This window comes from Excalfactoria chinensis, chromosome 6, assembly GCF_039878825.1.
Source record: "Excalfactoria chinensis isolate bCotChi1 chromosome 6, bCotChi1.hap2, whole genome shotgun sequence".
NCBI lineage: Eukaryota > Metazoa > Chordata > Aves > Galliformes > Phasianidae > Excalfactoria > Excalfactoria chinensis.
Window position 1 is genome coordinate 22,841,603 of NC_092830.1, and position 61,112 is coordinate 22,902,714.

Consider the following 61,112-nt stretch of genomic DNA (forward strand, 5'->3'; position numbering starts at 1 on the left):
TTCCAATTTCCAGGGCTGAATCAGGTGAGCTGCTTTCCCTGAGTGCTTCAGAGGCTTTCCCATCTCCAGAGCCTGTGACAGCAGAGAGCATCCCTTGTTCCATGGGACTACATCTGCTCCATGAATTTAAAATCAATCACATACGATGTTAGAAGTTGATCCTTCCAAGTCAACATTCTGCTTTTGTCTTCAGAGATCTTAAATAAAAATTCTAACTGTTGTTCCAAACAGCACACAGACATCAAACGTATGGTTGGCTGATTGGCTGTCACAAACAAGCTGACATTTGTGACACCTCTCTCCCCTTTCAGGATATTACCTCTTCATGTAGCATTAGGCTTCAATAAATAGCATCAAATCTATTTGTCACAGCTTAGCTTACTAATGGCCTATCCTTTGAGTGTTTTAGGCTCTCATCCATCATTTTTCATGCACTTATTGACATTTATCTTGATTTTTCTTTGAAGCTTTTCTTTCATTTTGTTAAGCTTTTATTATTATTGTTATTCCTTTTCCCTCCAAAATTATATATTCTTTTCTCCAGCAGAGGAGGGAAATAGATTTTCCACAGAACACCTTCAGAATTTAAGACTCATACAGAGCACAAAACAAAACCTACAGCAGTAGGTACTGGTATCGATTATTTGCTTCCATGTTGATAAGATAAGGTAAGATAGACATGTTTGGAGGAAATAAAGGAAATAAAATATCACTTGCACATGTTGATTTGGTGAGACCAGCCTGTTCCTATGAAAGTGCCTGTGTCGAAGGAACTCATGCTACTTCCTGGATGTTTCACCCCTCTGCTGAGGGTGTGCTGCTCACAGAGTCCATCGGAACAGCAGGTCTTACCACCTCACAGCCCACTGCCTGAAGTGGATCCAGAACTGCAGAATGCAGAACTGCACCAGCAGAGGAGAAAGCACTGACAGCACTGTTCAGTAACTCTTTCCCCACACAGATGTATCTGGAGAACAAGGTCTGTGCTCATCTTAACATAAAATCTTAGAGGTGTTGCTACATTTTCCTTCTTAAACAATTTAATTCTGGATGCATTTCATACCCATGAGAAATGTAATAGAAGTGTTTTGTTTTGCTTTGTTTTGTTTCGTTTTTTCTTGCTATTTTCCCTTCTTTTTTATCATCTCCCTTGTTGTCCTTCCCCGCCTGAGCCAGTCTGTCTTGATAAACTGTCATTTTCATTTGCCTGTTGTGTATTTTTTTTTTCTTTTCTTTTCATCTTCTTTTCCTGGAAACCAATATAAGCCTGGTGAAGACCTGCTGTTGGGAATAATAAATAAAGTATAGGTACACATTTCTTCTACCTTGGGGAAATACGTTGTCAAGATATTTAGAATATTTTATCACAGGCTGGGTAAAATTCCATGGACAAATATTATTGCAACCTTGATTTTTATTCCCAGCATGTAGTTTAGCAAATAACACTCTTGTCCAACTTCTAGCAAAGATGTTGCAGCTGCAGTTTCTTTTCTGTCTTTTCTTGCCTTTGTGAAAATAAATCATCCCCACTCTGTGGCAGTGAAATAGAGAGGTTACCATTCACATCTTTGGTGTTTCTTATCATCCTCAAAATAAATAGTCGCACCTGTGCAAGCTAAATAAATGGGAAGTGATGTCTTCCCTTTTTTGGAACCAGCAAATATGAGCAGCAAGCTGTCAGATGAAAAGAGAAAAAAAAACAAAAACCAATTACAATGAAATTTATTCTAGAAATTCTTGATCACTCTGAAAAACAGTTCTCAGCCTGTTTCAGCCTGCAGCTTTATGAAGGAAACTGTGAAGGTTATGATTAAAGTAACCCTTGAGATTCAGGCTACTGAGTTGCTGAGATAGGTGGTGCCAAATATCTTTAGCTCTCCTAAAATGCTAAATGCAGAACTGAAGCCAAAGAGACATACATACATATATATCTGACAGCTGCTACCCTGGGTCGCCCACTGGAGGTACCTTAGAAGAATATCACTTCATAAGACCTGAAAAAGTCTTCCCTAAAATTTATATGTGGTGTGAAAAACGTTCCTTGGGGGGAGAAAAATTGGCTGCACTAGGAGGACTTCAGGACACAGGAGAAACAAAGCACACTCAAAGTTTGAGACTGACAGTGAGGACCACAGCTATGTTTTAAGTAGATCACTGGGTCTGGCCTAAACAAAAATGTTAACATCCAAGTGGTTGATGGAGGAAATAAGGTTACTCACTGGTCTGCATAAGTAACTGATGATATGTGATGCTGGGAGGGCCATCACAGAAATAGGGTTCTGAAGGATGATCTGTTTAAGTACTCTTCATTTTAAGTGCCTCGAGGAAAGGTTTGTTTTGCTTGTCTGTTGCCAGAGACAAAAGCTGCTTAATCTTGTTTAATGTCTCTGAACATTAGTCCAAAGGAGCTGTTCAGAAATAATTGATACATGCTTATGGATTTCTTCTTGCATTTATTCAGACAAATTAAATCAAGTTCCATCATACACTGTCAAAAAACAAAAACAAAAACAAAACAAACAAACAAACAAACAAAAAACCAACCAAACAGAAAAAACCAAGCAAACAAAAAACCAAAAACTTGAAATAATGCTTTGAGCTCTCCCATGTCCACACACTTCACAGAAAAGCCTTAAGAAGACCATTTGGGCTGCATGTTCAGTTATGAGGTCCCTTCCAACCCGGGTCATTCTGTGATTTTGTGATTCTGTGATTTGTGGTCTCCTGGAATTGTTCAGCACTTTTACATTTTTGGGAATATCTCTCTGGAATCTGGGACTAATCAACCTAGGGTTTTATTTCACGTGTTTTAGTTAACGCAGGAAAATGATGGCATTAACTAGGAACGGCGTACCCTCCCCACCCCTCCCCGGCGATCCGGCCGGTAAGAGGAGCAGAAGCGCAGCTCCCCCTGCTGGGCAGCGCACACGCACCCCGAGCTCCCGACTGCTCCGCTCGCAGCACAGCCCCCACCGACACGTTCAGGAGCGCCGAAAAGCTCACACGCTCCCTCACCCAGAGCTCCGCCTGCCGGGCCGGAGTCCATCCCGCTCCTCGCAGCAGGACTACCAGCCCCAGGTTGCTCCGGGCTGCCGGGGGCGGTGCCACTCACCGCCTTCGTTCCGCCCCGCACTGCGCAGCATGGCCGGTTTCGCCGACTTGAACGTCCCGCAGGGCGCGGACAGGAAGGCCGTGCAGAGCCTGCTGGAGGCTGCGGCGCACCGTGAGTCGGGGCGGGGAGCCGGGCTGGGAGCGGGTGGATGTGTTGTTGAGGATGGGGTGTCGGGGCGGGCTGTGCTGGCGGGGCGGCGCTGGCTGAGGGCTGCAGCAGCGGCGGCGTGGAGGATGGAGAAGCGGGGCTGCACGGGGAGGAAGCTCCATGCACCGGTCCTGCCCTGCCCCGCGTAGGGCACGAGGTCTGTGCCGTGCCTGAACAGCGCTTTTAATATCTCCGGTTACTCTCCAGCCTCTGCAGAGAACTTGTTCCAGGGTTACTGATCTTCAGCACAGGCTTCATGGCTTCCTCTAGTCCTGTCCACCACGGCAGTCTTTCTCTTTGTATCACCCTTCAATCGTGGTCACATCTCCCCTCATAAAGCATCTTCCAGTCTGTTGCTGCAAGGCGCAGCCTTCGTGTCGATGCAGAGCCTGTGGTTTACCCCACTACCTCAGGCTCACAACCACCTCAGCCTGCACAGCTGTACCCATTAGGTAGCTGTGCATCTGTGTGTGTACCCCAGCACTGGCTGTGCATAGTCCCTTGCCCTTATTACTGTCAGTCAGTGAGGATGCGTTGTAAAGGCTGGGTTGTGCTAAAAGAAAAAATGGTACTCTTAAGACATGTCTTTGGTGGGTTAACATGGAGCAGAATTCACTGTGAAAGGTAAATGTGCACATCGGTATTAATTTTGAGATATTTAAATAGCAAGCATGTGACAGTTTTCTGCTTGTGTCCGTTTCCATTACTTGCTGAACAAAGCAGGCTCACAGTGTGTTTACTTTTTTAGTGGGATATTCTGCAGTTGCTCTTAATCATGTCATCGATTTTAAAGAAAAGAAACAGGTAATTTCTGTTCAGCTTCTTTGTTGGTCATGTGTTTGCTCTCTTAAATCTCTGTGCCGCTCCTCCCTCCTTTGTTTTTATGCACTCACTTAAATATAAATACAAAGGCCTTCATTTGTAACAGAACTCTGATTTATAAGTCTATATTACTGCCCTGGAGTTAATTTTTACTATGGTCTGTGAATTGTCCGTAGGAAATATTTTGTTAGTATGGTAAACTTATTTTTGGAGCTGGAACTTTTGTGTACATTCTAAACATCCTGTTGTATTTTGGATAACTTTGTTTTGTTCTCTTTAAAGGAAATACCCAAGCCAGTGTCTCCATCAGAGCTGTTTCCATCTTTGCCTATTGTGCAGGTGCGTTTATTATGTTCCAGCTATGTGTTGTTATACCGAGCTGCATTTTTTCCTTTCAGTTTATCCACTCCTCAGAGAAACACAGTGAGCCCTTCTTTCTGAAGGGCAGATACAATACCCAACAGATCAATATAAAATATGTATATGTATTATGTTAGGGAAGCATAACTACAGACTTCCACAAAATCATTATAGGCAAGAATTGGTGCAAGGCGCAACTTTCTTTTTATAGTAGACAGGGTGAAAGGTGCCACGAAGTTTGTCAGCTTTTAAAATCTTGTATTATTTTTCCATCATAGGGGACATCTAAAAGACTTAAAGTCTTAACCCGGCTGACACTTGTTGTTTCTGATCCTTCCCACTGTAATCTTTTGGTAAGTACATTCAGTGTATCTGTTTTTTGTTTGTTTGCTTGTTTAATTTAATTTTCTCAATGAAAGAATGACACTTTGGGAATTGTGTATTGGATTTAATGGATTTCGTAGGGTACTCGGTACTGATTTCTCAGACCAGATCTTTAGAATCTGAAGCATCGTGAGGGGATGTGCAAGCGTTTGTGAAACAGAATGTGATTGTGCTGATCACTTATTGGTATGGGGTAGCAGTTCTGTTCCTTTATTCTTTTATTTGAATTCCGGACTTCCATGTGTACACTAGAATACCAGGAGGGAGCCAAGTGTCTGTTTGTGGAGCTGTGTCCTTGAGACAAAAGGTATGTGAGTGGATGGGACAAGCCTCAAAATGACTTCAGAGAATTGCTTACAGTAGAGACCTACTATTTAATTAGATTATCATCTTTGTTTTAGGACTTGAAAATGGTGAGGAAGTTTTCTCATTATTATTTTGGTTATAATCATTGTGTATATGTTTGTCACCTGCCAGAAGTCAAGGTAGTCATTGTTTTCTCCTTTTGTAGAGATCTACATCTACAAACATAAGATTGTATGACATCATAGCTGTATTTCCAAAGACAGAGAAATTGTTCCATGTAAGTACTATCTGTGAGATGTTACAGAACTAGTACTAACCATTAGTGTCTTGGAGTACTTTGAATGCATGCTTTGTTTTGATTTTGTTTTCCATTTTATATAGCTTTGTCATGGAGCTAATTAAACAAATAGGTTCTGTGGTCAGCAGGCAGACTGAAAGACTGGAAGAAATCCTAGGAGGGTAAAGGGCCTTGATGTGAGCAGCTGGTCCTAAACGTCTGTGAGTGGTCTGGCTGACTTGCTTTCACATGCTCAGCTCAACTTCTTGTCAAAATGCTTTCCTTGCAAAATGGGGGGGAAAAAAAAGGTGACACATCTGACCTGTTGGAAGCTCCTGAGTCATATAATTAAGGATGAGTTGGAAGAGTTGGTAGAAGTGATCTGTCTGTACTGCCCTTGGCAGACAGAAGGCAGATATGCAATTTGAAGAAGGCACTGTGTCACAGAGATATCTAGAACAATCTACGTCTAAGACAGGGGCAGTAGGCCTGTGGGCTCTGCCCCCTGGCCCCAAGAATGGAAAGAGAAAAGGGAAAGGGGTAGGGAGATGGGAGTTGGGCTCAAGGAAACAAACAGAGCAGCAGCAACAACCTAAAGAGGAAAACTTATTTTACTAATTATGATATCAAAATGTAACATAACACAATATAGTATGATCTAATTGAAACTGGGGCTAATAAATCAAGTAAAATAAGTGAGAGAGAGAGAGAGAGAGAGGTTTCCGAAGACTGAGAAGCCTACTTTGAAATTGAAGGTGCCACAGCTTGGAAGCACGCCCACACTAGGCAGGGAGAGAGCAAGTGTCACTTCCGTGATGTGTTTTCCTCTCTGACCATGAGGTCCTCTGGGACATGTAATTCTTCTCTGTGCTCCACATGATGTTATGATGTGGAATACCAATAGCAAAAATTACAAAACCATGACACACTGGGACACTGACTGCAAATGTGAATCTCTTCGGAGGAATGCCGGAATTTACTTGGAGAAGAGAAGGCTCAGGAGGAAGCATTCAAGGTCAGGCTGGATGGGGCTCTGATCAATGTAGGTGTCCCTCTTCCTTGCAGGGGAGTTGAACTAAATGATTTTTAAGGGTCCTTTCCTATCCAAACCATCCTGTGATTGTTCATACCTAATGACCTGGATGAGGCAGAGTGGCAGAGAAAGGCAGGGAGAAGCTTCTCATTGATTTCAATTCTCAAGTGGGCTCACTCGGTTTGCCATGTGTTCAAGCAAGTACCTGAAACCTGTTAAAGGTAGTCAGCAGTAATACACTGTAGGGCTTTGGAGGGAGGGCAGAGGCTTGTCATGTAAAGGTGATTGTTTTGTTTTCAGACATCCCTCAGTTCTGCTGGTGCAGTTGGACATCTCTGGCTGGCTGTGGTTTCCCAGCAGATGGGGCTCTTGCCCATGGTAAAGCCAGGCAGGCACTGGGCTGTGCAACTGCTACATGGCGTTTTCTGGATGAAGTTTTTGTGTTTCAGATCATTTTAGGATGCTGGGTAACCTTAATCTGCCTGCATGTGTGACTTGTCCAGGAGCCAGAGCTGGGCTGAATTTGGGATGTTTAGAGAAATCTTCTCTGCAACTTTCCATGAAGTTCAGAAATTCCTCCTTAGGTGAAATTGTGACTCTTTATTTTATTTATTTATTTGTTTTCTCAGTGGTGTTTTCTGAGTTCTTGTCCCTGGAATCCTGTAGATATGCAGTCATTTGGGTCACTTCCTTTTGCATTGCACTTAAATTGCAAAATGGGAAAGTGTTTCTGGAACTGATTAGGAGGGCTTGTTTTCTCATCACTCAGGGGCAGCTTGCCTGCTTCTGTTGTGTATTCTTGCTCTCCACTTTTTTTCTTGGATTTCTCTCTTCTTGAATTTTCTGTGGCCTCACTGACATGTTTTCTAGGACATAATTCAGAGCTATTTGCATTGAGTGAATTCCTGTAAATCACCTCTGCCTAGGTGGTAGTTTGTACTCCACATAAGGATGGTGTTAGAAATGGCTATACGGTACTGCTAAACTTGCATTTCAGATTTGCATTTGTAGTATATTCAACCTGTATTCTGCCTAAGAGAGTTAATGAAGTTAGGGCATGAAGATAAAGTTCAGTTTGAAGGAAGTTCTATCAACAGCTAAGGTAAGAAACATTCCTAAAGCTGGGCCTCTGCTCTCATGTCTGCAAATTTCATGTGAACAGACCATTAATAGAAGAGTTTGCAGAGCCGTGGTCTGGAGTAGAGTGTCAGAATCCTGCAGCCCCGCCAAGGGACTTCAGCCCCACTGCTTTCATGCTGGTGCAAGGAGGGAGGGAAGGGCTGGCACCTGGCCCAGATGGATTTGGAGCACTGGATGGCAGGTTTCTGAGTGTGGAGAATTCCTCTATACATCGGAAATTCCTTTGAGCATTTTCAACACACTTCATCTTATTTGTTACAACACTGCTTACAGGTGTTAATCTGGTCCTATGTAATCATCTTTAGAGGGTAGACAGATATAATTCCTACAAGTCTTGTGTGCGTGAGATTATATGTAAATCAAGGGCTCACTTTTATGGTCATTTAATTTTCTGTATGTGTCAATGTGGAGATTTTCCACCCTTTGTTCCTTTATTCTCTATTAATACAGGATATGAATTGTAGTGTGAGCTCAAAGCTAAGCGTTTAAACCATGAGCTCAGGTGCCAACTTGAGACTTCTCCAGATGCTTGGTTTACAGAAACAGTTGTCTTTCTTATCCAGACAGGAAAGTGAGGAGCTGTGGTGTGGACCCAGTATTGGGCACGTGGCATCTTTCATCACTTCTAAAATTCTTTCCCTGTTTCAGTCTTTTCTTGGTTGCTGCTGGTAAAAATACTTGAACAGCTGCAACACTGAGAGAATAATGGATCCTATATTAGCTGTGTGCTCTTTTGCCAAAAACCAGCACTGCTTCTGCTTCTTTGAGCACTGCTGTTTTATTGGCACACGTGAAAGGTGTTGTACTACATTTCAAAACTGAACTGCCTCTGGAGAGGCATTTCTTGTATTAAGAAATGGCACGTCTAATAATCTGTTCCTGTTTCTTTGCTCTAGATTGCTTGCACAACTCTTGATGTGGATCTAGTATGCATAAATGTAACAGAGAAGCTTCCGTTCTACTTCCGAAGACCTCCTGTAAATATGGTAAATTGACACCTATATTGTTTTCTGTCTGTTAAGTGTCAGTCTGAGTTGAATTCCCTACAGTTTCTTTCTCACCATTCCCACTCAAGTGGTTCTTTTTATTTTCTTGCATAATTTATTGTTTTAGATGTCCTTCACTTCAAAGCCTCCACTTGCAGTATTTAAGACACAGTGAAGTGTGTTTGTTCTTTCTCCTTTCTACCCTGTTTCTGAAGACAGAAGGGGTGTTTCCAAGGAGTGAAAACAGAAGCTTATGATTGCTGCTGTGCTAACCAGTGAGGTGTAGTGTGATTGCTGACAGAGCTGCCTCTTAAATGAGAAGGGATGCAGCTGTGTCAGATAAATAGTCATGTAATTTAAAAGGTGGGAGAATGTGAATGGCAATGTTAATTTGGGAGAAGGACGTTGTGTTAGATATTCAGAGGGTGACGTATTGAATCCATACTTAGTCAAAGGAATGCCTTGGGAAGTAAGCCAAATGTGGGATTGCTCAGTATCCTCTGTGGGACTCGAGCTAGCTATCTGCATGTATCAAGTATTTTGCTAATATAATTCTGCCTACTGTAGGTGGTTTGGCAGAAGACTTAATCTGAACATGCGGTTATGTGAACCAGTATTTTCCTTTATGTTGCTGTTTGTTCTGCGTGGACATGTTTGGCTGGTGTTTTGGTGCTTTAGGATTTAAAGCTGGAACTGGCTAGAAGTCCTGCTTCTGTCTTTTAGAGAAGAATAACCTAGAATAAACCAGAATCAATCCTGAAACAGACCAAAATTAGTGATTTGGAATTTTTCACAGACTTAAAATTCAGTATTCCATTTGGGAATAAAAATGTTGTATGAAATGTCTGAAAATACCCTCGCTGCCTGAAACTCTAGGAGCTGACCCGGGTGAGGAGATACTTTCCTCATAAGCTGTTTCTCATCTTCCACGCTCCCAGCTTCAAGACAGTCTCTCAACGGGTTGTGTTCATCCTCAGGCAGTGAGGTTTGGTTGTTTCGATGCCAGGCTGGCTGGCTGGCAGCTGGAGGACCAGGGATGAGGTTAGGTGTATCCTTACTTTGAAATGTGTGTATTGCCATTACCTGTTTTGGTTTTGATAAATACAGTCTTTTCTTCTTGTTTGCAGATGTTGAACTAGCTCTGTGTAAAACATTTGATATATACATAGCTTCTGCTCAGCTTCCATGCAGCCATTATGGCTGTATTAATTCCATCTGTATTCAATTATTGGACTCTCTTACTGTATTAGCATTGTAGCGTTTTATAATATGAGTGAAAGCATAAAGTAGCATTTGGTGCAAATTTATTATAGGCCAAGGAATGAGGAGCTTCTAGCTTTGAATTGTCTTTACCACTGTGTATCCTATAGGAAGTTGTTCAACCTTTCTCTGTACATTCAAGAAAACAAGAATACAAGAGTTTTGGGGAGATACTTTCACAGACAGCAAAGGGTGTTGAAGCAACTGAATATACACTAAGTTCTGCTATTTGGAAACTGTACTGTGAGCTGCTGTTCTTTAAAATGATCACAGATAGCAGCACGGTGCCATGAGAGAGAGGAGACAGGACCTCACTGCTACATTTGTGCAAGGACGAATTCCTCATCTGCAAGATGTGGTTGCTGTGGGAAGCAGTGTTGTTGCTTATCACCAGCAGTGGAGCAGGAGGAAGAGGGTCCTTGAAGTTTCTGGGCATGTTTCTGATCAGCAGTAGTTACTTGCCTTGTCCTCTCTGTGACAGTGGAAAGCCAATTACAACTATTATGTAGATGTTATTTCTTTGTTCATTAAACCTCATCTTTCTGTCCTCCTAAGACACGCAACTGGTGTACAGTAAAATTTTTCCCCCCTTCATTTCATATGATACTGTATTCCTGCTGGAACAGTTTCTCCTATTTTATCATAACACAGTTAAACTGTGAATAAATTGCATCAATAATAGTCAGTGGTTGTTGAATTGTTTTGCTTCTCTCCTTTTGATTTTTTTGATCACTTTCTTTCATGTGAAGGCAATAGATCGAGGCATTTACTTTGAACTTCTTTACACGCCTGCCATCAAAGACTCCACAATGAGAAGATACACAATTTCAAATGCGATCAGCCTGATGCAGATCTGCAAAGGAAAGGTAAGCTCTCGAAGTGAAAGCAAGCTAATTAATTCGGTTCAAATTCTTCTGGAGTTGTACAGACTGAACCATTTTAAATGAGTGTCAATGATACAGTTTCTGAAGCTGTGACTGAATCTGTGCCTGCTAATACAAGGACACAATTATTCTGGCTCCATATACTTCCAGCCATGCATCTCTGCATGTTTTCTCCTACGCTGTCAAACTGCCTGGTTCTTTTTTTTTTTTCTTTTCAGAATAACCTATCTGTTATTTTGGTATGCAATACTCAGAACAAAAGGGAAAAAGTTTGCACTGGATCTGAAATCCACGCGTCTCTTTAAAATTCCCCACATCAAAGTTCTGATTTGCCAAAAGCACTTTTCTGAATATATACCTTGAAGATGGGCAAAAAAAATAAGATAGAAATCCTGTTTGTTTAACTGTTAGGAAATCCCCAGTGCAGAGAACAGACCCAACAGCTTGCTGGCCCAAAGCCAAGGTTTTGCTGAAATCAGATCAACTACATTCTTCCCTGCTACTGAAACCAAGGGAAGAAGTAATCCTTGAGGCTGAGATGCCAGTACTCCATTGCTTTCATACCTCATGTCCTCTCAGGCCATCAGGCTAAGCTCCCTGCTATGTGGGTTCTCTCATGCTGCTTACTTTTAACAGGGAAGCGTATAATAGTGCGTACCAGAGTTAAAAGAGATTGTGCAACATCACTGTTGCTAGGAAGGGCTTTTGCTGCGCTTAGCTAGTCTAGAGAAGCTAAGACTGGCATTACCCTGCAGATGCATTCTGAAGTGGGATATAGGGCTTGGGAGGCCAATTAAAAGCAGAATCTTCATTATTGCAGTTCCCCCTAGGAATGACAACCTGTCTTATAGGACAGGGGTCCCTAAATAGGTGAGTTCCCTTGGTGTTACAGAAGAAGTGTCTTTCCTGAGAAGCCCATTTCTGGGGGTTAATCACACGAGATACTGACTTTGACAAAAGGTGCATTCACATGGAAACATATGGAACTCCTTTTTGCCTGTTGTCATTATTCCTCTGTGCAGCTGAAGATATGTTTCTCACTCAGTTGTTGTGTGTATCACGCAAATTGAGTTAACATCACGGAGTGAGTGAGTTGTTTGGTCTGTGCTCTAGAGCCTTTTCTTTCTACATATGTCTATCTAATACACCATTTGTGTGTGGGAGGTAAATTGGCTGACTCTGGGCACCATGATTTGTTGTAAGCCATTGAAAGAGCTAGAAATGGATTACTAGTTTGTCATTGTTTCTTGCCTGTATTTTTTTGCCTCTGGGCTTGTTACCTGGTGAGCCAGCAGGGATGGCTATTAGTGCTTGCTGGCAGTTTCTCTGTCAGTTATGTAAAGGCCCTTTTTACTAAGATGTGGTGAGGCTGTTCCATGGGCTGCTCTCATTGGCACTTTGCACACCAGCCACCTTTTGTAACCCACAGCTGCTGAGCTTGGTAGCAGCTTTTGTATCCTTTTCATCTATTGTAGTAGCACAGAGAAACTTCCAGAAACTTACTGGGCAAGGAGCTGATCTTCAGCAGAGTCCCTAGAATGTGTTCAAATCTGCAGGGAATGGGGGAGGGAACCACTTGTCTTGTCAGACCCAAGGTGTGTATAGCCACAGTCTTTCACCTTCTGTGTTTTGGCAACAGTGTTTCTTACTGCTCCCAGAGCAGTGTGCTGAACAGCTGCTTTCTCTTTTACCTGAAGAGATAATGGTTTGCCTTTGAGTTTTTCCCTTAGCCCTTGCCTTTGCTTGCTTCTCCTCTGTTTGCTAGCTGTACTTTCCCTGTCTGCTTGTATCCTCCCTTCTTACCCATCCTCTAACTGGAAGTCAGTTAGCTTTGAATCAGCCAGAGCATATCTCCTGTACGTAGCAGTGAACTGCGGTCCTGCAGGGATGGGTTCAAGATGGCACAGCTGCTCTGGAGCTTTTCTGAGTTGAGAAGACAGGAATTGGTTTTTACAGCTCAGAGCAGCAGACTTGTATTTTCACAGTGAACTCTCACAGTCAGCGCTGATGAAGCTCAAAAGCACCCTTGAGGACTGTAGTACAGTCACTTTAAAGGTGAACTACACAGAAGGAAACATCCTCGGCTCTGTGCTGTTAAGTCGCTTTGATGTATGAATTGCTTCTGCTCCTGGCTTTCCTTATGCTTGTGCAGAGTTCTCAGCCCCTTCTTTTCCTCCTTGACACATGAGGAAATCTTGGGCACAGTATGCGCAGTGCAGTCATTTCCATACAAATACCTCTTTCATGGTTTGAGTTCCAGCTGTGCACAGAGCATTTTCTTCCAACAACTGCCCTGCTCTTTGCTGGGGGGTGGTAGGATGAGTGAAGCAGTACTTTGGGAAGGGATCATAAGCCCCACCGTGTAAGTGGAGGTAGCATGGTGTGTTGGTGGTACTGACGTCAGAGAGGGAAAGTCTTTTGTTGCCTCAGTATCAATTTCACTCTCACCCACTCAATCAGGAATTCCCAAAGCCTTTACTTTACATATATATATATTATTTTTATTTTATTTATTTTTATTTTTTTCAAGTGCGTGGAGTCTTTTTTCTGCTGCAGTTTCCACCTGAGCTAAACAATCTTCCCTTGAGTGAGCATCCTTAGACGTTTAATATTATAAGAGCACTGGCAGCTGAACTGTGCTATATGCCAGCCCATAAGCAGTCATGTACCTGTTGTGTAGAAAACCTTTGGGAGTGAAGGAAGGAGGGTGGCTTTCTGCCTGGTGCTTTCAATGGTGATTCAGGTTTGAGGAAGCTCCATGTATGGTGTGAATTGGCTGCCTTTACCTGACTGCAGACTGATTTTCTCCATCAGCATGAGTCTGATTAAGGCAATATGAATGGGCTGGGTTTTACTGCAATGCAAAGAGTACGTTGAAAATTTAGGAGTCAGACTTTCTAGAGCTGTGGTTTGTAAGCTGCATCAGTGGGCTCCTGGGATTCTCTTACAAGTTCATCTATGCCTTCCTTAGTATAATGCTCAGCATCCGCTTTGTGCCTGACTGCTCTTGTGTGTCTCCCTGTCCCTTTCAGCTACTATCACCAAAGGCAGTAGTACTTAACACAGTGTGTTAACTCTGCATTTCTTCTTTTCCCTTTAAGTCCCTTCAAAGTCCTCTATAAGAGATATGGGTGCACTTGTTTAATAGCATCACTAAGATTTATACTTCCTGGCCATAGCCCTCTAAAAGGTGCGTTGCTTATTCAGCTCAGAGCTCTCTGAGCTTAGCTTTATAGCAAAAAGGAGGACTTGTCCATGTGGCCTTCTCTCTGCAGAGACTGTGGATGTAGCCTGGACTTTTTTGTTTCCTCAGACTGGTGGAGTTGTGTTCATCTGAGTGCACCAGACAGCCACAGTTAATTGTGTTGTCAGCCTGAACTTAGCTAATGCTCATGGAGTCGTTGCTGCTTGTAAGTTTTCCATTTCTTGATGCTGTCTGACAGATGAATGTTTATTCTTTTGTTCTCTTGTGTTTTGCAGAACATCGTTATATCTAGTGCAGCTGAAAGAGTAAGTTCTGGGCTTTTGTTCAAGTGAAAACAATTTAAGCATTTATTTGCAGCTCAAAATACTTAAAATTACGATTTTTATGTGTTAATATATAACTAAAGTTCTAAGATCACCACCTTGTATGCTTTTAATCAATTGTTTTACTGAAGAATTGTGTGGTTGTTTTTTTTTTAACCTGTTTGTTTTGCTTTGTTTTTGTTGCTATGGTATTTTCTGTGACAGTTTTCTTACAGAGAGGGACTCTGTTTTGCAAAATAGTGGTATTTTCCTGATGTTGTAGTACATCTTCAGGAGCTTGTTATTACGTAGCATTTAATTTTGCTTTCATGAATGGCCGCTTCTGAAATAGCTTTGTCCTATGTGCTCACATTCTGCCAGCCTCCAACCTTCTTTGTTTTGTTCTAGCCTCTAGAATTACGAGGTCCTTATGATGTGGCTAATCTGTATCCTTTTTCCAAGTCAGAGATGGCAATTAATAGTAACATGTGAAAGTTAATTGGTTTTGAGATTTTTTCCATCCCTTGCTCTCCTTGAACTTTACCCAGTGATGCTTGTTGGTGACTAATTCAATGAATCAGAGTGCTGCGTGGGTGTGGAAGGAGCAACACAGATCTTGGTCATGGAGTGACATGAACTGTTGCTGTAAATAGTGATGTCTGAGAATGGTTAAAGATGAGTTCTGTGTTGTGATATGTGTTGATATTTGTGTTGAGTGTAAGTGGGAAAAGGAGTAAAAAAGCCATAATCATAGATCTTTGAATAAAAAAAATAAATCTGAAGTCAGCGAGCACTGTCGACCAAACCACAAATTACTTCTGATCTCACAGGCACTCGATCTTTGATAGTAGAAGCCATAAAATCATGTTTTTATTTAGGAAAAATGAGGCTGCTATCTTAGTACTAGTTACTTTGGCTCTTAATTTTTCAGTCCTTAGTTCCATATGTACTATCAAGTAAAGGACTGTGTTCTTGATAGAGAGCATCATTTCTCCCTTTCTTACAGGAATTCAGATGTGTTTTTCCTTTTCCCTGCCTCTAGGTGTGTGTTCAGACTGCCCTTTGAAGGGGAGGCATTTGCTCTGAGTCGTGAGAACCGTGTGGGAGGGTGTGCAGGCTGGAAGGATTTTACGTGTAACGTTTTCTTCCCTCTTAAAAAGAGCAGTGAGGCTTAACTCAAATTAACATACCTAATTTGGTGTCATCCCTATTCAAGGTGGCTGGGAATTTTTCAACATAATGCTGTTGTATCAGACAGTGCCCTTTCTCACAAAGCTGAATTTTTCAAGGGGGTAGCTTTTTATTTGATTCTATGTTCTAAATAAAAAGATTCTTATGTTGACAGACTTTTGTTTTCAAATGACAGCTGCTTGTCTGGAAAAAAGCAGCATTGACAGGAGCCTTCCAGGAGGGCTTCTGGGGAACTGCAGCCGGGAGAACTGGGTGCCTCAGGTCTCTGCCTCTGGGTAACCTTATGCAAAATGTCACTCTGAGTTACGGCGTTGCTAATTCCCAGTTATTTGTAGAGTAAGCAAATCTGTCATCCAGTCTTCCTTCTTCCTTTTATTCCTTCCTGTGCGTTTTGATCCTGAATAAAGGTGACAGAGGTTTGCTGTTTGGCCTGTCAGAAGGTGAAGCCAAGGCAGCTGTATCCACCAACTGCAGAGCCACCATACTTCATGGAGGTAAGTGAAAAACATGTGCAAACTTAAGCAATTCTTGCATTTGTTAAGGTAAGTTCATGTTAGTACATGTTTTCCAAAAGGTCTGAGACCATAGAGAGTAAGTCAGCTTGGGGTTTTTCCTGCCTTGTTCAGTGAATGAAAAGGAACTTCTGCATCAAGAGATGATTGCTGTGCTAGCAAATCACTGGCTGAATTGGTGGTGCTGTCTACTGGAGTACTTGCTTTACCACATTAAAAAGACTCATAAATTGTTTAGCTGCAACACAGATCTGTTCATTCTCCTGTGTTTTGAAAATACCTTTTTTTTTTTTTTGTTATTTTTTTCCCGAAAGAGTTGAATGCTTATAACTGTGACAGCAGCAGAAACTGTGTTATTGAATTCAAAACACGTTCATCCAGATTTTTTTTGCCCTTGCCTTCTTGCAGCGTGACTACAGAAGCAGTCATTGCTGTGTTTCTCTGATACTTCATTATGTGATCTGCTTCTGACTAGCTCATTTTTTGGTGTGGACCATTTCAAACTTGATGCAAAATGTGGAGTCCCATGTGCCTGATGCTTAGGAGGAGGTGTTTCTTATGGTGTACTATGACTTTAAGTTCTGGTGAAACAATGCTTGCTTTCTTATACTCAGCAGAGGAAGTTTGCATTAGCTTTCTTCTGATATTCCTGTCCATTTTAATATTAAAGAAAGTAGAAATGTAGCATTTTGCCCCCTGAAGAAATTAAAAGGTTGAATTATGTGTCCAGATGACGGTTTGTGTTCTAGCAATCAGTGTGTACTCTCACTTTGCTCTATGGCCCTTTCATTCACCAGCTCTAACCTCCTTTTCATTCACCTGCTGTAACCTCCCTTTCACTTGCTTATTTGCTGGTTCTTGGTGTTCCTAGATTTTTGTTGCATATTTCAATGGCAATTTAATTTTGTCACCAAGTTGCGTATCTAGCTGTTAATTTCTGCTTCTTCCAGGATTTGTTGGATAGGTAGGTTCTAGTCTTCTTAACAACTTTAGTTGCTCTAAGTTTCAGACAGAAGGTAGAATTTGGTTAGCATTTGTTGTTTCAGTAGAATTGCAGTTTGAATATACTGTAATTCATAGTGAGTAGCTATGATCTCTTCAAGAATGCATTTCTATGAACAGGGTTGTCCAGTCTCCTACGCTACTCATCTACATCATGACAGTGTTGGAAGAATTTCTTTTAAGTTTATATGGAATTTCTCAAGACCTTCATTTTTCTTATCTGTGAGGTTAAAAATATAAATAAATAGATAAATAAATGTAATTTTCCTGTGCCCCAAAGAATAGTAGACCAGAATAAGTCAGTATATTTTGGCAAAGCTCTTACGAAACCACTTTGCTAGCAAGAGTATTTGTTAGCAGCCTTGTCTGCCTCAAATCTTCAGTGTTTGCAGCGAAGCACTGTAGTAGTGGTTCTGAAATTGGACTGGTTCTACTGGGTGTTTGGCAAATGTATGAGGAGTAGCATGAGTAGCATGAAATGGTAATGCTGGGAGCTCTGTAAATAAAAGATGGTTGAATGCTATGAAGCTACTTACTTGGTATGTATATGTGAGCCTCTGCCAGTATAGCTGTGCCAATATAGTCTTTTTAAGAACCCTGAAGTATGTAAATGTTTATTTATTTTATTTGAGAACACTGTTTTGCTCAGAAATACTGAAATGCTTTTTGATATGTGTTCAAGAATGTGTCTTTCTGTCAATATGGAACTAATGAAGCCTGCTTTCCTATGGTTTCAAGTCTGTCCCCCCAACCCCCTTCCCCCAAAGTCCCAGCAGACCTCAGTTTTCCCTCATTCTTGCTGTAATTCTGCACCCACCCTCATATTTCCCACTTCTGTTTCCTGAGTGTGTCCTACATCCTGCCTGTGCAGGTTGCTTACCTGCTGTGTGTGCTGCATGGTTGGCTGTTAAACATGCTGAATTGCAGCAAGCATGCATTAAGTGCATTAGTATCAGTTTATTTGAGGTAATTCAGCTTTTATTTGTATGTTCCAGAAACTCGGAAGAGTGCCTGTGGGGTAGTTTACACAGTGAAGAAGCTTCACAAGGTTGAGGAGGAAGAAACAGTGCCAGCCTGCAAAAAGGCTAAGACTCAAGCTTGAGCCAGTTGTCAACAGGAGCCTCCATCCAGTCTTTGCCCAGGGGCTGAGTCTTCCTTCACCCTCCAGCTGACTTGGTTCTTCAGTTGCTGATTGTTTAGCCTGAAGAAGAATTATTCTTCTGGTTTCCAAGTGAGGAATTCTGTTGGAATGGAACTGCTGAATGGTATTTTACCACATCTGGAAGGTCATCCTATTGCTGGGCTTCTGGACAAGGGCAGGAAGGCATCACTCCCCCTTGTCCTATGTCTTCAGGAATCGTTGTGAACTTGCTCAATAGAAAGTATCCCTAAGGCAGAAATATTGTGTCAGTGTACTTTTTTTTTTAATATGAAAATGTTTTCGAGAAGGTATGCATATAAAGTCTCCCTCTTATAGTACCTGAAGTTTTAAAACATGTCTCTGTACTAAACCTTAGAACCATGAGTCAGTAAAGTGTGCCTTAAATGGCCTAAAAGAATAATTGTGCAGTAAAAACTTTATCTACTTTCTATTCTGTTTTGTGATCAACAACAATCCCAGCATCCATTGCTTGCTAGGAGAAATCTTTGAGTTTGTATCACAGGAACACTGACTAAATTAACCTGTTGGACACACAGTGCAAAGATTATCTCTGTCCCTGAAATCAAACTATCCCAACTTAAAGCCAAACAGTAACATGAAACATTTGCCATGGATAGGAAGGAAGAGCCCAAGGTTATCCTCAGCGTGTGCTCAGCATGGTGTGTAGTTGCAACATAACAGCTGCCTCACCTAGACCTGAGCAGTCTCCATGTCACACAACTTTTACTGTGTCATGTTGTTTTTTTAATGTCCAGATTGTTTTGCTACCTCCTGACTTTCCAGTTTTCCTTGCTGTTAGTGCTTCAGTAAATCTAATCCAAAAAAGCAATTATAACAGATTTCTAATCAGTGAGGCATTTTTAGACGTCTTCCAAATGTTGACTCAAGTTTCTCTTTTGACCAATATAAAAATTACATAAGATGCTGTACTTATGATGCTTTTGTGCCAGCTTCACTCTGAATATTCCAGTCGTTGTCGTCCCCGTCCCGCCCCCCCCCCCCCCCCCTCAGGAAAGACTCTGAAGCCTTGGAGCATGACCAGAGAAGAGCAACAAAGCTGTGAAAGGTCTGGAGCACAGGTAATATGGGCTGAGGGAGCTGGGATTGTTCAGTCTGGAGAAGAGGAGGCTCAGGGAAGACTTTTGTTCCCTACAAGTCCCTGAAAGGAGGTTACGGTGAGGTGGTGGTCAGCCTCTTCTCCCAGGCAGCAGTGGTAGAACAAGAGGTAATGGCCTCAAGTTGCAGCTGGGGAAGTTCAGATTGGATATTAGGAAAACTTTCTTCTCAGAAGCAGTGGTGATGCACTGGCACAGGCTGCCCAGGAGGTGATGGATTCACTGTCTCTGGAGGTGTTCAAGAAAGGTGTAGATGTGGCGTGGTTAGAGGGCTTGCTGTTGATGGGTAGATGGTTGGACCAGATGATCTTAGTGGTCTTTTCTGACCTCAGTGATGTTGTGATTCTCTATTCTTATCTGACAACAAGCTGAGGGGCACAAATTGTGACATGTAAAGTACTGCAGAAACCTTGCAGTCAGTTATCTCTGAGCTCTTAGTGGCTAACGAAGCTCTCAGTAGGCTAATAGTTTTATAAAACGCTGGTGTAAGTCACAACAGCTTTTGCATCATTCAAAAAGCAATAAAGTAGTTTTTCCTTTGATTTTATTTTAGTTGTCAACATCATGATAAGAGTCTATTTTATTACTGGTGTTGAGTTACAATATCAATATTATTGATGTTATATATAGTGGCTTCTCATTTATGGACTTGCCTCCAAAATAAGATTCTAACCAAATAAAGAAGCACTGGAACTGTGCCTGTTTAGTGTAACTTTTATGAGTTATGTACTACCATGCCTTGGTGTGAGCGTGAGAAGTGTTTTGTAACTAGCATGCAGGAGGAAGCTTTTGAATGCAAGATATCCTACTTTCACTTGTTTGACCTCAACTAGGAAAATGTAACTTCTGCATCTTTGCTCTTTAAGTAGATACAGTGCTTCAGGAACTGTGTGGGAAATTTCTTTTTCTCCCAGTTTCCAGGAGCACTGAACTGCTGCTCAGTTATTAAGACAGTCAAGATGAGTTAGCCAGCACTGATGTAATTTTTGTTTCCTGGAAGATATGTTCCCAGTGTCCAGATGATTGTGCAGAAACAAGTACAGAAATATTAGCTTGAAGAGGGGGACGGCCAGCAGAGACGTGCCATAGTTCTTATGGGGAAAAAAAAAAAGTGTGTTTTCAGGTGACACAGATTACAGTGCTTGTTGTGTGAAAAGTCTCATCTGTCTAAATCTGTTGCTTCAGTGCAGGGTAGTTGGTTGCAGACAGAATAGGCATTTGTTCTGCCTCCTTCTCTGTGGGGTTTTTGTAAATTCATTTCCAAAGTTGGCATTCCAGGAATAAATACTCGTCACTGGCCATTCCTGACCTTGTTTTGTTGCCCAGGACTTTGTTTTGGCCACACTGTAAAGTCTGTTGGCTGGAAGCCAGCTTTACTGGCTTGTGAATCTTTGTGGGAGCCTGTGGCGTATTTCACTGGGAGGCTGCTCTGTGGAACGTTCAGAATTTAACTGAACATGGCGTGTGATGTCCCAGTGAAACTGCACATCAATGTCTCTGCTTGCTTAAGATTGTTCTGCCTCTACTTGAAGCTGTTGCTCCACACTGTAAGCACCGACCGCTGAGAAAAAGGGATTTAAAATCAAACTCAGTGATAAAACTGTAGCTTTGTATCTTACTAGACACTTAAGTACCAGCTTTCTGCTTCTGTATGTGTGTTTGTGTGTAATGGAAAGGCAGTATTTATCCAGCAGTGGCAGGAAGGTAGCTCAAGAGCTGGCTACTTAGGGCAGCTGAGACTTTTTTCTTTGAGTATTTATGAATTTTAGAGGCTAAGGTATGAACTTTGATGAGAGAACTGTCTGGTGCATGCTTACTGCTCCATAATACACTCAAGCAAGTACAAAGAACCACTCTTGTTTATTTCATCTAAGTCAGTACAAAATGTACAGAAAAAGCAGTACAAATTTACAAATATACATCATCTATTTTTACATTCTTCAATCATCAGGCTCTGTAGTAGTCTAGCTTTAAGAAATCCACATTCCCAATACTGTCTCCTCTCACCTTCATCACGTTGCATCTGAATCCTGCAGTTCATATGGCTACATGATGGAGCTCTGTCCATGAGCTCTTTATGAGCCACGATCACTATAGCATGTGTAAACCCTATTACTGAACTGTTCCTTTAAATCCACTTAGGGTCTTTCATTACTCCTTCTTCCATTACTCTTTGTCTCTTCCACGTATCACCACTCATGTAATATAGTTTTCTGATAGTGAGAATTTTGCAGAGGCATGGCAGCAATTGCAAATGTTAGCTATTGAGAGCTGTGGGAAGGAAGGTGTGATGGAAGTTGCTAAGGTTGGTAATGGTGCCATCAAGACAAAATGGCTCATGTTGCTGACAAAGATTGCATTGCAATTTAAAACTATAAAAAAATATTACTGACAATCATTAAAAATTACCTTTAAAATAAATAAGAATAAATAAAGCTATTTCAAAATCAGCAGAAACTTGATGCTTAATCTGCCTGATTTGTGGTTTTCAGTGAAGGCATTTCAAATAATCTAGTACAATAAATATCTTCAATAAATATAGTATGTTCAGGGCTATTTTCCTCCAGGTTCATATGAAGCATTTAAAAGCAGCAAAAGGAGAGCAGTCTGGCATTTCTCTCTTCAAAACTTGTTTAGATGGGTGCTCTTATAGGAGTTGTTCTTCAGATTGTTGAACAGCTCCTTAGTGCCATTCTGCCACTGAAGAACGAGGTCCATAGGAGTTTTCCCATCCTGATGAACAGAGAAAGCAAGAACTAATTTCAGTTGGTGAATGTATTCCTTTATACTTCCCTAAATATTTGTACAGTGCATCTGATGTGAGACCCATCTACATGCACAGGGTCAGGTACTCTCATTGCTGAGATGAGTTCTTTTACCCTCCTATCTATTCCATGGCTATTCAGCCTTCTGGCAAAATTTCCCTCTATGTGAGTGGGCCTCCACCATGTTAGCAAAGTGTGACTAGCAGAGCATGCCACTGTTTCTTTGGATCCAGTCTAAACCAATTACAAATACATTTAGGTGAAACCTCAGTAAGCTCTTCTGTTGAGAATTTGGATAAGAGTGTGTGCAGGTTTAGTTAGATTATGAACAACATCTAAATTAAACAGGAACAACTTCATTGTGCAGACAAAGCCTGAGTGAGCACACTTCATGCCTTTTTGGTTGTGATCTTCCTCATTTTCATACCTAGGTGAGGGGTAATGCTGGGAGTGGCCTTGCAAGTTGGGGCAAGGACTGATTTCTCCCTTGTTTCTTCCAGATGTAGTTGATTGCTAATCAAAAGCATTGATTCTTACTGGCTAAAGGAGATCTCTTAGGCTACGGGGCTCCTGTGTTTTCAGGGGGTGGATGAAGCCCAGGAGCTGTGCAGACAGCAACTGTGTGCATAGGTCTTTTTTAATAGGTAATATGATTAAGTAAAATAGGGTGTGGTGGTGGTTTAAGTTGCAGCTGATAGATTGAGCTTTTAGTATAGGTATTGCTTTTTTTCTCTGCTCCCTGATCTCCCCCAAGTTGCGCTTCCCTGTGTCAGCTGTGCTTTAATTAACTCTGTAGTGATTTAATTAAGTCTGTTCACAGTAGTCTCTTCTAGCCTTAAAACCCATGAAGCTACTCGGAAGGAAAACTTCTGAATTACTTACGCCATTCTTAATGGTTAGATTTGCCCCATAGAGAATCAGAAGCCGGACCATTTTGTAGCGGTTCAGCCTGACAGCATCATGCATCGGCGTGTCACCTTCCTAAGGGGCAAGACATGGGTCAGCCTGCACCACGGATCAGGTCACTCTGTGTCAGCAGGGGTTTTCATGGGGAAGTGGAGTCATGAAGACAGGCAGCAGACCAGAGCTGAAGGTAAGGACTGGTTGGTACTTACTCTGTCTCTGGCATTGAGGTCTGCTTCACAGGCAATGAGGTGCTCAGCACAGTCGTACTTCCCTGTTCTCACAGCTACGTGCAGAGGGGTGCTGAGCAGCTGGGTGGGAGAAACAGGAAATTTAGACTGAATATAAGGGAAAAGTTTTTTACAGTAAGTGTGGTAAGGCACTGGTACAAGTTGCCCTGAGAGATAGATGTCCCATTCTTGGAGACATCCAAGCTCAGCCTGGATGGGGTTCTGAGCAGACTGATGGAGCTGTGGGTGTCCCTGTTCACTGCAGGGAGTTGGACTAGATGGCATTTGGGGCTCCCTTCCAACTCAAATAATTCTACAAAGGCCATCGATGGCGTTGAGCAAGCAAATATGGTATCAGAACAGACACCAAAAATGATCTTCTTGGGGAGCTTGCTGCCTCTAAAAAGCGGTTGAGACCCAGAGGAACATACCTTGTCTTTTGCATTTCTGTTCATTCCTTTGTCCAGTAAGAATTTCACAATATCTAGGTTTCCTCCCCGGCATGCCCAGTGCAGGGCAGTAGATCCAAGCTATGGCATAAAAAACACAAGTAATTTAATTCAGCACAATGCACAAGAAGAAATTTAGCTAATTTGATCCAACTTCTAAATGAATTCAAAATCATTTTTCATGCATTTTAACTTAAAGTACTTCCCCATGATTGTTGAGTCATTTAAATTAATGGCCCCTGTCATCTTGCCCTCCACCTCTCCAACACCTATTTCCCCACAGCCAAGCTCTGCTGGAAGGGCTGCCTCCTCCCTGTAGGTGTTACCCTGCTTGCCATTCCTCTGATTTCTGACAGTGCTGCAGGCATGGCTGGTTGAATGAGGGGAGTAAGGCTGGCCAATGCCATCTATTTAGCAAACAAACTAAGAACTGGGAGAGGAGGAGTGAAAAAACAACTGTCAGAGTGTTCAGCAGAGTGGATGTCTGTCCTGAGCACAGGGATCTCCTGGTGGAGAATGCATACTTTGCACTGGGCCCTCAATGGGACCCTGCTATCTCCAGCACCTGCTCACAGCCCGACATGGTAGTTTGACCTCAGCTGTCCTACCCTTCTCAGGGCTTTATGGTTTGTGGCAATCTATTGGTGAACGTGCTCCTCCAATTCCTGCATTTTCCTTCAACAATTTTGACCAGGCAAGACAGACATTCCCTCCTGAAGCCTCAGCAGCGTTATTCTAAGGATAAACTTGAAAGATAGCGTAAAGTCTTTCTAGCGCTTTTCTTGTGTGTTTATTTTAGCAGCTACAAAACAATGAGCAATTTTTTTTTGAGGCACATGTTGATGGACATACCATATCTTTCAGTTCGAGCAGGGCTCCGGCTTCCACCAACTTCTTGACCACCTCTAGATGTCCTTCAGAGCATGCTCTGTGCAATGCGGTACGCTTGTACTGTCAATTAAAACAGTGCTAGGTCAGATATCAAATATGGCACAAAAAGATCTCTTTAAATCTTTTATCTCTGCTTCCCTGGAATGATGGCAAATCTATGTGATATGCTGATTCATTTTTAAGAGCTTATGCTTTCGAGACCTGAAATCTCCTAAATTTTAATAGCATCTTAATCGCAGTGAGCTGCCTACCCAGCATTTCAAAGGGTGTGAGGAATATCTGCAGTGTGGCATTCAAATTTAAAATGATGCCTGTTGAGTTCCTCCATCCAACACACTATGCTATATTTTGCAAATGCAGCTTATGCATTATGGAGTACAAGCAGCATTGCTTTCTTGCATGTGTATTTCTGCAGACAGATTTCTTATCTGTTCATCTGTAGCATTAGAAGATCACCTGTTACAGAAAATCAGGGTCTCCTGGTCACCAATTTGAAACTTAAGGATTCCCTTGAAGTAATACTGTTTAGGAGGATCCCAGCAGCCCCTTTGTCAGTGGAATACGTAATATGTTAAAATTCCAGAATTTATTTATCTCACCCCACTCCCAGTTCTTTCTTCCTCAAAACTGTGTGTACCATAAAACCTACTGGTGAAAGTTATTTTTGTTCTGTAATAAACATTCTTGTGCAGCAGGCTGCAAAGTAGGAAGGAAGGGCATACCTCATCACAGACATTGGGATCCCCTTTGTCAGACAAGTATTTTTCAATTACTGGCAACTTATTCTCCAGCGCAGCTCTGAAGAACATGGCTATATCCACTGGCCCTGTCTAATGGAGAAAAATATACAGGAGATGAATACAAGTGGTACAAAAGCCCATCAGTCCTTTCCCAAAGGAGCTCACAGTGAAACTTACAATGACTTCTGGTTCGGGTTCCTTTAATAGGGGAGCTTTCACTTTCCTGCATTTCTTCTTCCTCTTCAGCTGAATAATTTTCTCAAGGTCCTCCAAGCTTTCGAGTTTTGATTTCTCCTGTAGTTTTTTCTTCTTCAGCTGAAACAAATGAGGAGAGGCAGCAGTGTGAGCTGGGATCAAACACAAATGGTGGCGCACGGTGGAAGAATTGCCGCTTGCAACTCCGGGGGCCTGGGTTCGAATCCCCCCTGTGGCGCAAGTGGCAGAACTGCCGCGCTGCTACACAGAGGGCTTGAATCCTGGGAGTTGGACTCGATGATCTCTAAGGTCCCTTCCAACTCGCACGATACTATGATACTATGATATGATACTTCTTCCCTCCAGAGTGGCAGGACAGGAGTACTACCATTTGGTTGAATCCAGTTCAGACCGGCTTAATTTTGAAATAAGCTGCTGTTTTGTGTTGATTTGTACCAGGGCTATGGCTAATGGACCATTAGAATACATTGCTAAGTGTATGAGAAATTCTGCATTGTTTACAGATTTTTTCATATGCCATTGTACTTCTTCCTAAACTCTTTCTTCAGCCATACGTTGTGGGATATCATGAGATTTTCTTGCCTGTGCAAGGCCAGGAGTCCAAGCAGCCCTGCAGTCCCTTCTGGACCAATGTTTTAAGATGTCTGCAGCTAATGAGGACTGAGAGGCCCCTGCAGGTTTAACTGCCTTCCACTAGTTATTTTGCCTTCAACCACTTTCATGTGGTAGCCACTGATTTATCGTAACTTAATCCTCTTTGATTTAAAAAAAAAAAACAAACAAAAACTCCCTTAAATGGAGTATTTGATTTACAACAATTTTAGCATTTCAATCAGTAAGTGTTGTATTCTGGTAAACTAGAAAGAATGCCACCAATGTCCTTAAAGGGACAATTCAGTATTTAAGTCTTCTTCAAGCCTCTTTGTTCAAATCAGCCCTGCATGAAGTGAGTATGGGGCACTGCTGGCATCAGCGACAAGTGTGTTGTCTTTGCTGAAACATAAGATTTCAGGTACCATGAGGTGTCCTTGGCTTTGGAAGAACAATTCAAAATAAAGGGTTATCTCATGACAAATTCTATCCCTTGGCATCTTTAAATAATATATTGGTAAATAGATTGGTGAGGTCCTGCCACATGGTATGGGGTTTGTTTTCCAGGTGAATTCTTGTTCATGGGTTCTGCTTCAGAGTTACTGTCTGCGTGAGTGGGCTGCACGTCTCTGCGTTCAGTGGGTATTAGACCAACTTCCTTTGGCAGTAGTTCCCAGGGGCTTGTTTATCTAGCCCACCATGCATGTATTTCTAATTTAAAAGGAGGAGAAACTTCACAGAGTACTGAAAAAGTGTACAAAAGATGATAAAAACCTAAGTATAAAATCCAAGAGCCTACCTCTGCCTCATGCTGCTTCTTCTCATGAGCCATATCTGCTTGGGTCGGTAGGTGATCGGAGGCTGTCTTTAGGTCATCTTGCTTCTCTAATTTTACTGCGGCTTCATACTCTCCAGTTTTGAAGTCCTCAGGCAGGAAGCTGCTGGTATCTTTATCATCAGCTTTCTTCCCAGTCACCTGTAAAGAAAACATGTTATGAGCATTAGTTTGATGATTGCAGTTTTATTATGATTAGTTTGATGATTGTTCCCCCCTGGGAACATGGGTCAGTGCGTGGCAGACTGACTGCAGGCTTTGTTCAGCCTGTGCCTGGTTAGGTGTGCTTGTTGGTAGCTGGGGCAGGCATGCTTGCAGGCAAGTCTTCTGCATCCCCAGAGCAATCCCCTGCTGGCATCCTCAGTGTTTGGGTCAGGACCATGAGGCCGCCTCACTGTAACTCCCTGTTTGACCGGCACTGAGCTGCTGCTATGCTGACAAAAGCCATTGAGTTGTGAACATCCTTTTTGTTCAGAATTTTCCTGCATTTCCACTCACCAGCATTTGGCAGACCTATCAGAATGCTGTGAAAGGCTATGCTGGAAGGAGCCACTCTAAGCAGGCACCAGCACCCTGTGGGCAGGGGAACTTAGCTGCCAGAGTGGGAGGATATGCTTTCCCCCTTGGGACCTTACAGTCTGACTGAAACACAGTGCAGTTAAATTGGGTTGCTGAGTAATTTCAAGGCTGAATTTACCTATTGCTGTCAGTACCAAAGTTCCCATTTATAGCACTTGGCAAATGAATGTGAGGTAGTTGCTGTGCTGAAGCTGTGTGATGCTGTGCTGCAGCACAGCTCTTCATAGCTTTTGGAAATATTTTGGATGTCTTATTAAGTACATTCAAAGAGTAACTTGTTAAATTATGGATGTTATGATTAAGTTTAACACTAGAGTAATTGTTAGGGCCTTGCCAAGAGTTTAGGATAGTGCTGACTATTCATATATGGGAGTTTCATCTTACCTGTGCCATCTGGGGGAAAAAGAAAGTAAAGAGTTCCCATATAATTCTCCAGTGCTTTACTGGATTACTCCTCTTTTCCCAGACTGTTGGTCATCGTTAGTCTGAACTCTGCAGTGGAAGGTTCTATTGCTTGTGATCTGGTTTAGTTAGGGGCTTTCAAAACTTGTTGTATCATAAATAGCAGTGAGCATAGGAGCTGTTAGTAATGCCAGGTGTTGAATTAAAAGTGGAAAGATAATAATTTGGATCCCTGCATTTCTGTCTTTTCCCCAGTCTCTTACTGGATTGGAATTGTAAAGTTAGTAGCTCTACACATATAAGTGTGTTAATCAAGATCAAGGAAAAACACACAGCTAAATTTTGGTTGTTCTATACTTCCTGGTGAGTTATGTTCTGATGCAAAATTCAAATGACTGTGTAGTTATACCAGTGGCTAGCCCCCTTCCCTAGCAAAAGTTAGTGGAAATACAGTAGGATAATGAATTATAGCAGATGCAGCTTTTGAGCACTCTATGCAGGTAACCCGCTCTGTCACCTCAGTGATCCACAAAGGCTGGTACAATGACAGTCCAGAAAGGAAAGTAATTACAAATAAAAGAAAGAAGGTTGTACCTACCAGCTCCTCTACTTTCATCATCATCATGTTTGCTAGTGTTTGAAGGCTCTACTCCCCTGTGGATGAAACTCCCAATGCTCAAGCTGGATCTGCTGGGACCACCACGCTAGCTTTGCTTATATATCGTCGGGAGAGTTATGCTTGAATGAGATAATCTTCCAACCTTGGAATCCGAGTACGCCTGAAGACTTGCCAGCTGAGAGGTAGGCTCATGCTCATTCCAGACATGTTAACTAGCCAGATCTAGTGTCGAGACCAGGCGGGGGGCGTCAGGAGGGTGAGGGCAGCTGAGTCCTGCAGTCTGACCGCACCGCGTATGTACATCGGAATGAAATGTGAGCTCATCATGCCTTTGGCCATGACCGCATGGCTCAGCAATGCGAGTCATCCTGTGTCCCCAGTGCCCACTGGGACAGCTGTCTGTTGATGTAGTGCTATAGCTTCATCTTTATTTATTTATTTATTTATTTATTTAACTGACATTCAGATGACTGCAGGGTGCTGGGAAGGGTAAGTGGCTTATGTACAGTACTTGGAGTCATACCTTCCTGATAAGAGGATCGTGACCCCTTAAGTCTTGGAAAGCCATTCTTTTCATTGCTATTTATTCTGGGATGATAAACAGTTTTAGGGGAAAGGACTTTTCTTATCATAATGACTGTCTTCTATATTTGTTGGGAGGAATTTTCTGAAGGGATTACTAAACCAAAATCGTGTCTCTGGTGCTATAAAGGGCCCATGACATGAGAAGTTACAATCAGTGTAACATGTTGCAACAGCAAATTTTGCATTTTTCTACAATGCTGGCAGTGACTGTAAGCAAAATAATGAATGATGTCATAGGCAAAAAGGTAAAACTAATGCTGTTTTCTCAGACCAAATTTTCCATTTGAATGCAAGAGAACAGGTGCACAAAAGGGACTTGTTCAGCTTTGGTGGTTAAGATGGGTTACAGGAATAACTTTTGGATGTGTTTGGGGTACAAGGAGTTATGGAGTACTTTGGTAAAAGTAAAGGGGCAGGCTTTTCTTGTGTCATAAATCAGAATATCCTGGAAGGAGGAGAAAGAACACCAGCAGAAAGTAATGTTGCAACAGGAATAGGCACTAATCTTAGTATTAAAAGAGCATGGATAAATGCCAAGGAAATCAGTTCTGCAGTGCTCGGAGTCTCTACCAAGTGGGGCACGAGCAGGACAAGTCACCTGGCTGAAATGAGTCCAGCTCAGGTGCTTCCGGTACAACATGTACATTAGAGCTCCATGGCATTAGGACCTAGCTATCTTGGGTGTTGTTTATCTCATTAGCATCATTAGCATGCTGTGTTCATGACACTGACCTTTCAAGGTGTCTCTCCTCTGAACTATCTACCAGTAATGTGAGTACATCCAAACTTGTCTTCTAGTGCCCATCATACCTATGCCCTCCCTTTCCCTGAAATGAAGCTGGACATCAGGTGGTTCCCTTACTACTCAGAATATATATATGACATTAGAGGATGAGCCCCAGAACTAAAATAGAGTATGTGGCAGCTCGGGAGCCTTTCGGAACATTTTTTTCCAAACAGAAGTGGAGTCAGGATATCATTCCCAGAGAGTGGTATGTCCTGAATCACTGCAGGGCCCTTTCTTGCAGCAGCATTGTACTCCTGCTAGATGTGTCTGTGATCAGAGGCAGCTCTGCTTAGCTTTTTCTTATCTGCAAATGTGCAGTAACAGATTATCTTGCTCTGTATTGTTCTGTAAATCTTATATGGGAGATTGTCTTGAAATCTGCAGCCCTAGTAGGATGGCTGAAAAGATCACTCCTTGTTTAGTGCTAACAGAACACAGTAGAGAACTGACAGCCCAGTATATAAAACTAGATCATCAAAGTCTATTCAAGACAATGTAAGTGGATGTAGATCTTTCTCTGCAAATGGTCAGTGAATCCAGAGCCCACATGAGCTTTACACCTCAGTGTTCCAAAGGGAAATACAGATCCACTTCTCACATCATGCTGCCAAAAACCCAGTCACATGCAACAATTAGAACATTTAGTCTCTGCTGACTACAGGGAACCAGGAGTAAAAGTGAATCTTCCTTGATAATTCTGAGTTGCTGTGTTTAAAAAAAATAATAAATAAATAATAATAATAATAATAAAACCACCACAAAACTGCTGTAACCAAAGTTACGATCTAAATTGACCAAGTGGAACTTTTGTAAGCTGAATGTCATGTAAACCAGGATAATTATTCTGAGATAGCTGATATGAACTTGTGCATTTTTACTGATGCTCTAGCCCTGCTGTTTATTGCTATTGCTTAATGTTGGAGGGCGAAGTAGCATAATGAGCTTGCAGCCTTGTGCTGGGCTGTAACCACTTTAATCCTCTTTCAACAAGTGACATCTTGCATCTCTGTTAAGGTGCTAATAGCAGATGGTCAGTGGGAGATGTGTAACAGGAATCTGGAAAACACTTGCTGGTCTGCTAACGGATCTGCAATGAGCTGCAAGGTGAAAGCAATTGATATTGCCACAAGAACTTTGCAGAGGAAAACACAAAAAGGCAGCATGCCCATTCCCAGATATCAAAGGAGAAGCTGTCAGAGCAGTGAAAAGAATGCTTGTAAGTAATTTTTAAAGTTGCTAATAGTAAAAGGAAAGCTTTATGTGTGATACAAACAATATTGCCACTTCCTGTGAAGTGTACCACCTTCATGTTTTTGGTGTTGCCACTGCTATCCCAGCCGACAGGCACCTCCCAGCCCTCTGCCCTTGGCTCTGCCCTTGCACCCAAGGTGTTGCCCTGCATGGTGCCTGGCTGTCTCTGGTATCTCCTGCTGCCAGATAATCAAGGCAAGAAGGCAGCAGGGGCTGGGACATACTTGTCCCGGGGCATGAATCCAGCAACCTATGTTCTTTGAGTGTGCAGGCATGGGTAATACATACCCAAAGGTACTCCTAAGGAGCAGTAATCCACAGCTTTCTCCTTCAATGTGCTATGGCTTGTTTCTTTCTATAGAGCACACATCCATAGATTAAGTATAGTCACATACAGTGGAGCACTAAATCATATTATATTGCAGTAACTGTTTTTTAACTGTTTGCTTTCCATAAAAGGCAGTAATTTGTTTAGTGAATAAACTCTTTGATACTTATCATCACCATGTAGGTTGGGTATATCACTCAGTGCCCTCACATTTTCATCACTCTGGTATGCATGTGTGTTTTGTTCTTTTAAATGGTCAAGGAATTACATCACCTGTTTAAATCAACCTTGAGACTTATAAATGTGTGTGTTTGTGGGTAAAATGTTGAAGAGGAATAAATTGTCTCCTTGGGGAAACAAACAAAACCGATTTCACCAAATTATGCAAAGTTTGTATTAACTACAAAATTAAAGTATAAGAAATTAATAAATTAACAGTGGGATGTGATTATAATTCAGTTTGTTCATATTAGCTATTAAAGAAGCAAAGCAGTTGCAGTCTGGGAGGTTGCTGCTCTGGGCTGCACAGTTCTCTGGTGAAACCCAAACCAGCAGTGAGTCACTGATTGCATCACTTACTGTAGTGCTTAAAAAAACCCTCCCCAGATGACATGAGGGCTGGGATTTCCACACAATCTGAAAAAATAAATAAAAAAATCAGTGATTTATATTTAAAAACAAGGTTATTAAAAAGTATCTGAGGCCTTGAGCTCTATCACAATTGCACTTGTGCAGTATGTGTGAATCTGGCTAGTTCACCAGAATGACTCTCAGTTAAGCAGCAAAGTGCAGCTTAAGGCACCAGAACAGTTATCTGTCAGAGGGGTTATCTGCTGGCTGTGCACTCGGCCTTCAATCAGCAATGTTGGTCAAGTTCTGTGTATCCAGAACCTGTGCCAACATTATGTTCATGTAACATCTTACTACATTTTTACGTGCTCAGCTGTGGCTACAGGGTTTGTTTGTGCCAATATGGAGTTGTAAAAAAAGGTTTCTGCCATTCATAAGTACTGCAGAACAACTTCAATTGGTCAGAAAAGGAAAGCTAGAGGGCTGAAGAACAAATTTTCATCTATACTAAGGGAGAGTGCTTTAAAATCCTGGTATGGTGATAATCCAGCAAGTACCCAGGCTGGCAACTGCTCTGCAGTGAAGCACATCTAGTGCTTTTGATTAGCAATGGAGAATTCTGCTTCACTCCAAAGTGACATTTTCTGCCTTTCCCTCTGTGTTTTGAATTTCATACTGTCTGAATTAGAGCCTCCCATGCTGAATCTTACTCTACACTTGCCTGAGAGCTTTTAAGTACCACTGTCCCAAGTATGATACCTTTTTTCTTTGTAAGTGTAAGGGGATGCTCTAGTTTTGGATGATACAAACATTTCGCTGAAGCACTCCAGGAAGATGTGCCAAAGCTCTTTTGAATGCTCTCCAGAGATTTTACTGTTTTAAGTTTGGACATGGTACTCTACTAGCATCTATTTCTCCTTGAATACTTTCAAGTATTGAATCCATCCACTGCATTTCCCTTAGCACTGCATTACAGTATGCATTGAAACGGTTATCTAATAGAATTCCCAAATGTCTCTCCAGGCAGGATCATCTAGGCTATAGTCATAACACACTATGGCAGGAAGGACCTCAGGATATCATCTAGCCCAAACCTCTTCTCCAAACAGGGCCAAAATGTAGTATGGATAAGGTTGCTCTGGGTTCCATCCAGTTGGCTTCTGAAAACTTCCAAGGACAGAGATTTCATAACCTATCTGGTCATCCTGCTCCAATGCCTGGGTATCCCAATAGCAATTTATTTCTTATATACAGTTGATCTTCCCCCATTTCAATTTAGGACCGTGGTCTCTCTATCTCCTCCTGTAGCCGTCTAGAACAAGCCTGGCCCTCCCTTCTTCATAGCCTCTTCTTACAGTGCTACAATGTATCCTTGTATTTTCTCTTCTTCAGGCTGAGCAAGCCCAGTTCCTGAAGCCATTTCTTCTGCAGTAAGTGCTCCAGCTCCCAACCATCTTGGGACTGATTTTACACCATTGTTTGGACACGTGGTGAAAATACTAAACAATGTTGGGCCAGGAACTGATCCTTGTGGGAATCTGCTGGAAATAGTTCCACTCGTTTGCTCTCTCTGCACTGAGACTGACACGCTGCAAGCTGTCAGGGAGCCAGCTTTTAGTTCTTCCAAAGTGCATCCTTTTAATTCCATATAATGCATGCTTTTAAATCATACCAACACATGCTATGAGTGAAATGCTTTGGCAAGTCTCTAATAAATGCCTGTAACACACGTGCTACTCTTAACCATACCTGTCATGGTGTGGAAAGAGACTTGCTTAGCAAAACCTGCTTTGCACCCAACAACATCGGCTGGCATTCACTGTATTTGAAGGGGTCCAATTCTTTCTTGATTATCTTTTGGTTAATCCTTTCCCCTGTTTTCCTGTTGTCATCTTCATTTATCATTTTCAGCCATCTGGAAGAACTCAGGAGCTAACAAAAAAAAAAAAAAATAATAAAAATTGTCAGATGGTGGACTTGGAAAAAGCCTTCTGCCCTCTGTGACGCTTCAAAGCATTAAAGGAGTCTGTTACGGCACTTTGGGATGGACTTCTGTATTCTGTTTCATTTCAAGAGAAAATGTAGGGAATGCGTGAAAGAGGAAGAAAGGGGAGCAGCTGATCTAAATTGGTTTCTCTGGGTCTGGAAACTGCAATGCATTAATCTGCAGGTGCTGTTTTTCATTTGTTGATTTTTTGAAAGAGAAAATACCAAATATTTCCCCCACAGCAATTTTCTCTCAGCAGAGGCATCTTCACACCAGGGGCAGGTGGATAATGTGAATGTGCTGTAGGCCTTTGTTCCCCAAAATTCACTAAAGTCTATGTTAAAGAATGCAAAAAGTCACTTGCTACTGCCTAGCCAGTTCTTGCTGAGCCTGAGATAGACCCACGCCTGTACTGATAGACCCCTGCCTGTACTGATCACACACCCCACTTACAAAACTTCTATCAACTTTGCTTTTCGTGTGTCCCTTCAGACTTACCCACCTTGTCAGTTAACCAAGGGTTCTCACCAGGTGACTGCCAGTGATGTTCTCATTAGAACAGAAAGGTCACTGCAATCTCTGATGCTCTGATCCAGATCACAGCACTGTCTCTTTGTTAAGTGAGTGGCCACTCAATCCTGCTGAGTAATCCTGTGCTTTTATATCACATTATATTATAAAGAGAGGGAAGGCCATCACTTCCCCAGTCTGCAGAAGGAGTGGGTGAGCAGGTCTGGAGGAAATCAGAAATAACCCAGACCACTACCAAGAAACTGCAGCTTGTGCATGTAGCCCAGTTTTGATGTTTTATTTTGTGTTTGGATTTTGTTTTTCTAATATTTTTCTGCATTTCTTTGTAGAGGCAGGAAATGGAAGAGAAATAGTGAAGCATTTCATGTCCTCTGGGCTCCTGGCTTTCCTGTGTCCGGGAAGTTTATGAAATCTCACACTGATGACCAGCTTTGCCTGATTTACAGCCCAAATGGATCTAGGAAATTCTTTTCTCTCATTTTCAGTGTTTCTGAGCCTTATTTTCAAAAGCTCAAACTCGTGCTCACAGCCAAACTCATATACTTGCATGTGCTTTATTGGCATGCCTAACTACTGAGCTTGTACCCCTGTACAGATGAATTTGCGATTGTCCTCACAACTTCCTGTTAGACTTTTCTTCTTTTGTGTTGGATCATAGAAGGCAGAGGAATTTCCCTCACCCCTTTTTTGGGGATAAAAGATTTCATTTTAAAAAATAATTGATATTTGTCACCTCTCAGAAGTCATCACTGGGTGACCCAAAGACCTGCACATACAGTAAGAATAGTTTTCTTGATGAAAGTTAGGCAATCGATCAGCAACTAGAAGAAAATGTTGCTGATTCATTCTGAAAAGAGACAAAACAAAAGGAGTCATGTGCTTTTGAAGCTCTATCCAGCAGTTAGAATGCTTCTGGTGTATGCTCTGTGCATTTCATTGCAATGGTCATTTCATTTTAGAGGTTCACTGCTGTATGCAGTCTCTGTCCCTGAAGCACAAGCAGTGAATTTGTGGCACCAGCTCTAGTAAATCTAAAGAAATGGATCCCAAGAACATGCCTCCACTCCCTCAGCTTAATGCCTCAGATTTCATGGAAAATTTTATAGCTCAATGCTAATGATTTTGGAAATGGTTTCACTAGGGTATTTTTTCACTAGGAGGAAGAGCACAACTGTATCAACCATAAAATGCTGATAGCAAGATGAAAACATCTTCTCATTCGAAATGAATGTCTGGTAAAATGAGCTCTCAGAGCGCTGCAAGTATCACTTACAGGAATACACGTAGCTGAGAGGCAGACCTCCAGCCTGTTGAACCAAGTGAATTTAATACAAGTAAAATTTTAGAACTGTCACTGCCAGTTGATTAAGAAGAAAAGTCAACTATTAAACACACTCTGCAAGTACAGTTAACTTTCTACTTATGATTTGTACAGCCAGGAACTAGTGGGATAAAATAGTAGGTTTTAACTTAAGATGAGAAATGTGTAGATGAAGCAGTTCAAGGATGTGAATTCATAAGGCTGTAATTCAAGATTTGAGTTTTACTACCCGAGTGTATTTTTTCAGAAACGTGGAATAGTCGTGTGAAGACAAGTTTACCAAAGATAGAATTACTAAATGATGACAGCACTAAAATGCTCAGATTTGGAGCAGTCTTTTCCTTCTGCATGAGGCACCTGCAAAAACCGCAGCACAAGAATTGCTGAAGAATGTGTTGGATTGCCCACTTTTCTGATGCTGAAAGGGAACAGTCAGATTGCATATTCCCACACAAGGTAGAAGTTAACATTTCAGATAAGATGATGGAAGGATATTCACCTTTGTAGCAACTTCTGACTTTACTGCTTAATTTTCCACTGACCTTTCAAAAAACTGCTTTTCTTCTTTTTTCTTTTTACTGAGCTGTAAACAGTAGTGTCCAGTGCATGTGTTCATTATATCCTAGGGCAAGAAAAGACTGTAGAAAATAGATGAAACCAAATCCAATTTTGCTTTTCTTTATTACAGAACTATTGGTGTATGCATAAAAGTAATGTTTGTGTGTTTATTTGGTGGCTGGTTGTAACAGAAGTAAGACACTGAAAAAGTTGTTTTCATTCCTGAATGGCCAGAAGTAACTCACAAATAATGCTAGAAGAAAAACTTAGTATCTCAAGTAAGGGGTTAAAACGTGTTGTTGTTGTTGTTGTTTTTAATTACAGTTGTACATATGAGAATGGCACTTGTTAATCTCTTATCAAAGCGTTTTATTTTGCTTTGATCTAACTATAATTTATTGAGAGCAGTTGCCACAGGCATCTGTAATCCAGCATTAATCCCTGTATGCATTCCATTCTGTTCTGTGCTGGCCTTTTTCCATCCACTGTGGTGAATGTATTCTCCCTTTTGTCTGTATGTGCATCTCCCATTTGTCTCCATTGGAGACTCATGTACTCACATACACATGAACATTCCCCTTGAGCTCAGGTTTTCTTTGTGTTTTATTTCACGTGTTCATTAATTAATGTGATTCATTGCTACAGAGGGAGTTGTCAGTTGTACATAGTAATAGAGCCTTCTGAAGTGAGGAAAAAAACATTTTCTTGCTCGTTATTATCTAAGAACGATAGTAGGGACACATGGTAGCAGCTTTCCCAGAGTGATAATGTTTCATTGACAGCTGCAGGAGATTTTTATAAGAAAAGAGTAAAAAAGGAAGTTTTGAACCTCAGATAGAGCAGGAAAGTGGTATAACTTCTGCCACTTGTAAATGCCAAAGCAAGTAGAATGGGCAGTTGTGAAAAAGTCCCATATTGTCCTGTACTTGCAGGGAGGTACTGATCATTCTTACATAGAAGAAATTTGTATGAGAGACTACCCCAAAGCCATTGAATTGGCACAGAATTACTCCAGTGGAATGTACATTTCTGAAGACCACTTTTGATGCTCTCAGAGAGTAATGTACCCATTTGTTACTAAAAATGAAAACAAGCAGCCTTCAGAAATGTCAAGGAACTCAAGTGTCAGCTTGGAATCATTTAATTTCTAGGTTCTCACCCTGAGTCCTGTAAGTGGTCTCCATGTTCATAACACAGTTACAGTTGTGTCAAATCAGACCATGTGCTGTCTCTGGAGATTTTAAGTGTAAGCCTACAGATATATAACTGAACAAATAGTCAAGAAATTTTGTGACTAAGCCAAATTACAGCACCATGTTAATAGAGTCATGATAGGCAGAGCCATTCACACAACCCCCATGTCAGGCATACTGACATGCTGATGTAGAATCTGACCACTCCTGGCTCCTCAGTCCCCATGGTGACTCACCATACAAAGATCTGCATACAAAGGCTTGGCTTAAGGAAACATCTGATGCAGGAGATTTTCCTTATTTTACCTTTTCCTTTCTGAAAAAAATCCTTTCTGGATTTAGAGGCCAAGTACCATCCCATGTATTATGGATTATCAACCCCATCTTGTTCTTTCAGTGCAGACAGTTTTCTGAGGAAGAAACAGGCCAATGGTGAGCATGGTGAGCAATGATGATCTTCCTAGTTGTAGAAAAGATAGCAGAGATTGAGAAAATAGAGTGATGTAGTGGATGAAAGATCTAACCATCAGAAATAATCTTTCATTGGAAAAGAAAGAAGGCAACAATGAAGAGCTTAACGAGTACTTTGTCTTAGGCATGTATTTTCTTTGAAGTGGTTATGTCAGTGGACACAGAATTTCTTGACACAAAACTGGGGACTAATGCAAGCATATTCTATGCTCCATTGACTTTTGCTCTGAGAAAAAAAAAAAAAAAAAAAAAAAAACAACAAAAAAAAACCCACAAAAAACACCTCTGTTCAACATTAAATGATCTTATATTTACTTACAGGCTGAACTCAAATCTGGACTCATGTTCTCCCCAAATTGCTGGAGAATGAAACCTATTTTGAGAGGTAGCTGAGAGGTAATAGAAAGCCCACTCTGGACACAGGAACTGTTTAGTTTCTGCATTTATCAGGAATTTTCTGTCACACATCACAAGGTGCATCCTTGTGCAGGAGCAAGTAGAAGCCTGACTGGCTTCTTTATGAGCTGATGTTTTCCACTGCCTGCTGACAGGCTTTGAAATACAGAGTGCTAATCAGTGAGTAAGGACATGCCAATTTTGTCTTGACATAAAGCATAAATTGCATAAATTCAGTCTATACAGGGAGTTGATACATATAAGTAAATTAGTGGAGTATGGATTATTGAAGCATAAGGAGACTAATGAACTATTAGCCACAGACAGAAATGTTATCCCAGACAAAAAATAAACATTAGTATGCAATCAGTACTGAATGACCAATAGCTGCTAGAAGGGTCTATAATTCTGTGCCTGTCAGAGTATTCAAAAAGAGTTTGTTAAACCAAAATGTTCAAACCCAGAATTTTATATTTTATTTATATTCTTGTATTTCCAGCATTCCATTCAAGCAAAGAAGTCATTTATTTAATAATGAACTGATAGTTTTACCTGTGGATTGTCTGTACCTCAGGTTATTCTCTGTATTTCTCTTTTGGGGTAGTAAGCTCTCCAGTACAGAACTTTCATGAGTTGAAGGCTGTAGCTTAAAGAGTTATCAGCCCCTTGAGATGCCATAAGTGAGTGTGAAGCCTCCCCCATAATCAGCTCTTGCCTCAAACTGGCTAAAAACCAACTGGCTGAGTTAGTATACCCAAAACAGACGTAGCGCTAACAGAAAAAGCCCCTGAGTTATTCTGTTACTACATAGGAGCACCATCATTTAAAAGCAAATCTCCAAATCATCTGTTAGCCTCCACTGGTTTTTGATTGCCCAATAACCACAAAATAGGGGCCACCTTCCCAGTAGGTTGTGCTGTATCTTTACTGGATTTGGCACAGGTTGCCCCAGTTCACCTAAGATAACAAACAACCATTTTACCCTCTCCTTGGCCAGCACATAGCAAATTCATCTCACTTAGGTCCTGATGGCTGTGAGCTACTCACTAGTGAGGTGGCTAGTGAAGAGACATTATACAAAGGAGAACATCCTATAGAAGGCACTGCTAGGTGCATTAATGACCACAAATATCACCATTTTGAAGTACACAGCCCATCTCTGCATCAAATGTAGGCCAATATTTGTCCAAAGCCAACTGAATACAAAAACTCAGCCATGAAACTTTGCTGACAGGAACAAGCTACTAATATCAGTTCTGCTCAGGGGAAAGAGATAAGGACATCTGATCTGAAAAATTCACCATGCTGCTTGTTCTGTGCATGGCTGAACTTCCATGATCATCTCTTCCTGTCTTGCAAGGACAGCTAGCTTCTAGATATTTGTGAGGCTGCGTGACTGTAATCTCATTGATCTTAGCATGCTTCCTACCCCATTAGGATGGCTGGAGCATGAGGGATGAAAGGGAATAGCTGCTGACTGTATCTTTAAAAAGGACACAAGTTTTTTGTTAGTCATAATAGTCCCAAGGGAGAAAGAGGAATCAAGTAACTGTGAGAAGTACCAGTCAGGAATGGACAAACCTAGCTGCTGTGAGGGGCTGAACTTGGAGCTTGGAACACCCATCCCCATCAGAGTAAGGCAACACCACCTCCACAGCTGTACTCTCATGGAGCCACTAGGACCAGTCAAAATACATGGGGTCATAAGCTTGCAGGGTTTGGGCCGAGGACTATAACCTCAGCAATTGCTGGCTCTCCCTTCTCTCTGTACATACAAGGAAGGCAAACCCTTCACACCACAAACTATTCACAGCTGCAGCTGCTAGGTATTCATAACAAATGTCTGATTGCTAAAATTGTGTGCTGTGAGCAGTGTCATCTTTCGTGTCGCATAGGGACAAGTGTGTATTCTCTGTGGCTGGGATACCAAGCTGTCACTCTGGAGTCATCCAGGCTCCTGGGCTGGGAGCTGCTGTTACCAAGCAGGAAGGTTAGGCCCCTGCTAATTCCTCCTTTTACCAAGGGGCTGGCTTCTAACATTATAGGCATTACTAAACCTTATAGGTTATGGATAGCTCCCAGAGCTAGGTATCTGCTGCAGGTGCCTCGCTGCATCACAGCCATTTGCATCCAGAACTGCAAACCACCCAAAAAGCCACCAGAGTGTACAGGGGTCAGAGTGAAGGCCGGTTTAAACGCAATGCCTTCTTTGCTTCAGGCCTGGTACATTCACATGTGCCGATCCCTGCACTGCATGGGTCACAGAGCCCTTGGGACACTTCAGGCACAAGTGGGTGGTGGCACAGTTGTTCTGACCATGTGTCATGTTCAGGCACGTCCTGGATGTCCTGGACTTAATGAAACATTTGGAACCATGTTGCTGCATGCACAGTGACAACTTGGCTGTGATTTCCTGGTGCTCATCAGCCAAATAACTGGGAGGTTTCCTCCCAAAGCAGTGGTCTGGCACACACGGTAACCAAATTTGGTTGCCAGTCTTTCATCTTTCTCAAGTTCCATACCTAAGTTTGATGGTATGTTTTGAACTCAGAACCAAAAGCTCCTTCAGATGAGAAGGAAGCATCACTTGGGTTCTCTGCTTTGTGGCATAAAAAAACACTGGAGTGCAACTCTACTTCTCTGAATGGATGGATACACTGCATTACACAGCATCTAACTTTAAAAATTTCTGGGATAACTTCTAATATGAAGAAAACTCCCACAATATTTCCTTCTTGGTTACAGGACAAACACTCTCACAAAACAAATCCAGCAGCATAGGGGAATGGTGGGGGAAGCTGAGCAGCACTCATCCTTGGTTTCACTAGCTGTCTCATTGGATGAAAATACCACTAGTGTATCTGTATCTCACAATGTGTTGTTGTTATGCAGTACTCTGCACTGTCTGTGGTCTGTGTGTTGATGGCCAGATGAACCAGAGCAAGCTCATGCTGTAGGATCAGTGTTAAGTGCATTGCATGGTCAGTTATCAGATAAGGGAATGGCCTCCTCCTGAAATGGAGTTTAAGTGAGACATGTAGAGGATCTGAGGTTTGGTTTTCATGCACATGGGAAGGATCCTTCCCCATTGATGATGGTACTGAATTTGCATTTATGAAAGTCCTGAACAGATTGTGTTAGGTTAGAATGAAATCCATTCACAATTACATTTCAGAAATTGACACTCACAACATGATTCAGCACTAACACTGTTATACTAAAAATAAAAGAAATAGTGGTTATGGAAACCATGCATTACTCTTCGCTATTCCTCTACTGTTCCTTTGCTATGGTTCTCTTACAGCCTTTCTAACAAGACAGTGAAAGTGAGCTTCTAATCCATACCCTCTAATCCATGACCCCATATTCTAGCATACTACACCCTTCTAACAGAGCCTTTTCATTCCATACATCATTTATGTTCTCCATCTCCCACCCACACAATCAGAACCATTTGAGGCATAGTATATGTGTTCATACCACAACACAAAAGATATATATCCACAGGGCTGCAGCCTGCGGATAATTCTGTTATTAATTTACCTAGGTACTTACAAATCACAACGTTCTCCTTTATGAAAGCATGATTTAATGTAATCTATTAACATTCACACCATGGCTTCTTAAAGTATTTGGAAACACCTCTACTTCTGGATTGTTTTCACAGAAAGATGTAGCAGTTTACTAGAATTCTGAGATGCTATTGACCATCTGTATGGGAGATTGGTAATCACAGCCTGAACCTTTGATTAATCAGCTGAGACAAGTATGGGGTCAGCTGTGGGAGCACAGGTGAGAGTGATGGAGCTGTGCTCCCGGAAGGGGTGGAGCTCGACTCCATCCCCTCTGAGACCTCATTTAAGGGCTGACTCCCACTGAAGCACTATCTCTTGGAGGTTGCTCACCAGTGAGAACTGTCCCAGCTTCTTCAGCCAAGGTACCACCACTGGTGAGTTTCCCTTTACTTATTCCTTCTGTACATTTGCTGCCATCTGTATATTAACAACCAATGCACCATCCAAATACAGCATAAAAATGTTCATCACAGATATTTAGACTCATAACAAACTTTACAAGGCACCACTAACTGTGTACTTTGGTTTTAAATCCCTGGCACACCCACACGCTGTTAGCAGCCTGTGCTGAACCCACAGGTGTTCCTCCTTAGGATGCCTACCTGCTGCTTTCCTGGCAGGCAGTGAAAAGTGGGCAGGGAACAGGTGAGTTGTATGGGAAGTAGCTGTAGGTTACAGTAGTAACCATCTTCCATCTGAGCTGAAGTAAGTGCTGTCTTTATTTTGAGTTCTGTTTGAGGGACGTCTGCTTGTGTTGTTTACCGTAATGTGCTGTAGGCTGTTTAATCTGTTCTGTGTCTAATGGTCATGTACAATGGTGCCTCAAAGGAGATATGCGTCGAGGTTATTTCTTGCGTGAGCTGAGATGTTGAGTGTTTGGATTTTTGTTCTTCAATTTGTTGCCTTTCCCTAAGGTGATGGACAAAACAGTTACATAAAAACTTCACCAGCTTTTGTGGGTCTATAACTTTAAACCACTTGCTGTACTTTTTCCTGAAGTCTATAATGAGGTTAAATAAGAAGAGAGGATGAGTGTGACACTTACTGCTCTGGTGGCAGGAGCGAGAAAAGTGGTGAGATGTGGCTTTAAATTCTGGGACAGACCGCTTGCCAGTCCTCTGCAGGAGCAATTCTTTAAGTGGGATGGAAGAAAAGAATCCCATGTGCACTTTTTGATAGATCTGCCTTTCTCTGCTACAGCCTTCTGTAAAAGATGTGTGTAGAGTGTGCTGTCAGCTGTGGAAGATGTGATGACCGCAAACCCCCAGTCAGAGAGGTACTTGAGTGGGATGCAGAAGGGCTCTGCAGCTGGCTGGGTAGGCTCTTCTCTGTCTCCCCAGTTCTGCTGGAGGAAAGAGATTACTGAGTGTTGGCAGCAGTAGGTTCCTCTGTTACATTATATGAGGACAGAGACTGTTACTGAAAAGCAGCTGCCAATGTTAAGTTCTGCTTTGGCTGGGAGTGCTCTGGTATTCACCTTGGTATTTAGCCTTAGGTCTCAAGGAATATGAAGTATGTGTACTTGAAATTGCTTCCAGGTGTGGCGGGTGTGAAGAAGCCTGACTTCTTCAGGTGTTTTCTGGTTTTGATCCTCTACTGGATTCAGAATGCTCTCCCAAAACCTCTGCTGCCCCTGTAGCTAACAGCAAGTCCAGATTGAAAGTTTAATTTTATTATTGAGATTTAAGTGGAAACAGATCTTCAGACAGGGTAGGATACAGTCTGCCTTAAATCTGACATAGTAGTACATTGTGACTCCTCCCTCTCAAATGTACATCTCTCAGCGTTTCTAGCCTTGACACCTCCTGTGCCTGGAACCTGTCCTTTGTGTTACCTGAAGTAGGTGAGCTGGGAAACCGAAACATGCTGGCCTAGAGTTTTCATCCAGTCTTCCTGTGGCTTTGTGACCTTGTTTATATCTTATGAACAACATCTTGTATGCCCTGTTCCTGGTGCAAGCACTCGTCCTTCTTCCCTTCTTTTCCCTCAGCGGTAGAGATGCTGCAGAAGAATAACACACAACAAATCACTTGACTCATGCACACCTTTAGCCTCTGCATTCAGCAGTAAGACCTGCATTTGCACATTGGCTTAAAGAGAAATGATTTCCATAGCAACAGTGAGTGTATGTGGGACTGTATGAATGCTGCCTCAGATAGCACATGAAGCACCTTCTTGTGAAATGACTGCACATGCACTGGAAAAAATACTAACAATTGGCTATCTTGAAGAAGTGTTGTGTTATGGTAATATTTGATGCAAAATATATGTATATATTCCTGTTTTGTTTCAGGGATTACTTAAAGAAAAAATCTTTGCTATAGGGAATGAAGTTCTGGTTTGTTTCTGTCAACTGTTAGTGAATGCAGCTGGTATAAGATCTGATGTAATCGCTTCAGCAGCACAGTGGTTCTCTTCATGAAGATCCAAAGGAATTACCTGAGGCGGGCATTGAGGGGAAGAAGTGACAGCTCTGTTAGAGAAGCAGGCTGGACTGGTAGCCTTTAAATGGGGGGCTGCATTGTTATAGCTGATGGGCAGATGGGGAGGCAATGCTGTAGTGCATGGGGGTGGAGAGAAACAAGATAGGAAGTACATAAAGGAAAACGTACTTGGGGTTTTGTTTACGTATACATGCCTTTTTCACTTGTTGGGGTCGTCCTCCTGATGTTTTCTGGGTTTTTGTTGTTTGTGCTGTTTCACTGTTCTTTGCATAGCCCTGTATTCACAATGCAGCCTGGTGGCTGGAAATCTTTGTCATGCTTCTGAGGGGAAGAAGAGCTCTGTGTTCTACAGATCTAAGGGTGGTAGAACCTCAGCAGGGTAGGTCCTCCCTGCCCCTCGTGGAGCTCCAGCAGCTGTGTCCCTGGGCAGGCGGTGTGCCAGAAGTGGTTTCCTGGATACATGGCTGTGTCTTCTGGAGTGGGAGGAATTGCTGCAGCTTGTTATAGGGAGGATGAATAAGAGTAACTGTGCTGATTTCATCGTTTCCTTAGTGAGAAGGCACCTAATTAAGTCTGTTCTGCACTGCAGCACAAGTACCTTCAAAGTAAGCAATCTGGGATGGGAAAACTGCATGTTTCAGATACTTCGTTTAACATTTTGACTGTCCCAAATGCTAATAAATGTAACTGTTAGAAATTGTGAATCCTGTGCTGGAGCCAGATGATACAGGAGGTCTTTCTGCATGGGCTGTGGGATTTCTGTACTTTCCACAGGCACATCTGGGTAGGCTTGGACAGCTCATCTTTCTAGATCTTTTTCTAATTAATCGATCGCTGTTCCTGGCAGAACTTATTCACTTAAACACCTATCCAACATCATCTCCTGATGCCTGCCTGAAGGCTGAGTCCTGTCACGTCCATGTGTGCATGCCAAGTTGACAGCAACAGTGAGATTTAGGAGTATCTTGCTTGGGGAGGTAAAGGGTGACATGCTCATTTCTATCTGTTTTGTTCTTGAATAGTGAAGGCATGTGTGGAGACAGCCATAGCTGGCTGTGGGCTCTGTTTGCGGAGGTCTGCCTGCAAAGCAGCAGCTGAAGAACAATCTGGGCACTCTGTTTGCAGCTCCACTTTGGGAATGCGTGTTTTCTAGCCCTGGCCCTCTTGCTGGAGAGAGATCCTAGAACTATGTCTTTACTTGGGAGCAAAAGCAGGGCACTCAAAAGCAGGTGTGGGATTTCTTGATGCAGTTTTACCGAGGAAGTCAAGCAGTGAGTGCTGAGATCAGGGATGGTAGGCACTCCCTCAGCTGTTGTCATTGGGTTTATATCTTGGGAGCAAAGAGCTTTTTTCTTTTAATGGATAAAATGTACTCCCATCTTATGCTTTAATAAGATAAAGCAATCTCAGCATGACCTTGGCAGGTTTGCACATGCCCTAGGGCAGGAGAGTCTAGAGTTCATATCTGCCCTGAATATCTTCATACATATCTACATACCGTGAATGCTGGCATTGTGAGCAGCACAGCTCTGGGGACACCTTAGCAAGTGTGGTATGGTTGAATCACTTCTCAGTAATGCAGGCTGCCTTTGTCTGGAATCAGGTTATTGTCTTGTAAGCGTGAGTTTGTGTGACTTAAAGTAAAAAGGCAAAAGATTACCCAGAATACTACATGTGCTTGTGCAAGCTTTGCCCTAAGGAAGGCATCTCTCCAAGAAAGCTCCAGAGCTACTCCTGTTTCTCTGTTTATCTGCAGGCCATACCTGGCAGTAGGTACAAATCCAGAGTCACCACAAACCTATGACCAGGAAGGCTAGTGACCAGTTGCCAGGACAAACAGACCACATGCCTCCACATTCTCTTCTGCTTATAGGTGTAGGGATGCACTCAGAGTTTATCTGAAGTTGTGGATGGGGTTCTTCTCAAGCTGGTGCCTCTGAAATCAGTTCTGTGCAAGCGTGTTCCAACTGACATCACTGGCTTCAGATAAACAGTTCTGGAAGCTGATTTTATTCCAGGCATCCTCCTCTTCATGGAAATTCAATATGTCTGTGTCCAGATCATAAAATAATTTTCCAGAAACAAAATAACTAATTGTGAATTTATAATGTCTGATGGCATTGCCAGCATGTATGCTAAACAGAGGGTGGAGGAAAATAACAACAGATTGTGGTGAAATCTCTTCACTTGAAGCAGTAAACAGCTGTGTGGCATGTCACCTATACTTTAAGGTAGCAGTGAAGGTGATTCTGCTTGAAAGTACTGGTAACAAGTGGTAGATGGCTTGGAATTTTTTTTTTTTTTTTTGAGGAGGAATAATGTAAATTAAGTATAGTTTTGGACTGATTAGGTTTTGGCTCCCAAAAGAAGTGTTGAAAGGTTCATGCTAAATATGCCCTGTGGGAGGTGTGGGGGGGTGCATCCTATACAGCTATCAACACCTCTCTGCCAACTTTTTGGGGAAGCAGGTAAATTGGAGGTGAACAAGCTATAAAAAAAGCTGTCTCTTAAGAGGCAACAGGGTGAGACTAATGGGGAGGGCTACATCTCCTGAAGAGGAGTTATGGGGAAGAAGTGGGTGTGATAAGCAACAGATGTACTGACTTGTCTAGTCAGAGTTCACTGTGAATAGTATCTTAAAAATCTGATGCTTGGTGGTTGCCTTCCCACGCTCCCCCAGGGGAAACTGGACTCTTCAAGAACTTGATGAATCCATCCTCAGCTTTGAGGAACTTTAGCTTCCGATAGGGTTTATCCAGCTTTGGCTGCAGGCCAGGGAACCTGCAGGCCCATACTTGAACCCAAGCAGTATTGCCTGCTTCTGCAGATAGCTGTTTGGATCCAGTCATCTGCAGGAAAATGCCTTAAAGACTATCTTTGAGCTAAGCTGGTACCCTGTGGTGCTGCTATGTGAAGTGAAAGAATTGCACCAGTGGCTTTTGGGGGCAGTTCAACTTGAAAACACTTGGCAAGCAAGAACTGTATTATTAGCTCAGTGAGTGGAGAAGATGCCAAAGGCTGAGGAGTTGAGGGAATTTCTAGCAGCATGCTTAGGTCTCCCAGCAGCGGGGAGCAGACTGGGCCTGCTGGTGTTGACAACCTTTTGAAGCTATATTTCCTGCTGGACTGAGGACCCCATGTCTCAGCCAACAGAGAAGAGGGAAAGAAGATCTTTAACAGCCTTTGGAGAACTGCTCAGGCTTTCCCAAGGCTCTGCTGAGCTATGGTGGAATACTTGCTTGGTTAGCAGCCTTGGGGATGAGAAGTAGTTCAGCCTTGCAACTTGTTAAAGCAACAGCCCTTTTGTGATCAGATCCTCAAGTACTGCATAGCAAGTGAGGTCTCTCCAACAAGCAGTTCTGCAAAGATGGGAGTGATCCTCTCCCTGCACCCACACTTAATGCTTCTGCAGCACCTCATTACTTAAAGGCACAAAACCCCTGTAGTTTCCCCATTTGTTTCAGGCACTGAGGGTTGTGGTATCACTTCCAATAAGAGCAGATGCTGAAACTATGTTTTGTTCTCAAGGAGTATGATTGTTTTTTGTAACAGTGTGCAGTCCAACACCTCATGCGCAGCTGGCACTGCCCTGCACTTTACAAGGGGCTGCTCTGTGCAATACAGCCATTCCCCAGCTCTAAAAGGTGCTGGGCTGTTATCAGGGCTGCAAGCAGCATGCTGGTCTGTTTGGGCACTGTTATGCATGGATGTGCTTCTGTTGTAGTGCACAACCATGCTCTGCTCTATAGTGCTGGAGATACCAGCACTGCCCCATCTTTGCCATAGAGCAGCTGTGTTTGTAGACAACATAGAACTGGGATTCCTGTCTATTTCTTACAGTTAAACCATCTCTACACTGGTATCCTGTGGAGTTGTTGGTCAAGTCTCCCATGGTCAGTAGATGTACTTCAACATGCAGATTTGTGAAGGTTAATCTTACCTGGGACTGTCTCCAAGGTGTTGAAACAATTCTTCCACAAACTAGAGAACACTGCAACTTTTGACAAAACAAATCCCAAGAATGAGGCATGCATCTTTCTGCTTAAACACAAGCATGGTAGTATACATGTTCTGAGGGTGGGAAAAATCTACCAAAACAAAGCATTCTCCTGAACAAGGAGATGAGAACACTTAGCGTATGTCAGACCTTAAATGTGCTTTCTGATGCTGGACTGGAAGGCACTCAGCTGATAAGCTGAATGTAGGAAGCTAGACAGAATAGAGCTGAAGGGATTTCCATGGATCAATTTTTTTTGGTTATCAGAGCATTAAGCAGTCTGTTTCAGTCCTCTCAGATATTCGGTAAAAAGAGAACATAACAGTTGATCCAGCTCTGAAATTCTCAGAAGTTAAATGAGGTTCCTTAGGAGTGTCTTGATCTTCTTGGATGGATGTGGAGAGTATCTTTATCAAGGGCATCAGCTGTAAAAAGCACAGCTCCAAGTATTACATTGGGGTGAGCAGTATGTTTGTTGTTTCTTGAAAGAAAGAAAGCACTCATTCTTTTTTTATTTTTTTAAATTATTTTTAATTTAATTTTTTTTAGTATGGTGAAATTAGAGAAGCTGAAAGTAGAAATCATCACGTAGGAAAACTGTGGTGAACAAGTGTCTAAAAGGAGGGTGAGAAGAGATGAGCACGTGAGGGGTCGGGAATTGAACATGCTACTCGTGATGCAAGGCAGGGAGGAATTTAGGTTCCCTCCAGTTTGTTTCAAGACCTGGTGGCTCATCATCTTGTTTATCAAGGATGACTCATTTCAAACAATGAAAAAATGACTATGAAATGATAGAAAAATTGGAAAATAGTTACCTTAGTCTTTGTATTTGACCTGAAACAGTTGATCAACTTCTTGCTTCTGTTCTTTGATTTCATTATTTTACGGGGTTTTGGTAACTTAGAATAGATCAAAGGTAATGGGTAGAGGAAACACAGGTATATCTTAGTGGCACTGCCTGGATGGGGAAGAAATGATAAAGACTTGAACTTGTGCAGGCCATCTCACAAAATATTAGTGGAGAAGTGATGAATTTTTAGAGGGAACTATTAAAATTCATTTGATAAAACCATAAGCAACTGCTTTCCATACTGATGTCTGTCCTGGAACAGAACTCCCTGGGGTTTTTTCATTATCTTTCTAGATGTGGGCTTTTAGGGTTTAGAGATTATTGTGATTTGTGGTGTGGAAGACATTGTTAACTTATTTCAAAGCACTTAGTCTAGAATTTCTTGCATCAGACAGTACCAGATGTCTCATAACAAAACAAGCTTACGCATTTATAGTGGACTCTTCCAAGGAATTCAGTGAAGCTCTATTGTTGCTAAATGTATAGCAGCCATCATCAGGCTTCAACTGTGAGACACTAGGGGGATTATCACCCTCCTCTGACTACAGCAGTAATTGTTGGTGGCTTTGTAATAAGGCTCCCTCACTAATATCATGTGAGTGAGGTATGGTATTAAAATTCTGACAGTGATAATGAAAACAACTTGTAGTTCTTGTCCCCAGCTGCTGGCCACTGAGTGAGACAGGATAAAATTTCTTGCTGCTGACCTTTACAAGGTGCTTCAGGGTCAATCCCAGTATTGCCAACTGCAGTAAAAGCCAGTACTGTTTGTTTTCAGGTCAGACAGAAAGTCCATTTTATGGTAATGATATGAAGATACCTAAGTACCTAATTCAAGGTAGACAAATACTTGACAGCTGCTTTTAATCCTTAATGGAGTCCTATCAGGTCAAGGAATTCTCACAGAAATACAGCTGTAGGTTGCCCTTATCCTGTTTTGATCATCTTTTTTTGTTTTAAGATGATTTTGTCATTCACATAAACAACTAAGTCTTACTTCTTGGCTTTTCCTACTATTTCCTTTGCTTGTTTATTTCTTTCATATTAGAAAGAAGGTGCTGGAATTTCCCTTTTTCTATTCCAAATATTTTTTATTTTCTACTCTCATGTTGAAATAATCCTGAGGCTAAGCCTTCCCTGAAGGCTCTAGTTTTTAAATTTCCAATAACTAAGGTCCCCCAGTGTGAGCCTATTCTCTTCTTTGTCTCCATTACTCACAATTTTGGGTCTGCTTTTGCACAGGTGGCCATTTCCCTTTGTTCACTTTTCACCTTCCCCTTTGCCTACAGTGCAAATGCTTTCATATAGCTCCCAGCCCTTCATCCCTCTTTGATCACTGCTAAATCTCAGAGCCTTAATGGTACTATCTTTCCACCTCCATTTACTTCAGAAGCTTAAACCTAAATCACAGCCTCGCCTAACCTACCTCTGTTGCCTAAAACAAAACAAAGAACCGTATACTTTTCCCTTCCAGCAGCCCTTCAGACCTTAAATATCCACTCGGGTTGTAATTCTCTCCACCGTACTCTTTTGTTTTCATGCTGTTCTGAGTTTTTCCAAAATTGCTCCGGTTACTGTGCAGGACTCCAAAGCCATTCAGGTGCCCCCTTGCAGGAGCAGGCTGTGCTGCTGCAAGATGCCTCCCATATGCCTTGACCTGATTTCCCATGGAAAAAAATAATGAAATAAATTTCATCTCTTTATGGACAATCATTCTTCTGTTTCTCACATAAATACAGAAACAGAGCAGCAAGTATCTGCTGATTATAACATTTTTTCATGTTCAAAAGAAACGAATTTATAGCTCTTGTATAAATAAGATGTGGTGAACATCTTATGCTATGTGGTGTCCCAGTTGAGCTCTTGAGTCTCAAATTATTCTGGGATATAAATTTTATGTCCATATATCGAGAAGTTTCCTCTGTTCCTCCAGTCTTCAGAGCTTTATATAACAAAATACTTTTTCCTATAAAACTCTATTAACCTTATTCTGATTTTCTATTTCTGAATTGCATATCTGATTTGTCATGTGCGGAGGCTTGCTCAGGGAGCTCTTAGTTGGCACTTGTTAAATATGTTTGCAGATTAAATCCTAAATCCTGTTTTATAAGAGCATATTCATGTAGCCAGGGGCCATATGGCTACCTAGATAAATGCTCATGAGGATAAATAGCTTCTAATAGCTTTGTCTTTCCGTGCAAACAACAGTTGCCTTTCTGCCAAGGGAAAGTGCTGCAATAAACATAAAATACTAAAATATCAACAATTGGAAGTACTTCTGTCACCTAAAATTAGCTCTGTAGATGTGAGACAAAAATGTGAAGCATTTTAATGTCACTTTCATATGATGCTTGGCATCCATTCTTTAAAAGTTGATATGAGAACCCAGCAAGTTCCGAAGTGCAGGAAGTAGTTTTATCCACTGAGCCATGCTTGCTTATCTGCTGCAGTGGTGCACTCGCTGATCTCTCCTTAGGGAAGGGACAGAGTTGATCCCAACTCAGGACATTACGTACTCAGCCCTGAATCTGAAAGGGGGCTCTGTTTTGTCTTGAGCCCTGCCTTTATCAGAACCCTGAGCAATAACATAATGAGTAGTCACAACAGCTTACACCATCCCCTTCCCATAAAGCAATCAGCTCTGATTCCCTAAGAACTATGTGGCTGTAAACTTGTTCAGGAGTGTATTATGACACTGCAGGCTTGTGTTGATACCTCCCTGGAACTGGAAAAAAAAAAGATGCAAATTGGGCTCCTTTTGAGTTCTTAAGATCACTACTACTTATGTTTATGTATTGCTTTTGTTTTTCTGCAGCTATCCTAGCACCTATACTTAATGCGAGTAATATACACTGAAACAGTGACTTTAAGTATTTCAGAATCTGGGTAGAAAGTGAATACTGAACCTGAAATAACAAGTAGTTTCCTAATGAAAGATAATGCTAAGTGTTGCTTGTTTGTGGCAGCTGGGAATTCACATGTTGTCAGTGTCCAATACAAAATACAAATTGTGTTGTCACATATATTTTTTTCATGTTTGAAATGGAAGGGAGGGGAGAAAAGAGCGATAATTTGGGGTAACTCAAACTGGTTCATAGAATCACAGAACTTCCCATAAAGACCCATAAAGATTGAGTTCAACACATGGTAGCCTAATTGACATCACACTCCCCATCCACTCTCATTCCAGCACCAGCTGATATAGCTGAGAATACAGGAAGAGGTCCATGGGCCATGTGTATTCTAAGTGATTAGGAAAAGGTATAAGGAAATTTCAGCAGTGGTTTTTTTGATTTGCAAGCATTTCCCCCCATTTTCCAAAACCAAATTTCTTCTATGCAGTCAAGTACTTGAAGCACAAGTAAATATGTTATGAGTGGTACAAGTAGAAACAGAAGAGGTAGCCTTGAAAGGCTTTGGTTTCTTTGCCTGAAAGTTGTCATGTAAACACTGCTCTTAGATGTTGGGCGAATAGCCAAAGGTATGCTTTTCTTCAGTGCTAATCAGTACCCCTGTTTACTGCTTGCTCAAAGAACGTGAAGCAAGAATATTTGAAAAATACAGAAGCAGCAATAAAATTACCAATTCAACAGGTGTCTTACCTATGTAGAATAATTGAGGTTTTCTTCAAATCCTTGCTAGCCCTGCAAGTTGAGGTGAGAAAAACATATGAATCGCCAGTCAAAAGTATCTTCATTGTTTTTCAAAGTCAGTAATTCCCACAAACCCCACTTGAATTTACTTTTAAATATCCTGAATAATGTGTGGTAGTAACACCACCACTTATTCTCAGTGACTGAGATTGTCTGGGTCTCCAACTTTGTTTTCGATGTCAGACAGCTTTTCCTATTCCAAAACCCCATTTTAATAAGATTCTTCTCTTCACACTTGAACAAGTGCGTGGCTTTTACAAACAGACTTCATTAAGCTGAGAAGGTAAAAATTCAGACACAACAGTAACTTCAGGAAAAATTAATTTAGCATCCCAGTTCTGAAGGAAGGGTCTACTTATGAAATGGGATTTCATAAAATTCCTTGATGGGTTTTATTTCTGCCAGTAAAACTGGGTTGTGAAGAAAAGATATCCCCTTTTCCACCAAATACAGAGAAACTACATGTTTGAGAAGTGTCAGCTCTGCTTTGAAAGATCTCCTGTTCTTGATAAGCAATTAGCCAAACAGATTTACTCTTTTTTTTTTTTTTTTAAAAATTTTTATTTATTTATATATATTTTTTTGAGTTATACATATGTTAATAGCAACAAAGGAATGCTTGGACTTGGGAAGGTCCCTGTAGCTGAAATATGTTTTGCACCTTGGATAACTGAAATTTACATTCTTAAACTGCACAGTGAGTATTTTCCCATGAGTTGGCGCTATTTCTCCTATAAATGAGCCTAGGAGCTATTCCTCTCTGAGCATCAAGAATCTACTCGAAGATCTGCCTCTAGAAATAAGCCAAGGGAGTAGGTTGCAATTAGAGCTGCCTAAATAAGTTTGGATTGTTAGCGGGGAAAAAAAAAAAAAATGTTGTTTCCTCTAAGTGAAATTCTCTTATTTTCAGATTCTCAGTTAAAAATAATAGTAATGATTTCCTTGTAACTTAGCAACTTCCAAAACAAATGGCAGTTAAATGTCAAAATATTTACTTCCCAATTTTTTTTTCCTTCTTAGCCACCATTATACCCCATTAGGGATCAAAAGAAGATGTTTTCATCCAGTGGCAAAACCTCAGTCCCCAATTTGCATCTTGTAACCCTGTAATGGTCTCAGCATCCTCTGTAAAGCACTCTTCTCACAGAGGTTTTAGGACAACAGAAATGTAAATGTAGGTTTTTGTGGTGGAAATGGTTGTTTGCTTTAATCAGAGCTGTCTTTTATTTGAAGGAAAGGCTTTGTGTGTTCATTGGTGTTGCTGCCAAAGTTGTAAAATGAATGATTCAATAATTTTTCTTCTTGTATTCTGATAATGACTGTGAAACAAGATAATGTATGAAAACTACAGGCTTCCTTCCATGCTTAATTGTGTGTGTGGAGTATTTGACTTAATGAATACATTAAAATATTTAATCTTTAGCTTTGCCCATTCAGAAAGAGAGTTAAAATTGGAGAACTTGGGTTAGGAATTCTATAAGTATTCTGACGTGATAACTTCCATACTTATGAAAATATGGGTAAAGCAGAAAGAGAACCCCTTGAATGGATTTTTTTGTATGAATCCCTAAAGTAGAAGAGCTGCTTGTTGGTTTCCTTCTTATATTTTTCTCAGCGTCTTACAATGCACTTCGTATTTCATGAAATCCCCTTCAGCAGCTTACCATTGGTGTTAGAGAGGATGAATTCTAGGTTCCCTAAAGAACAGTTGCAAAGCATCCTGGATATCTCAGAGAGCAACACTTAATTTCATTGTTCTGGTAACTTAAACCCTGATGGGTCATCAGGTTGTAGCTTATTGCTCACAATACATCCAGACACACACTGAGGTGCTATCTCCTGTCCTCCTGGCAATTTGTTCTGCGTCCAGTGTTCTTGATCATCAAACTCAAAACACAGCTTTTTCCCTCAACTTTGGTCTCATCTCCTTTGCTCATTCAGCTTGAAGGCACCTGAAATGCAAATTCACTGAGGCACTCAGGGATTTGTCAACCAAATAGCATCTCTTCAGATTCAGGTCTCTGAGCAAGATGCTTTGAAGCCTATGGTCTAGTCTTGTAAACTCATAATACAGATTTTATCTCCTGCTAGACCAGTTCTTAGCTCCACACATTCCTCTTTGTATGAAATAATAGTCCTTGGGCTTCTCTAGTGAGAGGACTGTGCTTTAAATGCTTGCCAGCCAACCTACTTTCCTTCCTGCTTAGCGGTGGAAAACCAGGGAATTTCAAGGCTGAAGGTGGCATGAAATGCATTCCCTGCTGCAGGCAGCTGAAACAAAACCTGTTTTTAAACTACTAAGTTGACCTCAAATTAAAATGAGGCATCATGAAAGTATTATCTACAAGGGTAAGGGGAGGGTGGTTTTCTGTTTGTCTGTAATTACAGGGAAGAAAAACCTGGCAATCAACTACTGTACTGAACTACTTCAGGAAAGGATGCGAGAGCTACAGTCAGAGGTTAGTGAGATGCTATCAGCTTCTCCTTGTGACTGTAACAGGAGCATACACCCTTCAGAGGCAGGGCACTGTCATGAAGATCAATCTGATGTATCACCATTCTTTATCACTAAGGAGTGACACAAGAAAGATTTTTTTGGATTTGTAATAACATCCTGCAAGGCATGAGGTCTGGACACTCACTGTCCTCCTCAGCGGACAGGTACTGTTCTCATGCCTCTGGCTGTGGCATAAAGAGCTGAAATCCCAAAGGGACTTGTAGAACAAGTCCTCCCCAACTTAACCATTAATGTACTAACACTAAACGGAGACAAATTAATGTTGCCAACCAACCACATCAGGATTTATTTAATTTGTGGCCTAGCTTTGGTAACATAATTAAAATGCACTATCCTCATTAGAAGAAAGGAAAGGTTTGATGTACAAAAGACTAATTAGATTATTTATACCTTCAATGTCAAGAGCTTTTGAAATCAAACCAATAACTATGTATAATTCATGAAAGCTTGTTTTCCTTCAACATGTAATTACTAATCCAGAAAAAAGCCACAAAATGGATTGCAATGTACATTTGAAGAGCCTGTAGCTCTTCTTTTGTGGATTGAAGAAATTAAGTGGACCTCATTGACTAAAAAAGCAGAGATAGGAAAAAATCACAGGGAAGAATCTAAACTATTTTTTCCACAAAATAGGAGAAATATATTTTTTCATTCCCCTAAGCCCAGTTGATGATATGCCTATTGGTACTTGTACCTTGCCACTCTTCTTGAAAACCTGTGACTGCATATCCCACGTGGTCTCTACAAAACCTACTGCATAATTTTATTAAGGTGATAATTTCTGTACCCCTGTTCTGTCAATTGCCATTTCTTCTGGGGTGTGAGATGCACAAACCCTCTGCTATCTAGTATATTCCTACCACAGTGATCAAACACAGCCTTGATGTTTCTGCCAGCACTCTGAACAGTATGGACTTATTTAGCAAAGAATAATAACTAAGAAAAACATAGTTGATATATATCACAAGAAAAAAACACTGAAGCCGCTGCCTTAGATGGTTTTCTATTGAGAAAGTGCAAGATTTCGATCCTGATTTAAATTTAATAATTAAAATTTGACTTGCTATTGAGATTTATGGCAGCTCATTCTGACAAGGTAAACAGAGAGACAGTATTCAGTGATCAAAGACATAAATCAGATGGAGGATGCCTATTCAATCGTGTAACTCCATAGCAGTTCTGCCTTCTGGGACTGAAGCGAAGGAGCCCTAGTGATGCCAAAAGTAACTAGTGATATATTATCTGATGACCAAAAGAAGACAGAAGCAGCTCTGGGCCAGATATAGTGCTTTAAGGCAAGTGATTTATGTCAGCCTATGTTAGAGTATTTAATCCTTTATATTTGGATGACATCACATTGTAAAAGCATTTCCAGATGAAAACTTTTTTCATTTCTTCCTCACCCACCCTTAAACTGTCCAGAAAAAAGGGTTACCTAGCAAGTTTTTTATGGTTCTATTTTTTATTTTTTTTATTTTTTAACTCATCAGAATTTAAGGTATGTACAAACTGTGTTTTCACTGGCCCTGAGATGTGCAGATCTGGCACTTGCCAAGGCTTTGGTTTGGCTGGAGAACATGCTTCTGCTGACATACCACTGCTCGGCTCCTCCTGGCCAGTGATGCAAAAATCACTCCTTGGGATTGTGCTGCTCTTTGGTTTTGGGGACCCCTTAAATCAGAAGCAAAAACAAGACAGTGAAACAGGAGGAGAAACTCTCCCTTGTTGATTTGCTCAGCGTATATCCTAGTTATGAACAGTGTGCTAGGGTTGGGATTTGAGCCAGCATTTGGCAGCTCCAGAAATCAAGGACTTAACACTTTGACTCATTTGTAAGTACCTTATAATTAGCTTTGAGAATTTCTCCATAGTCTGATATGCTTTCATGAGGAGTTCTGTAGACCACACATATTAGGGATGTGTAAATGACAGATGAGCCAAAAGAAAAGCATCATTCAGTCTCTTCTTTTAAACCTGGAGTAGCACAGTCTGACTTGACTGCCTGTGCTCTCCTGAAATTAATTACAGCTTTACTTCTACTATGAGTCTGAGTGAAAGTTTGTTTTCTACTCAGCACAGCAATGATGAAAATCTTTTTAAGCAATACTGTTCAGTGAGTTCATCACTTCCTGGATTCTATAAGAAATGTCATGGAAGAGAATGTGGCTTATCCCTCTTCTGTTTTCATATTTGAGGAAGGTAACTACAATCCTGAAGCTGGCAGAAAGTGTGGTCAAGCTGGTGTTGGTCTAGTGAAGATGAGAGGTGTGGTCAGTAAGCTGAAAGCAACAGAGCCAAACAGATCAGAGCTGGAGTGTGCTTCTGGCCACTCTGTGTGCCGCCTTCAAACTGTGTGGACTAGACAGTGATATGGTATTCTCCACAATGGCCTTATTATGAAGCCTTTTTAAAATATACATTTCAGACACTTTTGATACTGGCCTTAATCCTGATGTAGTCAGCAGGAGCTTCAAGTCACGGAGAGGCCACCAAACTCACCTCACTGTGCCACCAGCTGCGGTGAGGAAGAGCAGTCATACTGGGGAATGAGGTGGTGGTGCCAGCACTGCATCTCTCCAGTGCTTCAGTTATCTCTGCTCAAGAGAGGGTATAACCTTCCAAGCAGAAAATGATCTGAGATATCCAGAAAGTAAATGGCCTTATGAAAACTGACTCTCATGACTAATAACCTTCTCTTTGGTGTAATGGTGACTAAGACCTGTATCTTCTGGTATTACCTCAAAATCAGAGCCAAAAACAACAGACTTAAAACTACGGAAGCAATGGTGTGACTGTCAGACTTAACTATCTTAGTCAGAAGCAATGTTGTGACTGCGTGTGTACTTAGGGGGAAGTCTGGGCTTAGGAGCTAACTCACACCTTGATGTTCCTGTAGATGGCAGTGGTACATGTTCTGGATGCAGGGCACCTCTGAAAGCTCCTTTTGCCTTCTGATAAATTCTGGTTATAGCTTTTGCTGAAGTAAGAAATGTTTCCTTGAACTGTGCTTTAGGAATGGCAGCAGGTGGTGTGAGTGTTTACCTCATGCCAGCCTTCAGCCAAAAGTGGCTTTTCCTGAAGTTCCCTCTCAGAGGACAAGAGAGGACAAATGGAAACTCCGACATTGTCATAAAAGGTGGTGAGGACACAACCTTTATATAGTATTTATTTTTCAGTTGTTTTAGTGTTACATGTGTAATTGTATATGTATAATTTCTGAAGCCACTTTTGGACATCAGTTTGGACAAGACTTACTTATATTCCCTGCAGACCTTCCCAAGCAGAGCCAGCCACACTGTTAATTGAAGTTTGTCAGTCCTGCCTGACAGTCCCAGCCTTTTGTTGAGAGCAGCAGGAATTAACATGGCCATCTCACCTGCTGCAACTCAACAATTTAAAAGGAATTATTGTTTGAAACACTGTAGGTTTTGCAGTCCCAAAATAGTTATATACCTGACAAGAAAATGACTTAGAATGAAAAACAAGGACCCACTGTTCAAACACATCAGAACACTGATTTTTGCAGCAATCTTTGTGCATGGTGGTAGTCTCTTGCCTTTCATCCTCCTAGCCCCATTACAATAAGCAGTCTAAACCACCTCCACACACCCTTTGAAATGCCTTGTCATGAAGGCAGAATTGAGAAGAACACTTGATGTAGGTTATACTGTGAGCTCTGATGCTGTATAATGAAAGAGAACATTGGGAAATGAAGGATTTGAATCCTGACTTCTTATAGTTAAATAGAAACAAGAACAGTGTGGGGGGAAAAATGTTCCAGAGTGGGATGTTTAGCTAGAAGCAAGCTATTTGCACTAAGAAGTGTTCCAATTAATGGATAAATGAAAGAGCTTTTTCTATTTTTAAAAGGTGTATGAACTTGTATCCTCTCATTTCAAAGGAGATCTAAATGCCAAATCTGAATGTTTCATTGTAGAATAATGATAGAAAACTATTTGTATTTGAACTTGAGATAAAATCATAAGGGAGTGGGCTGGGGAGCTAGGGAATGAGGCAAACCTCTCTGAAGTATACTCTTTTCTATCAAGAAATCAAGATGAATCCTAAGTAGAAAGATTAAATACCTTGCATGTAGTAAAATGGCAAATTCCAATGAGTGCTCATCTGAATAACCAAAGCTGCACATAACAAAGATCTCTAGTCTATTAAGATTTCATCAAAATCTTTTAACTTCCCACCAGAAAAAATTGTGATTCCAATCATCAGCAGCCTCGATTAAATTCTGTTTTTGTGCTATCATATTTGTCATATTGTGAACTGCTGCTCTGTGCAAAAATAGAAATATTAATGCAAGCTGATGCTTGTATTGGAGCAAGCATACAAAGGAGCAGTTCAAGAGATAGAGGCATCTGGCAGACTGCCATTTGGAGATGAGAGAATAATAATTCAAATGTGGTAAGAACGTTACAAGCAGCCTGTGTGAGAGCAGTGGGATTCTTGTCTGCATTAATACCTGGCTTTTTCAGAGTTTCTGCAAGTCCAGTGTGTGTATCTTGAAAAATGTTTGTGTTCCATTGAATGAGAAAGTTTGTTTATAAGCCATCATGTAATTGCCACTGACTCATAGAGCTCTTTGCTGTGGGGATGGACTGAAATATTTTCATCTGTTCTGCTCAGGTTTCAGCCTTGTCTGATTACTTTCTGGCTTCCATGTAGCTGATGTAACAGTTCAAAACATAGAAAATAGACGGGATAGGGGCAAGGAGGGTAAAGGTTATTATTAGATAGTTCCTGGATGCACATTTTTTCCTGCTCTCAGCAATTATAGCAGTTGCTGCTCCTTGCTGGAGATTCGGTTTCCCTGGGAGAAGAGAGGCCATCAAAAAACAAACCCATGGCAGCTGGTACAGCCCGCCTGCTGGAAACACAAAGCAGAATTGTGGTCTGTTACCTTGTGCTGGTACCTTGACAGTGAGCATCCCCTTATGTCGTTCCCGGAACTTGGAGCTTTGCTAACCCCACTCTGAATGCAAAAACTTGCAAGCTGGCTATTTCTGCATACCTGGGTGTTTGTTGGGAAGCTGTGACATCATCCTCAGGGAAAGAAAACAAAAGTATGTTTATTGGAGGAGGTCTGTGTCGCTTGTAAGGTGAAGTGCTCCATGAACAGGAAAACACTGAATTCTTGGCTCTAACTTAACCAGCATATATTGCAGATGTTGAGAGAAATTAATATTAGTGCTAATCAGCAAAGTCAGAGGCAAGGAATGGAAAGAGCAGAATACTGAAATTCATTCCTTTGACTGGCATTGCAGATTGCTTACCTTTGTTTAATAATCTCTTCTCCCAGTAGCAAATCTAATCTGCCTACCAGTGTAAGTATTCACCAGTGCACTGCTTCCTTTATGCAGCTGCAGAAGCACAGCTTCTCTGGCTGAGCCCCTCCAGCTGTGCTGCAACCCTCTGAGCTCAGACCCTGCTGCATAGTGCTGCAGTGTCCATGCAGGGTGAAGGACATCCCCTTCTGTGGTGGCTGGAAAGTAGGGGATGAGAAGGTGGTATTAGTTGGGTCATAAGAAGTGCAGCAAGGTGGAAAGGCAACGTGAAGGATGAGGAGAGGAACAGAAAGCTGGGAAGGAGCTACAAGTTCTGTTGTTATGTCATAATTAGCATTACCCATCTAATTTAGGGCATACATGCCTTACTTGTGTCATAC

General features: G+C 41.6%; 2 protein-coding genes across 3 annotated transcripts; one reads left to right on the top strand and one right to left on the bottom strand.

Moving 5' to 3' along the window:
- The first annotated feature begins 2,929 nt into the window (after window positions 1-2,929).
- On the top strand, window positions 2,930-21,661 carry RPP30 (ribonuclease P/MRP subunit p30). 2 transcript variants are annotated; one of them, XM_072340697.1, is made up of 11 exons: window positions 2,930-3,223; window positions 4,008-4,063; window positions 4,364-4,420; window positions 4,720-4,794; window positions 5,337-5,408; window positions 8,478-8,567; window positions 10,577-10,693; window positions 14,192-14,221; window positions 14,627-14,664; window positions 15,824-15,903; window positions 17,919-21,661. In XM_072340697.1, exons 1-11 carry the CDS (start codon window positions 3,142-3,144, stop codon window positions 18,023-18,025), a joined length of 804 nt encoding a protein of 267 aa, XP_072196798.1. In that variant the 5' UTR covers window positions 2,930-3,141; the 3' UTR covers window positions 18,026-21,661. The 2 variants fall into 2 exon arrangements, with proteins under 2 accessions (XP_072196798.1, XP_072196799.1); XM_072340698.1 differs by lacking the exons at window positions 14,192-14,221; window positions 14,627-14,664 and having other exon boundaries at window positions 3,044-3,223; window positions 15,817-15,903; window positions 17,919-18,514.
- A 98-nt stretch (window positions 21,662-21,759) lies between these two features.
- ANKRD1 (ankyrin repeat domain 1) lies at window positions 21,760-28,426 on the bottom strand. The gene is made up of 9 exons (XM_072340582.1): window positions 28,400-28,426; window positions 26,785-26,961; window positions 25,356-25,493; window positions 25,161-25,268; window positions 24,400-24,498; window positions 23,530-23,628; window positions 23,081-23,179; window positions 22,848-22,946; window positions 21,760-21,933 (listed from the first exon to the last, which is right to left on the bottom strand). The coding sequence occupies exons 1-9, from the start codon at window positions 28,424-28,426 to the stop codon at window positions 21,823-21,825; spliced, it is 957 nt and encodes a 318-aa protein (XP_072196683.1). The 3' UTR covers window positions 21,760-21,822.
- Window positions 28,427-61,112: the final 32,686 nt, after the last annotated feature.

Coding starts and splice junctions, on each gene's coding strand:
- RPP30 (XM_072340697.1), top strand. CDS start 3,142: ATGGCCGGTTTCGCCGACTTGAACGTCCCGCAGGGCGCGGACAGGAAG. Junction 4,795..5,336: donor CTTCCCACTGTAATCTTTTG/GTAAGTACATTC, acceptor CTCCTTTTGTAG/AGATCTACATCTACAAACAT. Junction 15,904..17,918: donor AGCCACCATACTTCATGGAG/GTAAGTGAAAAA, acceptor TGTATGTTCCAG/AAACTCGGAAGAGTGCCTGT.
- ANKRD1 (XM_072340582.1), bottom strand. CDS start 28,426: ATGATGATGATGAAAGTAGAGGAGCTG. Junction 26,962..28,399: donor TGATGAAAGTAGAGGAGCTG/GTAGGTACAACC, acceptor TTTTCTTTACAG/GTGACTGGGAAGAAAGCTGA. Junction 22,947..23,080: donor ACCTCAATGCCAGAGACAGA/GTAAGTACCAAC, acceptor CTTGCCCCTTAG/GAAGGTGACACGCCGATGCA.